A 72089-nucleotide genomic window follows, 5' to 3' on the forward strand; every position below is an offset into this window, starting at 1 on the left:
TGCACAATAATGGATCGTACTGGCCAAATTTAAAACGTTTATAGTATTGCCATGTGTATTTTCCAGGATGAATAAGTGGATCGTCCGGGAAGATCACCAATAATATATCATACCGGCCAAATTTAAAAGGTTTATATGCATTGCTACGTGTATCATCCAGGATGAAGAAGTGGATCGTATGGGATAATTACCAATAATTGAGTAAATAGTAAGAACATCGTGCAAGATGAACAGGTGGATCGTACACGATGATTACCAATAATTAAGCAAAGAGAAAGAACATCTTCCAAGACGATCTCAAAAGATTGAAGAAAAAGATTATTAGATCGTCCAGCATAATAAAGCATCGAACAGGACGATCAGAAGAAGAATAGTCATATCAGCCGTTAGATGGAATTTCACTAGTGAATTGAATTGATCGTCCAGGACGATATAAGTATCATCCGGGACAATGTGAGAAAAAGTTTAAAATCAGAGGATAGATGGAGATGATCAGAGAAGGACCAAAAATACAACAACATCAATAAAAGATAAAGTTAAAAGAAGAGATAAAAATGAAACAAAAATAAGAGAAATTTTTTTCATCATTTTTTTTTGTTATTTATTTATTTATTTATTTTGTTTTAAAAAAGCATGAATATGATAAATTTTCCAAGTGATCAAATTTAAAGAATTATAGGACCAATGAGTCAACATCGTCGAAATGTGAAAATGGTAGAATATTCGATCCTATTATCCCTAGCTCGGACTTCTTTTAGAGCAAAATCATTTTTTAAAAATAAAAGACCTAACTCAGAATAAACTAATTGGATAAGAAAAAAAGATCCATTAAAAAACTAGGTTTCAAAAAAATATCTTATAGAATAATATACCAAAGTAACTTGTCACAATCATGAAATTTAAAATCAAGTCTTTGAAAATATCAAGTGACACATAAATTCTTCTAAGATTTAAAGGTTTGAAAGAGAGGGAATCTTTCTTTTTGTGGGCTCATTTTATGCCTCTTGTCAATTGATTGGCACACTTTGCGCGTCTTTTGATTTTTTATACACTTTGCATATCTTACATTTTTTGCAATCATTATGCATCTTTTGATTTTTGGTGTCATTGGTCATTTTTTTAATTTTTGCAAGCTAGATCCCTTTTCAAAACTCTTAAATATTCTTAATTATGAGTATATCTTTTATATATTAGAGAAGAAAAACTCCTTCTCTAATATAAGGAAAAATAAACCACAAAACAGACTCAAAATCAAGTGATAAATGTAATGACAAGATTTCAAAAAACTTGAAAGTAATATAAAGACTTTGAACACTATATATATAAGGTAGATTACCGTAGCAAGATACAAAAGATCTTAATTGCAAAGTCTAGTTTGTTAATATGAGAAAGAATTTTGTTTAGAAAAGAAAATTACATCACTAAAAGAGATTAGAGGGAGGGAAACAATCAATGGTGTTTCTCCCTTTAACTAAGTTAGGGATGTTTAGACATTGATTACAAATTTCTAAAAATAAAGACAAGGCAAAATATCATTTTAGCAAAAACAAAAAGGAAAACCAGAGTAAAAACATCAAAGATGAAACAACTATAAAATAACAACAAACATAAAAAGAAAAAAACTAAAACATAAAATAATAACAATCAATAGAGTAGTAAATATGAAATTCAGAATTTATTAAGTAGCAAGTTTATGCAATTATGAGCCGTGAGCCTCTACTGTCAAAGTATTATATGCTCTCACGAGGTCTTTGGTGAGAGCACACCTACAAAAATCATCAACTGTCGGATTTAGGAACCCAAACAGGTTTGGGTCCCTTCTTATGAAAATAAGAATGCAATGAATGTGAGTTATGTTGTGAATCATGCAGTTTGGGTCTCCACACCTAATGTGTACTATGGTGAACAGTGCAAGTGTGTGAAATGTGTCTTAGCATGCCACATGAAAAACTTTTAACTCCAAAAAAAGGATTTACTAATATATTCTGGTTATAATGCCTTTTTCTAGGTTTTGACTTTAAATTAAGTGTTGATGTATTACAATTTCTTTCATGTGTATTCAATTTAGCTTTAATCCTCAAGTTAGCAATTTCTAAAGAATCAAGTTAGCTTTAATCCTCTAGATTGTTTAACTTCATTGGTTCCTTCATAAGTTACACAAACTCTATCCCAAATTTCTTTACCAATTGCACATGTTAAAACACGTATATAATCTTCAGATTTCAAAGCACAAAAAAATTAATTCAAACATTTTGCATTAAATTGTGTTAAATCTCTTTCATCAAAAGTCCATTCAATAAAAGGAAGTTCAGTTTTAATACCATTAATTTCATGAGAAGGCGGTGTATAACCATACTTTACAAGCATTCACATACGATAGTCAATCAATTGTAAAAATGTATACTTTTAAGTTTTCCAAAAAACAAAAAGAATATTGTCAAATAAAGGTGGTCATGTAATATAATATCCTTATGTAGTATTATGATTACCAAAGTTAGCCATGAATCAAAATTCAAAAGTTTTTAAAAACTTGATTTTTTGAATCTCGCTCTAATACCACTTGAAAGTTTGACAGGGATATTAAGCCCTAATGAATTAGTCCCAAGGCTAACCAAGAGGGGGGTGGGTGAATTGGTATTTTAAAAAATATTTCATTCAAAAACATAATCTTAAACCAAAATCAAGATTCACCTCAGAAATCAAAGTGCAAAAATTCAATACGAAAGTAGTAATAAATAACATAGAAATTTATAATTGTTCGATTAACACGACCTATATCCACTCCCTTGAGGCGCCCTTCGATTATTGCACTAAACTCAGTGTTTCTCCTTTTTCCCCCACAGCAAGGCAGAGAAGCCTTTACAAACCTCATTTCCACCAACTCAGGTGAGGCAGAAAATCCAACTCCTTTTGCTTCCTCCAGAAGCAGGCAGAGAACCCAACTCCTTTTGCTTCCTCCTGAAGCAGGCAGTAACCTTGATCAAAAGCTAAAGTAGATATCTCTAAAACCCCCAAGGAACTAAGGATGATGAATGGAGAAGACAATGATAGATCTTTCCTTGGAGAAAGCTTTGTGAAACCCCTCACAAATTTCCCCCTCACAAAATCCTCTCTCTCTCTCTTCCTTGCTCTCCCTATCCTCTTGGCTCTCTTAGGTAAAAACAGCAGCAAAAGATGCCCTCTTGGGCGAAACAAGAGAACTTAAATAGAAGAGCGTCAGAATAGCTCTTAATTGTAATAAATCGAATTTCTCATCCAGAATGATATAAATATCATTCTGTACGATCAGTACAATTTAAGCTCAATCAGCCAGGATGATTTGGGACTATCAGAATGTTTTTGTTCATATCGTCCAGGCCGATATGATATCATCCTATACGATTAATATAAATTATTGAATATCGTCCAGATAATCGCACTGAATGGTTGTCTGGACGATACAAAATAGCTTGATCATCTAGGCTGATCTCACGATCATCTTAAACGATTAGTTCAAATCCGTGCAAATCATCCAGAGCAATGCCCTGAATAGAAGCTGGCTGATGTTTGATTGTCTAGGAAGAACTAAGATTTTTGAACTGATCATCCTGAATGATACTGCGATCTTCCAGAACGATATGATCGAGCAATCAAACCTTAACTATTATCCTTAATTACCAGATTAATTTAGGCATAATTGTGTTGCATTGTCTAGGATGATGTTAAAAAATAAAAACTACCTAAATAGATCTGGCTGCTAATTCTTTCTGATTTGAGCCTATCATCCCGGCAGATACGAATATCTTCCAAGACGATGCACTTAATAACGGCTGCCTTAACCAAGATGCTCTAATTAAAGTTTTTGTTTTTAATAGATCGGCCAAAACGATGTTAGGATCGTCCCGGACGATGTGAGTAAAATAAGATAACTCAAAAATCAGTCAGAAAAATTTCTCCCAAGTGTTTGTGTGTGCAAGGTTACTTAGCATCAGGTACCACATCATTTACAATTGTCTCAAGAAAATAAAAAGCTCACAAAATGACTTAGACTTAGTTTACCAAATCTTGAGCTGGTTCAAATTATTGTTTGATCTTGTGGACATAAAATGTTAGTAGGCGTGGCAGTTGTAGAAAGACAGAAGTGTTTGCTTTCATCAAAATTCTATTATCTGAAATCAGATTCTCAACATCCATAAAGCTGAGAACTTTTGAAACAATTAAAACAACACTATATTCTCTATCTCCATGCTTCACCTTATTCCTACTTTTACACAAGAAGTATATCACTATACAATAAACTTTGGCAATAAAATGATTAGAATCATCTAAGCTTTCTAATTTCAATATACATTCTTGAGTAGAACTTAAAATCAAAACTTGAATTCCCCAAGCATTCAACCAATTTATTACTTGGATCAATTTTAAACAACCAGTTGCAATATAGTCCATATTTTCAATTGCACCACACCCTCTTGGACATAAATTATTGCTAATCAATCTTCTATACATAAGGAGATCAGTTGTTTGAAGAGAATTATTATATAGACGCCATAAAAAGAGCTGCACCCGAGAGTTCAACTTCAGCTTCCTTGTTCATCTGCAGAAACTATCCTCCAGTTCTTCTTCAAAATCAGATCGTAAAATCATAGAAGATCTAGCCCTTCCAAAAAAATTATATTTTAGCTCCAATCAATCATCTAATAAATCTGGACATAAATGAATAAGAGAGATAATATCCACAAGTTGTTTTCCAAAATGCTGGTGCAACTGATTAGTAATCCATCTTCCATTGATAATAAAAGCATCCAAAGTAAGTGTATCATCATCCAATCCTGTAATAAATGTAGGCCCCTTCTCAATACGTTTATCATTATCCTCTAAGAAGCTCAAAGTTGTTGACTTTTCTCCTCTTATGCAAAAAATTTCTAGTATGTTGGAAAATTGGAAGCCTGAACTGTTATCCTCTGCTGGTCAAATTTAATTTATCAAATTTAGTATTTGGAACACTATTGTCAATTGGATTAGGGGCACCATTCTACCTAAAAATTGTTGTAAGTTTATTGATAAATGTCGTGCTAGATTTCTCTTTCATGGTGACATTCTAGGGAAGAAACTCCATATTATCTCTTTGAGAAATACTTGCCTTCCTAAGAAACTTGGTGGTCGTGGGCTTCCTTTTATTGCTAATCTGATTCATGCTTACTCTTCTTCTCTAATTTGGAGATGTCTCTCTTATTATTCATTTTTTGGCTACTAGATGAAGAATATTTACTCTCCTTTCTGGAAACCTACTTATGGGGGAACTTCTCATTGGAAGTAGTTATTCAATGGGGTTGCTTTGATTAAACCTAACATATCCTTTAATACTGTTAATGGAAATAAGATCTTCCAATGGTGGGATCCCTTGTGTGATGGTAAAGCTTTATCTGAGTTGCTTCCTATATCTACATTTTTTCTACTGCCACCTTACTTTCCGCTCTTATTTCTGACGGGGTTTAGTCTCCTTCTCAGCTGTTTCCCCTTCTATTTAAACTCTATTTATGTCATTAATATATTGAGTGTTGATGTTGATAAGCATATGTGGTGTAATATGGAGTATCCTTCCTTCAAATACTTTCTTAATGATTTTTATAAAAAAATTTGCTGAGGTTTATTGACATAGATTAATATGTCACAAAAGTTTTGCTTTAAGATTCACTTTCTTTTATTGTTTAACTGTGGTGGATGGCCTCAAAATGGATGATAATCTTATTTTGAGGGGTATCTCAACTCATCCCACTTGCCCTCTTTGCTTTATTAATGCTGAATCCATTTCTCACATCTTTTTTTAATGCAACTTTTCTTTTAATATTCTGAAGATTCTCTTCCCTGGAGCTGCTTTGTTTTTGTTTAGACCCAATATCAGTCAAGTTTTTATTTGCATTAATGGTGAGCCCTTGTTCTCTTTAGGCACAAAAAATGTATACTATCTACTTATTTGTGCATTCATTTACGTCATCTGACGTGAACACAATAATAAAATGTATAGAAACTCTGAATCTTGCAAAAAATTAGTTTTCATATTGATTAGAAATGCTATTAAAACCAAAATTTGTAGATGGAAATATTCAGTGAAGTTTATTCAACTTATTCTCTAATTCCCTGTCGATTAGGATATTTTTTCTTTTCTGGTTAGCTGGAATTTGAGTTTTCTTCTATTGTAGCTTGGGGCATCTGCTCCTTTGGGCATTTTGTTCTATTTTTATGGATGGTGATATGGCCGCCTTCCTCCCTCATCCTAGATGGTCTTGGCATTATTTTGGCAACCGTGGAGGCACTCTTTCTTAATTCTACTTCCTAGTTGGGATTGGTCAATTCTCCTTCCTGGAGCTCTTCTTCTTCTACTTCTAAATATTTTTATGATGCTTTGCTTTATTTTGTTGGCTGTAAAGTTTTAGGGAGCTTGGAATTATGCAATGGTCTACATGCTATTGTCTTTTTTGCTCTTTATTGACAATTTTGATTTTATCCAAGGTTGTGAAAATCGGACAGGACGATGAACCAAAAGAAGAAGAAGTTCATGATTCGATAGTTCAACTGGGGTCAAACTGGGGTGGTTGAACTTGATGAAGTAATCAATGCTAAAATTATTTAAATATAATACAAATTAAGTAAAAATTAAAATTTTAATAAAGAATACATAACTATATTAATTTAAGTTCATAAATAAGCTCAGTAAGGTTCAACATAAAACTTATTAATGTACTTTATATTACAAATATAATTATATGAATAACAAATAAGTCTTAAACTTAAAAAAAATAATAATAATTGTATAAATCTAAATATAACTTTTAATAAAAATAGTAATATTATATATAAATTTAATCATATAAAAATTATATTTCTAAATTTAATAAATTATATACAATTTCAATTCAAATTTGTATTCCAAGCAATTTAATTGTTTAAAACTTAAAGCTCATGCCAAATTCTCCTAGATTTTTAGTCAGACATCATTGGAGAATTTTAAAATTGTTCTATAATTCTCTTTATATAGTGTAAAGCACTGACCACAAATAAGAAGTAACTTTGCATGATGTGGCAAGCTAGCAACTTAATATTTTTATTAAATTTAATTATAAAAGAATATTTCAATAAACTTTATTTATAAAAGTATATTATTTTTAAAATAAAATTTTAAAAAATTAAATAAAATTAATATTTACAAAACTTTTTTAAATAAAAATTTTTATTTCTTGAATCGATTCATTTATTCAAATTGGAATTAGTTCGACGATTTTCTTGTTGAACTGGCGGTTCAAATATGCTTGCACCAATTCAATGCAAATCTAGGTTTTCAACTTCTTCCGACCGGTAATTGAAATGGTCCACTACTGAATCGGTCGGACCGGCTCGATTTTTAAAACACCGATTTTACCTTTATTATAATATTAAATTTATATATGTGTAATAAGAATAATATTTAATATAATATATACATTTATAATATTAAAAATTTATATTATTAATTATTATAATATATATTATAGCATATTTATGATATATATTGTTCAAATTTGTAGCTCAACTAAGCCTAAATTTATAGCCCAACTAATTTGAATAAGTCCAAATTCACATTCTAAACTATTCATGCAATTTTTTTAGTCTCACATCATAGGAGTTTGAGGTTGTTGCATTTAACCATTTATAAAGTGTGAAGTGTATATTTTTATAAAAGAAATTATGTTAAATATTTGAGATAACATGCATATATTATGATATAATTAATCATTAAATTTAATGCAAATATTTACAAAACTTTAAAAGAATTTTATAAACTAAAATATATTGTTTAAAATTTAATTAAAACAAAAATAATTCTTTTTTATAATATGGGCTGTTCTTTTTAACCCGAATCGGTTCAGCGGTTCACCTGTTGAATCGGTTCAACGGTTCACCTGTTGAACCAAACCGTCGATTCGATGCATAACCTGTTTAATAAGTTGGATCGAAACAACCATATGACTGGTTCACGGTAGAACATGCCAATTCGATCCGGTTTTCAAAATAGTTGATTTTTTTAAAAAATAATGATATATATATATATATATAGATTAAAAAAACCTAAGTCTTATGTTATTAAAAAAAAACACAGTATTTCAAGTTTCTCTGACGGGATGGGCCAAATTAAATTCGTCATTTATGAGTGCGTAAGCTGAGTATGATTCGGGTTTCCGTTTACGTCGGGTTCTTCTTCTGCTCTCTCTCCGACAAGTTCCGCAGCTTTTTGGCGCGCCAATTTCCGCCCCTCGTCCTATTCTATAATTACGATAATGCCGCCCGCCGGCGCTGTTCCCAATGAGAGCATCTCGCGCGGAGCAGTACCGGCAGCTTCTCCGCAGGCAATTAATGCCGTTTCTTTCGCCTTATTTAACCAACGTCTTCCCTTATTCTCGTAGGGTTTTGGCGTGAACTGTTCTTTCTCTCAAAATGTAGCTTTACTGGTGAGTCCCTATTGAGTTTCTTCTTACCTCTTGCTTCTTCGCTTTTGTGGTTTATGTCGTTCATTGCTACGATTTGTTGGGAATGAAGCGTTGAACGACTGTTCTTTTCCAAAATTTTCTGCCGCTTTTGCTCATTTGGTTCCTTTGCTCTGTATTTAAATTTATTCATGCTGTGGGTTCAAAACTGTCCTTCTGACTCATGTTTAAGTGATCTAAGTGTGTTATCTTACCTTTTTGAAAGATATCTAATACACAACTCATTTTGAATTGTTGATTGAGAGCTTAGGCTTTGAGGTCCTGAGTTTGAGTCTTTATATGAGTTGTGTGTGCGAGTTTTTCTTAATTGACCTAAATGTAAAAAAAAAAAAAAAAAAATTCTTAATTGACCTAAATGTAAAAAAAAAAAAAAAAAAAAAAAAACTTATAACTCGGCAAAAATAAAAAAAAAACTTTGCTAATGCACTTATGATAACCTAACTGCTTCTTAGATCTTTTCTGCTTTACGAATTTGGGGTTGCTCCATCAAAGATGTAATATGTTGTGCTTATTGTTATTTACTTGGCATTAGAAGTAGTATTTTTAACAAGCGTTTGATTAAGTTCTCCTTTTTTTATTTTTGTTGTTACCAGCGCAATAAAGCATTTAGCTCTCTTCTTTCTTATTTTTTGTACAGGAGTTGAGTAAAAGTACCAACATTTTGGACGGCATGGCTAATAAGTAAATGAAGATATTTTAGCTTGAATAAAATGGCCGAAGGTAGGCGGCATTCTGTAGATATCCCTCTATCAAAAACTCTAGTGGCTCTCAAGAGGGTCCGGTCGCTGAGGGATCCATCTACTAATTCGATGAGAAAATTTGCCACAGCCTTTGATAATGTGAACTGGGAGGTGAATTCTTGTGTTGGTGCATATGAAGATATAGAAAAATTTGATAAAAGTCAGCCTCATAACAGCTCTGAGTCTGAACATATTTCAAAAGTTGTTAACAAGAGGAATGCTTCGTCCAGAAAATCTTCAATTATTAGAAATAAAGATTTACACTCCAAACAAACTATTATGGTTCATCAATCCTGCATGGATGGTAATAAAAAACCATTAGAACATGCAATGGTTCAAGTATCGACAAACCTGATGAAAGAGGAAGTAGATTCATGTAGTGAAACAAATGTGGATGCAGCAAAGGCAATTAGTAGCCTAGTAGCACAGAAGGCTGGGTGTGGTGGTTATAGAAGAATACCTAAAGTGATGGAGGATGTGGGTATTAGCCGAGTGGGAAGCCCTTGCTTGTCAATAAGTGAGCTCCATACAAACTTATCAAGTAAGAGCAACATGGGGTTTTCCACTATTGATGATGTTGCTGTTGTGAATTCAAATTATAGTGGGTGTGGAATTGGTTATTGTTGGTCTAGAACACCAAAGCGTAAGGATCCAACAGTTTCTTTTGATGTTGATGGCCAGGAGCTACCACTGCTATCTGTTGAATGGAAAGATAGAGGCTATAGTGACATAGCTTTCATGCCAAAGAAGACAAGGAGCTTAAGCCAAAAATTTCGGCCAAGATCTTTCAATGAGTTGGTTGGATTAAATGTTGTTACTAAATCCCTCACGCATGCCATAATAACGAGAAAGGTTGCTTCATTATATCTTTTTCATGGCCCTCGAGGCACTGGTAAAACATCTACTGCTAGGATTTTTGCTGCTGCTTTGAATTGTCTGTCCCTTGAGGACCATAAACCATGTGGCTCTTGCCAGGAATGTGTGATTTTATTCTCTGGACGAAGTAGGGATGTCAAGGAATTATGTGCTATGAAACTAAATCATAAAGATAGGATAAAGGCATTATTAAAGAATGCTTCTCGTGTTCCATTTACATCACGGTTTAGGGTATACATTATTGAAGAATGCCATTTTCTACGAGGGGAGATATGGTCTGCTATTTTGAATAATGTTGAAGAGTTTTCCAAGCATGTTATTTTTATTATGATTACATCTAATGCTGATAGTCTCCAACAAACTTCAATATCTCAGTGTCAGAGGTACCACTTTCCAAAAATAAAGGAGGATGATATTTTTTGCAGGTTGCAAAAAATTTGTATAGAGGAAGGCTTTGAATTTGATAAGAATGCATTGGCTTTTATTTCTAGTAAAGCTAATGGTTCCCTTCAAGATGCAGAAACAATGCTTGATCAGTTAGCATTGCTTGGGAAAAAAATTACGATATCCTTGACACATGAACTTGTGAGCTACTATACCATTTTTGTTCACCTGGGTGAATTCACATATTTCTTGGCTATAAATATCCGCATGCATTTACATTCTTTGCAATGTACTAAAATTAGTTTTGCTCTGATTAATTGTTACAGATAGGGGCTGTTTCTGATGAAGAGTTGCTTGATTTGCTTGATCTGGCATTATCTGCAGATACTAGTAACACTGTAAGAAGGGCTAGAGATCTTATGACTTCGAGGATTGATCCAATGCAGCTGGTGTCACAACTTGCTAATCTTATTATGGACATTCTTTCTGTAAGACACCCATCGGAATTCACCAATTATGGCAGGAACTTTTTAGGAAAACATGCTGGTAAGCTTCAATGCAATCCTCACCTATTTTTGAGAAAATTCAATGTTTGTGTGATGCAATAAGTATGAATAACTATGCCTTTCTATAGGCTTGAATCAAATTTGTCTAATTCTAGTCACTAGCAGCTTGGCTATTGTTTGCTTAGTTAATATACTTGACCCCTTTGTATAGTTTATTTAAAGCTTATCTGCTCCATGATTTTTTTTTTCTATCTTTGTTGATGCAGGGCACACTTTGAAGACTAATTTAGCAAGTATTGAGTTTAGATTATGTATAACTAAGGACCTTCTTCATGTACTTTTATTTAGTTATGTATGCTGACCCTTATGTTACTGGTTAGGAGTTTTTTTAACGTATGCTAACGATTATATTATTGGTTAGGAGTTTTTTTTAACATATGCTGACCATTATGTTATTGGTTAGTCTTTTTAATGTATTTTAACCTTTATTTTTCATTATCATAGGTTTTAATGTAATTCAAAAGTTACGAGTCATATTTGTCATGTATGTGTTTGAGCTAGCATAATCAATCCCTAGATCTGAATTTGTCCTTATTTGACAACCACTTCACTATTTGATCTCCGCCTCCCCATTTGATTACCATATCATACTTTTTAACCACCACATCACCCTCCTACATGTAATGAGCTTCCCACCCCCACTCTCTTTCTCTCTTAATTAATGTCACAAGCCATTATTATGCTTTGGAACCAACTTTCCTTTATTAGCCTTCTTTGGAAGCCTTAGAAGTATTTTTTTTAATCACCAATTAATTTTCAAACTCCATTCAATTCCTTCTTCCTGAAGCTATGAACATTCATCTGTTGCCTTCCTCACTTATTATACACTAGTGTTGTGTTAATCTCTAATATAGGTAGCAAATTATTCGTAGGCCTTGTTGCATCCTGGAATATTCGTGGCGGTAAAGAATTATAAAGTTTTGTGTCTTAGCGTTGTATGAAAATCCAACACACAAGCAGATAAGAGAGAGAGTGTAGCGTTCATAAGAGACATTAGAGTTTTTATGTGGAAACCCCTGAAAAGAGGGAAAAATCACTGGGCTTGACCCAGTTTGAATGAATTCACTAGTATTTGCAGTCGATTAAAAATGAGGCCCTTTTTAGGGAGAAGGCCTTGGCTTGGTGTCACAAATGTATATCATCTAGAGCGCATTACATTGTGGGAGTTACAATAATCAACATAGATATGTTTGTTTGGTCGGGAGGACCATAGTTGATAGGATAAAGGTCGGAAAAACCATAATAGGCAGTAGACCAAGGTTATAAAGATTGTAGTTGGCCAGAGATTGCGGTCAGAAAGACCGTTGTAGTAGCGCGGTACTCTGGTAGAACTCTAGGCATCAGGTGGTGGCTCGAAAGAAGTCCGGGCCTCAGGTGGTGGTCCGTTAGAAGTCCGAGCCTCAGGTGTGGTTCAATAGAATTCCGGGCCTCAAGTGGTGGTCTGATAGAAGTTCGGGCCTCAGGTGGTTGTCCGGCAGAAGTTCGGGACTTAGGTGGTTGTCCGGCAGAAGTTCGGGCCTCAGGTGGTGGTCCGGTTGAAGTCCGGGAATTTGGTGGTGGTCTGGTAGAAGTTCGGTCCTTAGTTGGTGGTCCGACAGAAGTCTGGGCCTTAGGTGGTGGTCCGGCGGAAATCCGGGCCTCAGGTGGTGGTCCGGCGGAAGTTCGGGCCTCATGTGGTGGTCTGGCGGAAGTCCGAGCCTCATGTGGTGGTCTGGCGGAAGTCTGGGCCTCAGGTGGTGGTCCGACGGAAGTCCGGGCCTCAGATGGTGGTCCAGTGGAACTTCGGGCCTCAAGTGGTGATCCGGCTGAAGTTCGGGCCTCAGGTGGTAGTCCGGCAGAAGTAAGGGCCTCAGGTAGTGGTCCGGCAAAAGTTCGGGCCTCAGGTGGTGGTCTGGAGGAACTCCGGGTCTCAGGTGGTAGTCTGGCGGAAGTCCGAGCCTCAGGTGATGGTTCGACAAAAGTCCGGGCCTAGCAGAAGTCAGGGCCTCAGGTGGTGGTCTAGCAGAAGTCAGGGCCTCAGGTGGTGGTCTGATAGAAGTCGGGGCGTTAGGTGTTAGTCCGGCGGAAGTTCGGGCCTCACGTGGTGGTCCGGCGTAAGTTCGGGCATCAGGTGGTGGTTTGGCGGAGAAGGGGTTGTCGGACAGAACTCCGGCGATAGGCGATGGCTCGGCGGAGCTCAGTCCCTCAGGTGGTGGTCTGGTGGAGCAACGACGTTAAGCGGTGGTCAGGCGGAACTCAGGTGGTTCCTCTTTCTGATTTCTTTTGATTTTCCACCAACTACTCCATCTTCATAGCCTTCCCTAGGTTCCTCGGCTCCAGAACCCTCATTGCTGTTCGGATCTCTGATTTTAGCCCTTTCATGAAGTTCCCTTGCAGGGCTGACTCTGAAATGTGATCTAATCTGCTAGCCAAGTACTCAAACTTGTCCTGGTAGTCTGCCACGATCCCCTCCTGAGTCAAAGCAAAGAATTGCTCATAGAAGTCTCCTCCCCCATTAGCTCGGAAACGCTCCAATAAGCAATTCTTGAACTCTCTCCATCTCCGGATGGGCTCCCTTTTGTCACACCACTGATACCACGCCAAGGATTTTCTTTCCAAACACAGTCCCGCCGCCGTCAGCTTCTCTTCCCCTGTCAACCCGTTGGCATCGATGTAACGCTCCACTTTGTAGATCTAATCATGACTGTCTTCGCCCTCAAAAGATGGACATCTTTAGCTTCCTCACCCGTGGGTCTCCCCCGTGCCCCCTGAATCCTCCATAACTTCCCATTCCTCGAAGAGGAGGTGCTCAACTGTCACGATCTTCCCTTCGACGGTTATACCCGAACCCTTCATCATATTCCCCTCTTCTCCCTTCAAAATCAGCACCCCGGCGATAGAATTCTTCCATTCTCCCGATGAAATCAGCACTCCGCCGGTCATTTCCCAAACTCATCTCCTCTCTAGAAAGTGGCTCTAGAGGTGGCATGTCGTCCTCCGCCTCAATGACCTCCACTTCCGGATTTCTCCTCCCCCTAAACGGGTTTGGATTTCCTCCTACACCATGGCCTCCGGTGGTCTCTCTTGCTTCCGATGTTGCAGGATTCTGTCTTCAACTCCAGCAGTTTCTTCAACATTTCTTCCATCACCGCGAATTTCCCCTCTATCCTTTCATTGTTGGAGGTGATTTGAGTTTGAAAGTCAAAGAACTTTCCCTTCAAATCTGATTTTAGTTGACCGATCTCGCCTTCCAAGACCTCTACTTTCTTCACGGCCATCTATCTTCCCATAAATCACGAAGATCTTCCGGTAAAAAAAATCACGCTGAAATTTCAGGATTTCAGCCGCCGACGGCCCAAAATTGATGCTCTTATACCAATTTGATAGGAAATCGCAAGTAACCCTAAGGTAATACTTGAGTTCGCAAGCAATCCCAACCCTTATCAATAAGCAAACGGCAGAGAAACGACTATTTGCAGCAGGAAAACAACAAAAATCTGCTGTTTACAGCAGGGAATCAGCACAATCCAGGGAAATCTGAGAGAAAACCTCAATGCAAAACTTGTATTCCACTAGACGATGAAATAAAATAGCAAAGATACAATCGTTCTTCAATCCGAGAGGAAGAACAACTCTCCAAATCTCCGGCAACGCCAAGAGCCCAAAGCAAAAGAACCCCAGATCTCAAATTGCAATCAAATTCAATATAATCCTAATTCCCTCCTATTCCCCTAATTAACATGAAAGGAGAATTACAACTTACATAATCAACCCTTACATTCAAATATTTCCCCCAAAAAATTGCATTAAACCCATAATGGGGCCCACAGGATTACCACCCCTCTCTCCCTGTTTCTTCTGCTGAACAAATACCTGGACCGGTCCAGGCTGGACCAATCCAGCCGGCCTCTCCTGGGCCGGCGTGAGAGCAGCAGGCGTAACAGAAGGATACGAAAGGGTTGGAGCAATCAGAGCTCTTGAAGAAGAGCGTCAATCTTCCAATGGTCCACCGACCATAGGTTGTCGGCGAACATCCGTCAACATGAGCTCGTCGCAATTCCCGCGAAGATGGAAGTTTGAAAATTTCGTAAATTTCAAACAGATTTCTAAGTAAAATCTGACTTACACTGAGAAACCAGAAAGAAAAATAGATTTTGATATCAAACAACTAAGAAATCGTTAGATCCTTTATGTTAAACCAAAATGGAAATGTAGTGACAACCTGGGAGAAGGAAGAAGATATTAGATTGAAATTCCCTCGTTTGTTTAATGAACATTAAGATAATGAATTTTGATAATGAAATTTCAATAAGGATGAGAGAATTATAAGTCCCAAAATTTTGTCAAAAAGGTATTATATATATATATATATATAGTAATTTTATACACTGTAGCAATTCCACTTATAATCACATGCAATAGCTGATTTAGTTAATGTTTCCATCCCATGACTGAGAGGGCTTGGATAGGGGTAGTGGATTTGTAGTGGAAAAAGAGGTATTAATATTATATTAACACTAAAGCTATGATGCACCGACACAGACATGGAGACACGGACACAACACATGGACATGAGACACGACATTTTTTAAAAATATAGGATACGGGTGCGGCGTGGACACGGCATAGTAATTTTTTAATATAACATTTAGTACAACATGGATGTCCAACTATTCAATATGGAAAGTTATCGAGTGGTACTGAGCCATACCGAGCATGTACCTAGTGGTACCGAGCATGTACCGAGCATATACCGAGCGGTACCGAGTATGTACCGAGCGGTAATGAGCATGTACCTGCTCGGTACCGAGCATTGACATTAGCTTTTTCAACGATGAAGAGAAGAAATGACGAAATCCACTTACAGGTCTTGGCTCTCTTGCGCGTAGAAGATGCTATGTTTGGCATTGATTGCGAACTTTGCCTCGGCTGACCGCAGAAATCACGCAAGAATGAAGGAATGGAAAAGACGAGCTCGGCTCGAGCAGAAATGACGAAGGAACGGGAGGCGAAGGAAGCAGACTCCGTTTGGCGTCGGCTGCGAGCTCGCCCGGCCCCCCCTAGAAGATTTCTTTCGTGGATCGTAAAAATAGGGCTTCTTGTTCGCATAAAAGGCTAATATAACGAATCAGACGATTTTATTATTTATTAACCGGACAAGCGTGTCCGGTTTTAATTTTAATTTTTTAAATTGCGACACTCTAATGCCGTGTCGGACACGTGTCCATACAGTGTTGGATGCGTGTTCATGTCTGACACTGCATACGCTCTTTAAGCGGAGTGTCGGTGCATCATAGCACTAAAGCCTTCCAATTAAGCATTCAGCTCAGCATTTCCTTGCTCCCCTGTTACTTTATTCTCTAGAATTCGGATTTCCAGCCGCAAGCAGAGGAGCTGGGAGGCGGAAGTGTGGGTTGTTGTGGCTGTTGGTAGGGAAACTTTCAAAAATAAAGCAAGGGAAAAGTGGCTGAAATAAGTAATTGATGAAATCAGTAAAGATAAGAATAAAGGCTGTTGTTAGAGAATTGTTGCATTGTTGTTGAAATTGGGAAGACTGCTGCTTCGTTGCTGAAATTGAGTGCTGAAATTGCTGTAGTGTTGCTGTAATTAGTTGAGGGCTGCTGCAGTAGTTGCTAAAATCAGTAGGGTGATCAAAGAAAATTCAGAAAATTATAAAGAAATTAAAAGGAAGGGAGTGGAAGGTGAGAATTTGGGTTGATTGAGTTCATTTCAAGTAAACCTCTTAAGAATTTTCATTTTAGTGTGTTATTTTATTCGTATGCATGCATGCATAAATGAAGAAAACTTCTGTTTTAGGTTGTATATAAAAGGAAAAGAGATTGTGGTATTTCAGGTGAATAAAGCTACCCGACTAGTCCAACCAATGAAGTGAGATACCCAAACTATGGTACGGCAAACAATAACACTATATACTTGCAACATCATATTTTATATGATTGCAATAACATTAATCTCAATATTATTATGTATTTAGTTACTGGTTCATTAAGTATTTATAGCAATTGTACTTTTTATGATTGTTATGAAATATGACTTGTATTAAAAGGGTCAATAAAAAGTCTATGAGATAACTCATATATGGGGGATAACTCAATATTATTATGTATTTAGTTACTGGTTCATTAAGGGGCTGTTTGGTTGCCTGAATTGAGGGGGTAAAGTAAAATAAATACATGCATTTACTAAATCAGGCTGTTTGGTTAATTTTGAGCGGAACATACGGAACCCATCCGATGCATTAGGCGTGTAATAAAGAGGGTGTTTTGCGGGAATTAGAAACCCGCTCGATACGAGCTGGTTCTAAATTCATCGGGAAAGAAGAAATGCTTCATCGTCCGCTCGCATGGCTTCCCGTTCTCCGGCAGCTCATCACACGCCTTGGGACTCACATAACTGCTCACTCCCTCCACCAAACTACAATTCCACAGCACCTTCTTCGGTTTTGATGCGGATGGCGGCTTCGCAGTTGACGTCGACGATGTTCTCAGCGCGGACGTCTTGGATGTCGCCGCTTTCCACTCTTCCACCTCAATTCGCACCGTCGCTGTCGGCAATGAAGTCTTCGTCGACCCCCGCAACCTCACCGCCTATCTCATCCCCGCCATGCGCAACCTTCACTCCGCTCTCGTCCGTCTCCGCCTCGACGCAGACATCAAACTCTCATCGCCTATCGCACTCACCGCTCTCCATTCCTCCTACCCTTCCTCCGCCGGATCCTTCCGCTCCGACTTGGCTGAATCCTTCATCCGCCCAATGCTCGATCTCCTCCGCCAAACAAATTCCTCTCTAATGGTGAACGCTTACCAGGTTTTGTATATTTCTGGTTCAATCTATGATGTATACTATAGTTTGTGGATTTATTCTCTTCTAATTGGTGCATGTTTTTTTTTGGTTTCAGCCAGTAGAAAGCAATGATCTTACAATAGTAAGGACCATGACGCCCACGAGAGCAAGTTCTGGCAAGTTATTGTTTTGTGAAATCGTTTTTCTTTTTTGGTTTCAGTCTAGTAAGAACTTTTATAAATACACAAGTTATCCCAAACGAAATTTTTGCAATGATCTTTCGTGCTATCTGTGAGCCCATGATGAGCAATCCCAAACAAAGTTTAAACAATCGGTGATTAATTTTAGAAAGCAAGAAGAAAGCTATCCCAAACGAAGTTTAAACAATCGGTAATTAATTTTATAAATACACAAGTTATAATGACAAAAAAATTACAAATGCACTGTTTTTACTTTACTCTGGATATATCTAACCAAACAAGGGAAACAATTCTCCTACGTTTACTTTGCAGACAACCAAACAGCCTCAAAGTATTTGGAATGCACTACATTTACTTTACACTGCATTTACTTTACATTGCGTTTACTTTGCAGGCAACCAAACAGCCCCTAAGTATTTATAGCAATTGTACTTTTTATGATTGTTATGAAATATGACTTGTATTAAAAGGGTCAATAAAAAGTCTATGAGATAACTCATATATGGGGGATAAACTTGCACAAGTAAAGGTGAAAACCTTGAGGAGGTAAGTTTTAGGGAAGCCGAATGGAAGATATTTATATTCTCTCAATTCTAAAAACTAAGAATTTAGACTCAGCCTTGAATGATAGTGTAGCCCTTAATTCCAAAAGTTGGGAATGTGAACCCAATCTTGAATTAGTGAGTTATAAGTGTGCAAAAGCCTATAGTCATCAGATGACTTAGCTAAAATATTGAATAGTAAACAGAATAGGACATGATGTTTTTGTACAGCTTATGCTTATTATAGAAATCACAATGTTGTTTTCATTTGATTGCAAATATTTTTATTATGTCTTATACATTGCTTGTGTATTTTATTGATTCTAGCTCATTAGCAATAGTTGTATTGCAAGAAAGGAAAATGAGCCAAGGAGCATTAGGCAGGAAGGTTGATTGCCCTTGTGTAAATATATTTTGGATGTATATAGATAAATGGGGTGTGATATGTACCATAACTTCTCATATGTTTAAAATATGCACCTAAATGTTAAACCTGCATAACTGATAAAAAGTTCTATTTTTAGTTATAGGTTTCGGACACTGCAAATGGAATTTAAATAAAGTTTCTTTGTCACTCTAATTTCCTACCCTATTTTTCTCCATATCAAGTATCTTGAACTACTATTATTTTCTCAAGCACTTGATAATAATCTCAAAATAACTGCCGTTTATACAGCTTAAAGCAAGCAAATTCTTGTTTCCTTTTTAAGTTGCTTAGCTTATTGTACTTTTTATGCAGTGGCTCAGGCTGGCATTCAGAAACTTAGACATGCATTGAAAATTCTTTCTGAAACTGAAAACCAACTTAAAACTTCAAAAAACCAGGCAACGTGGCTTACTGTGGCCCTTTTACAACTTGGTTCTCAAGAACCCTCTCTTATCGATGTGCATGAATCTATGGAATGCCCTCAAGTGACATTGTTTAGAGGTAAGAACTAAATCTATTCAAGTTGTCTCCCTCGGGAAAGTAAGAAGAGAAAAATAAGCTGGAGATCATCAACTTCTCTCATTTGGAAATTTTCTCTCTCTCTCTTTGTAATTGAAACTTTCTTCATCATATTTTTCTCTTTGATATGGGATTCCTTCCGTATCTGGTTTGAAATGGGACATCATTCTGAGTATTGCTTGATTATCATTCAGAAATAGTAGTGGGTCCTTTAGATTCAATAGATTGTCGTATTAGAGAGAAACATTGTATCTTTTGACATGCACTGGTTGTTGGGCAGATCCTGAAGTGTTCGATTCTTCCTCAGCAGGAGCAACTCAGGACTTCATTTGTTATGGGTGTAACAAGTTAAAATGTTCTGGAATAAATTGCAACAGAGCAAAACTTGAAAACATTTGGAGAAGAGTCATGCCAGTATTCCAGTCAGGTAAACTAAGGAGATTTCTGCAGAAAGAAGGGAACTTATCAGCTTTACATTTCTGTGAAGGTAAACACAAGGGCATTTTTGGCTAATTTTATTTTGTTTAAAGATAATAATGAATCCTCAGACCCTTTTGAATTACAATCGACAATACTGAATCATGGTTTTATTATCCATATTGCTGTAAGCACATAATAAATTGATTTAAAATTTGACGTTATCCAAGCCCTCAAATTTTTGAGTAGTGGCTATCTCCACGGTCCTCATGTATGTATGCACCTGCTCCTATATATTTTTGGGAAATGCCTCCATAGGTGCAAACAAATTATTCACATATGGGCAAATGATGTCTTGAGAGACAAATATAGCAATAGATCTGCATTTCCTTTTTGAATTTTGAAATAGGTGGCCGTTGGAACAACTTTGTTATGCTTCTTGGTTGATCAAGAAGCAAGGGAACACCTTTCTAGTAGGTGCAAACTCCAGAGAAAGAAGAAAGAAGATAAAGAGAAAAACAGTAATCTTATTACCTACCTCAAATTATTACAATTTGGGCCTATTTATAGTGTACAATAAACTGGTTTGTCTATGTTGGCTCAGGAAAAATTTCCCTTGAATAGGACTTTATTCCCCTAAAGTCAGATTGTAGTTAATCAAGTTTCCTTTGAGAGTAGTATTAGGGTTTAGTTAGATCTAGGTTCTTACTTTCCATGAGAGAACTCTTGATTAAGGATGAATAATTTTTTAGCTATTTTAGTCTCAGTTGTGAGTAAAAATGGAGGTAAACCCGATCAAGATCTCATGATTTTGTCATCCCGGGTATACCATAGGTTTTAGTCTACCAACACTAACAATCATTGACTTTAGTTTTTCAGGGAATCTGATTAGCAGCCATGAGTTATTATTTGAGGGATTGGATAATGTCAAATTTTAAAACCTAGCCTTGGAGACTAAGCTTGGCCGTTAGCCGGTCTTACAACCTAGCCCTGGAGACTAAGCTGCCCCCTGACTCATATTTAATTTGAGAGTTTAATATTTCTCTTAGGAGTTACTCTCAAATAATAGGTCTTACAACTTTTTTTAAAAGATTTCTGAAAGTGGGTCTTACAACCATTGCATTTCAAGAATAATATTAGCACCGTAAATAGATAACACAAAATGCAATTGTTACAATCATTAGGTTCCATTCTTCAAAAATTATCGAAACCTTACAATAAAATATTCAAATCAGGATCACCATATGATTCTCACAAGTGAACCTCAGCTTGATCCCATTTCTTTTAACCTATTCGGTGCTTTAATCTCTCATCCTTCCTATATTCATGTCTTCACACTCCAGACATAACCCATAGATCCTACTCCCATCGTTCCAATCTAATTCCTCGATGAAAAACTAACACTTCTCAATGCTACGCTACCCGATTCCATTTCTTACATTGGCAATTTAAACACCTTTTTGCTTTACCAAAGGGTTTACCTCCACAACAACTAATAGACTATCATATTAATCTAAACCCATAAAAATTTACCCATATTGAAACTTTCATTTTAAAAAAGATGCCTTGGAAAAATTAGATGCATAAATGTTAGAAATGAGCATAATTCGTTATAGCCGTGGTCCCTTTTCTAGTCTAGTTCTCCTCGTCAAAAAGCGTTATGATACTAAGCAATTTTATGTCGACCAACGTGCCCTAAATGTTTTAACAATTAAAGATAAATTTTCAATTCCAACTATTAATAAACTTCTAGATGAATTACAAGATGTCTCTTTTTTTTTTTCTTCTAAACTTGATCATTATTTTGGCTATCATCAAGTTTGAATGCACCAAAAGACATTCATAAAAAAGCTTTTCATAAGCATGATGGATATTTTGAATTTTTAGTTGTCTTTTGGCTTTACTTAAAGATAGGATTGGGGCTGCAAACCTTCACCCCAGTACGAAACTCTCTGTCCGATTCCACCAAGCACGAGCTAGCCCCGTTCCACCTCTGACTCTCGATCCTACTTTTGCCAATGTTTCTAAAAGGAATTGATATACTTGCTTGCTGACCGTGACTTGCGAGCATTTTGAGTTACACTTTAAGAGATTGTCACTATCAATAGAAACATTTAATTGTTTAGTAGGTTAAGGTTCTATACCGAGGAAGTAAATGAGAGTATCTTGAATGAATTTATGAGTGTTTAATATAGCTAGTTAAACGGAAAGTGCGCGGATTGAATTGGTGCCTAGAGCATTCATACTTATTTTAGACGATAAATCCATACTATCAAGGTCTATAGGGGAAGTGTTCTTTTTTAAAATTTCTGGTTCATCTGTGCCTAAGAGCATGTAAAATTTATTAGGACAGCGATGTTAAGGCCCAAATTTAGCATCACAATTAAAACCTAATCCTTTGTCCCTATAATACTAAATTTCAGCAGGAAAAAGTTTGTGGAAAGGGAGGAGGCCTTGGCGGGTGTTGACCCGTAACAAGTAAAAAAAAAATCGCAAAAAAAATCTCATACCTGTCCGATCGCACGTCGTCGCCGCTCAAATCCCGTAAATCTAGCGACCGTCATTTCACCCACGTCGTCTACACGACCCATTGGCGTCGTTAAATGGAAAACGAAAATGAGGCCGAAGGCCTCGTTCGACTCTTTCTCGACGACTCGCTCTCGCTCCCACTCTTTCCCTCTCCGGTCCTCCAGTGCTGTGCGACTTCGTTCCTTCGACGACACTCGATCGGAAGCAACAATGAGCTCGCCAGCTGTGAAGATAATTTTCTCCCTTCCACGTGGCTTCTCCGACTCCTTAGTGGCTGTTCGACGAAGCTCCTTCGACGACGTTCCCTTTAGGTCGAATCGGAAGCTACGACATTTGATCGGAGCAGCAATAGGGAGCCTGCTTGCCGTGAGGGTAACCTTCTCCCATTCGCGCCCTTCTTTGGCCCCTGGTAGCTGTCGAACTTCGCTTCTTCCACGACTTTCCCTTGCTCTTGGATCGGAAGTTACTACATTTGATCGAAAGCAAATAAAGGGAGCTCGCTGGTGGTGAAGGTAACTCCCCCTCGCGTGCTTCTCGGCCAAATCCCGTAATCCCACCGAGCCGAGGGATTAGTAATATTTTTTTTAATTAAAATTAATTAATTTTTATTAATTATAATCATTTTAATTAATTATTTATTATAATTAATTATAATTAAAATTAATGATAATTAATTGTAAGAAATTTTAAGTTTAATTGTAATTAATTATTATTAATTAGTTATAATTAATTAATTTTAATGACTATTAATTAGTTATGATTAATCAAAAATCATAATTAATTATGTTAATTAAAAATAAATAATTATAATTAATTATTCTAATTAATTTTAATTAACAATTAATAAATATAATTAATTAGAAATGATTATAATTAATTAATTAATTATAATTAATTAATTAATATTATAGCAATGTGAATCGCGAAATCCACAAATCCCAAAAGTTCAAAAATATTTAAAATTGAAATAAATCCATCAACGCAGTTAAAGCAAAATCCATCCGCCCTCCGCAACAGTTTGTCGAGGCGGATAAATTCGAATAAACTCTAGCTCACAAAGAGCCAAATGCCTAGTCGAAAATATCACTAGGATCCATTCTCAAATAATCTCTTGCCAGTAAGGACGTGGTACGTGTCCTCTAACCGGCAGTTTCGCCGCTAAATGGCACTGCAGGTAAACGGTTATGACTCGGGGCCCTCTGAACCGAGTGGTTTTGCCGCCAAATGGCACCACGAAATACCTGTTATTGCCAGACACAATACACTCCTTAATGATATCAAATTCTTGAGATATGAATCAATAGGATATGATCGATAGGGCACGAAGCCCTCTGTCAGCTAAGGTGGATTCAAATTTGTCCCCTTAGACAAACATTCAACCTAGGTCTACAAGGTTCCCTTGGACGAAGCAACCCATGGCTGCCGACAAGGATCCTTCTGTCAGGTTGGGTCGACTACCTCCTCTGACTAAGTAGACCCGGGACCACGATGGCCCGGGGCGACGGAACCATGGGATCTTGATCGGGTCCATCATCCATTCCCCCACCATCCGTTTTAAGTGCAAGATGGTTAAATTTCTAATTTTAAATATTAAATTTTCTAAAAATTTCAACCCCAAATTCCCAAATATCCAATCTTTCGAATCCAAACCCATTGCTGCTACTATATGCCAGATGTACGTATCTCTATACGAATCTGATTGATGACTAGCCTTAATTGAAAGTTCTCTCTCGTGGTCGGGAGGGGTAATTAACTATAGGGGCTTGCGCCTATAGGAAACCAGAACTCAGATCATAAAGTCCTCACAAAATGAGGGCGAAATCTCTGGGTAGTGTCTTATCTACAAACCCATCTGCCTTCCAAAATTTACCTCGGAACTTATCAGTTAAAATTCCCCTCGCCGAATAATGAATGATAAAAAAGAAATCGCGCGGCGGGGAGGCCGGGGCCGAATTTTCGGAGCCCACAGCGGGTGGGGTGAACAATGGTAGAGTTGTAGCCAAGTTACTGGAGGCTATTTGCGTGGTCGATGGGTTAGTCTTGAAGTTTTTGATAGGTGGTTGTGGATTTCTCTAAGGAGATGAGGTTATGGGAAGCAATTCTTGAAATTTAGATTCATATTGATGAGTCAATTCTATTGCATCCAAGAGGGTTAAAGGTTTTGCCAACAAAAGTTCTCAGGGCAATTTTTGCTGAAGGCCACAACTTACTAGGAATTTTAATGATAAGATTTTTGAAAGCCATTTGATATTCAAGAACGGTAGTTTGTTGTGCCAATTTTGAAAGATTGCCATGTCAATCATCTTAAGGGGAGATTCCAATACGTTTTTGAAAGATAGCATAAATTCATTCCAAAAAGGGTCTTAACCCTTCATATGTAGCCATTGATACCATATTACTACGAGGCCTTCCAAATGAAAACATGCAATACAAATACAATGACAATCCGAGATATTATGAAAATTGAAATGCTCATATGCTTTAAAGATGCATGCTTCTGTGCAAAGGGACTCAAGGGGTTTATCTACAAAATCGATGAATAATTGGAATTGTTGTAGGGCAGTTCCGATTGCTCAAACAATTTCTAGATTTCTGAAAATTGAAGCTTTTGATTGGCTTGCATGGAGCAAAGGGTGTCGGCCAAGTCAAAATTCTTAATTGTGGAAGAATAAGATCGCCAATTGTTATGCTTCTTTGTGGATGAAAAAGTAACGAAATATTTTTTGAGTAGGTGCAAACTCTAGAGAAGAAACGAGATAAGGAGAAAACAAAAATCTTATTACCTACCTCAAATAAGTACAATATGGGCCTATTTATAGCTTACAATGAACCGGTTTATGTCTACTAGGTAAGAACTGAAATAAAACTAAACTATTTATATACTAAAGCTATTACTGGTGGCGGATTTTTTTATTAATTCCTGTTGCTGGGAAGCTTTGGCTGGGCCATTTTAGTTGAGGACCTTGCTTGTGCCGATTGCAATTGGACTGTTCTTCGATTGCTTTATATGTGCTTTAGCTTGTATTACAGTCTTTCTTTCTTTAACCATATACCTTGTTTACATGTTGCCATCTTTGGAAGGTTCTTCTTTGGTCTTTACCCAATCGTCACATTTATTTTGTATAATTGTGGGTTTAATTTTGTAAACTGCTGCATAACAAGCTTCTTGTTCTTTTCATATTCAATCTTCAGGACACTAATCTGTATTTTACATTGGAAGGCTTTGCGGGCAATTATATCAGCTTTGAGTGGGTGACTTCGGTTGAGGGCGCTACTAGTTTAGTTGCTAAATTTTTTCTCAATTATACTAAACCAAAAGTTTTGGTGAATTTGGTTATGAGTGGGTGACTTGGCTACATGCTTCGAAATGGGAAGTAAGTTGTTTTAAGGGATGGTATTTTGCTACTTTTTGAAAGAGTAATAATTATACTTTCCCTCCCATACTGGGAGAAACTCTATTGTGGACTATCTAGGGTTAATGCCAATCCAGCAATTAAACTCTTCTGCATGTGAATTCTTTTTAATATTTATTATTGGCTAGTTTGCGATAGTTTGGAATGCCTCCGTTGTAATCAATTCATTGCAATGGAAAATTAGAAAGAATATATATATATATATATACAAACCAATAGCTATCACTGTATTGTAGTGATGACATTGGCCAGAGGATAGTGACCTGCGAAGAGATGCACCTGTTCAAGGTGGTAGGAAAACCTAACCTGGCGCAGCTCAAGTGCACACTTTTTCTTTCTTCAGTGCAGGAACAAGTATGACAATATAATATAGATTACTATTGAAAAAAATTTCATGAACCACTTATAAAACTACCTATTTCATGTTGGATCTTTAATCATTAGCAAGCTTTGAGGTAATGAGCTTTCATAGAACATGCGCTGAATTTTTTCTATCTTTCAAACTTTATTCGAGCTATGACTACATGATTGTTAGAGTTTATAATAGAAGTAACTTTCATTTCCTGATTTGGTATACCGTTCAATTTCAAGGTCTCGCAATTGCTACTATTGATTTTAATCATCCAGATCATGTTAGAAAGGCAGAGAAAGCATTGAATTCAATTGCAAGTTCATTTCAGAATATATTGGGATGTTATGTAGAGATAAGAATAAAGCTTCTCCCCACTTGCTACAAAAAGAAAAGGAAATCATTTAGTTTTTTGAGCTGTTCTGGCAGAAACCAAGAAATCTCAGAGGCAAGCATCACCGAAAAAGTTACAATTGAAACGCAGACACAAAGGGACTCAATGTATAAGAGATGTCCCTCAAATCATGATCCGAGTTTTTCACCTCAAATCAAGCAGTTGGAAGAGACTACTCAAAGCAACAGTAGTAAGATACCTAGTCTGTCTATACAAGCACCAAAAATATGCAATTCTGAATCAAACTTTTCAGAAGTTGGAGAAGAGGTACCCTATGTGGGCATTGAGGAAGCTGAAATTCCACCCACATGTTTTTCCGGGATCCTTGAGCGTCAAAAAAGATTTCTTTCATCTGGTGCTTCTCACATTATCTGTTTAAAGATCTGTTCAGGTAGCAAATCAGAATTCTCTAGGACTAAGAAAGGAGTGGACAAAGCATGCTTTTTAGCATATGATCGTTGCAACTTAACGCCTGCATCAAGTGCATTAATTGCTTACAAATCTGGAGACAGAATGTAAGTTGCGTGTTTTTTTTTAACTTTTACACATTGCATCTTTAGCATTTTTTGGATCATATGATTTGACCGTTATAAACTGAAAAATATTTGTTGTTAGTTCTTGTTTTAACATCATTTGTGGCATGGACAGCGACCTCAGTTTAAAAGGAGAGTAAACAACCACATATCTAAACTTTGGTGATAAAAAGGGGTAATGCATGCCCATAAATATCTGTTAATGTTAATGCAATTGAAAAGAGCCTATCTGGAACTTTTTAGGAGTTAGAGGAAAATTCAAATGTAAGGTTTTGAAACTTGATGATCCAACTTTTAAGTTCTGGCATAGGGAAACTATGCAAGTAGGCAAAATTATCTCTTTGTTTTTCTTCCAAATATTTCTCATTTTTTACTCCTGTTATCTTTTTAAATAATATCACATGTGTCTTTGCCCTATTGTGTCCATCACATTCTCACATTAATCTTCCGTTGGGAAGAATTGTTTTAACTTAACTTTTAAGGGAAAAGGTAACATGTACTAAATGATTAAAATGTCCCAAGATTCTTTTGGTGCGACCAACCCCAAACATTTAAGTGCTCAATTTATACCCCAACTCTCCAATTCTAAATCAATTTTGTCCTGCTATCAACTTTGCCATTTTTTGAACAAAAATTTGAGGGAAGCTTTCCATTGGGGTGTTTTCAATGTCCAATAATGAGCTAGGCCGTATGGTTGATACCTTAGTGTCTAATAATTGATCCCCAACCCTAAGGAATAATTCAATAGGGTTATGGGAAAATGACATGAGTTAATCTCAATCATAAAGAATGTAAATGAAACAATGATGGCTCATTTTTTACATCATTCAAGGAGCTAGCATACTCATACATGCCTATGTAAATAAATTGTTGGTATCGAAATAGGTTATTATCAAGGAGCGTGTCTAGAGGGACACAGTAACTGCAATGCTCGCCTGAAGATAACCTTGCTTTAGGGGTCACTGGGTCAGTTGTCAGCCCCAGTCCATTAGAAAACAAGAATTCATCCCAGTAGAGCTCGCGACATAGGAGCTCACCCCGGGAGGATTGGATCGAATATACGCTCATTCTCAGTAGGCTCTTGCAAAGGACTCACCCAAGCAAGCCTTCACCCTCAGTGGGACTAGCTACAAGAGAACTCATTTGTCCCATAGTCGTTGTCCTTAATCAAGGACTTATATCTATCATAGATATCCTCACTCAAGTTATAGGAAGTACATACCTATAAACCACATAGCCATGACTTCACTATTTTAACTCGTCCCTAGTCCATAGCTACTTGCACGGGGACTCACCTCCTGCACCTAAGGACATCTTCACAGACTCACCCTAGGTTCCGTAGACTTGCCCAAGGTACTTACCTTAGATGAGGGGCCAACCCAAGCCCACGAGTACATCATCCAACTAGTATATGTGTCCATGTCAGGCTATATTAATCACAACATGTTCTATTTTTTCGATCTATGCTAGTTGTAATATTTCATATAGCTCTCTTAACTCTATAAATGAGGGGGTGAAAATGCATATTTTGGACTTCATCCTATGGATATTATTTGCAAAGATTTTAGAGCTTTTTACTTGTTCGTTATCTCTAACCCCCAAGGACCTGGTGTTAAGGTTGAGTATCATCCATAAAAGAAAATTTTGAATCCAATATTCTTTATGTGATTTATCTTCATAATAACATTATTGTATAAGTTGACTCTTAGCCACCTCAAATAGTTGAGATAAGGATAAAGATGATAATTGCATAGTAAATGAAAGTACATGCTAATATACAAATTAAACTATCATATGTTGAATTTTGGTGTACAAGTGTAAATCATAATAGAAATTTCATCTACCTACCATGATAGTATTTTATGTACTGCCTCTTTTCTCTTGCTCAAAGTCCCAAAAATCACTGAACTGGCATGGTATTTGATGAGTTGAATTGTTAACTGATGCTGAGTACGTGATGTTGTTGGAGATCCTACTTTTTATGTGTTCAGATTTTTTTTTTATCACCTTATGAAGAATCCTAGTCTGTCTTGATCAAAGCTGCGTGATGTCCTACGGAGTCTGTTGTGCATCTGCCACTTATTTTTCTTACAATAAATATTTTACATAAGTTGCATCTGTTAAGACCCCTTTATCATGCTTCGTTTTGGTCCATGTGCTATTAAAAATCTCTAACTCTTTTTTAACCTTATTATCAGGATAATAAATTGTTAAATCCAACACTATATGTTACTATTTGTTTAAATCTTCTTTCCAGATTTAAACTTGTGGTATGTCATCTATTCTTCTTGATTTTTAGCTACCACAAGTTCTTACTTCTCGTGTTAATACAGATTGTGTATTGGTCGTTTTTCTTCCATCTATTTCAATCTTTGTTGGTTTTTGTCTACTTTTACACAATCGGTGTTCAACATTTAATTCTTACAACCTGTAAAACAACTTCAACAAATTGCTAATCTGATCAAACATATTACTGAGTTTTATTTCCCCATGATTTTTCACTGTAGGACGAGAAAATATTCAAGGTTTAGTTCAAGATTGCTTTGTTGGAAGGCTCCAATTTTATCCTCGAGGTATTTACTTTTATTCATATATTCATTATCATTTTTGTGGTTTTTATTCATATTACGTGGAACCCATAAAGAAATGCGAGTACTGCAATTCAAATGATGGATGGTTCAAATGAAACTTTTTAGCTTGGGGTTGATGAGGACATCGTCAGCATTTTCGACGCCGGAGATTGACGGCCACGAGCATGACTTGTATTTTGTCATTTTATGTAGTAGCGTATTTTATTTTGATGTTTTTCCGTTTTTTGGCCCTCGATCCAGACAACTCCGTGCAAGCCATTCCCCCTCCTCCTTACCGATTCCCAACTCCACAAGCCAGCAGTCCAAGCCGTGAGCTTTTCTTCCCCAGATCCCCGAAATCTCACCTGCAGCCTTCACCACCGTTTCCCTCTGATTTTCCCAATCCGTGGAATGTCAACAATTAATGCTAGATTAATTGCTTAATCCATCAGCCTTTTTTTCAGCCAACAGTTACTAGCAATTAATTCCATTTGAAATTCAAACTCCAATTTTCCCTCTCATGTCAATTTCAATTTGGGAAGTTACTTAAGGCCCAATTAAATCTGAAAATAAAATTCAGATTTAATTGAATTTCGTACTTAAACTTGGGCCCCACTCTCATAACTCCTAAATCTTTCTCTCCCATATGGCCGGCCACCTCATCCCTTTGCTCCTCTATGGAATTGCCACATCACCACCTCTTAAATGCCCCCTCACATAATTAATTCCAGATTTCTTCAGTTTTAATTTCAGATTTTCAAAAAAATCTGAAACTGAAACAGCTTCCCTCTATTCCGTTGTTATTGAGTTTTCACTTCCAAGAGATGCAAACGTGAGTTCCCTAAACTCTTTGCACGTGGCCCTCAACCTTCCCCTCATCTTCTACCGGCTGCCCACTCCTCTTTCCAGCATGGGAACTTGCTAGCCGGCATCCAGGAAAGCTGCAGGCTACGGTCCAAAGTGTCCAGCAGCTCCAAGAGTGGACCGAATCCTGGCATACCCATAGTGGGTGCTGCCCAGGAAGCTACCTATCCACGAGCGACGATCTAAAGGTCTTTCTTCCTCGGAGTGGCCTCGGTTCTAATGTGGAGACGCTTCTTCCGCTAAAGCCTAGATTAGTGAGCGTATGGGCTCTAAAGGTGAAAGTTCTCTTTATTAATTCGTGGATTTTTGTTTATTGTCGTAGCATACAATTATTCCTTGCATTTTCTTGATTTGATTGGTTAATCGAATGTCGCTCTTCGTTGCCTAAGCTAGTTAAGACTAAGAATTCTTAGGTTCACTCTTTTGTTACAAATGATAATTTTAATTTGGCCTACTTTGTTCAAATTGCTCTCTATAATTTCCTAAAGTAACTCCCTCGCATGTACGTTTTACATCAGGGGTTCTTTACTTTTTCACTATAAAAGCTTCTCCAGATTTAAAACCATAGTTAGGGTTATAAAAAATAAGCTATATTCATAGTACCTTACTCAAATGTAGTTTGATTTACATATATTGATTTTTAAATTGTTTGGAGTTTCAAATTAATTTCATTTCTTCATCTAAATTCGAGTCAGGTGAAATTTTGTTTTTATTCTGAATTGAGTTGAACTTGCTCAAAATGTGATTTGATTTCAACCTATCAATGCTTATTCAATTGTTTCATTCGTCAGTAGACGCTTTACCCATGAATGTTGATGTTCTGAATTTTTGCTGCAGGTTTTATGGTTGCAAGTAAAAAAATATTTATATTTTCCTTCCAAATGTAAAACCACCTTTTCAGCAAGATTTGTAAAGCAAATATGCGCATAGCTTTGCTTTATCATCTGGTGGAGAATTACAGGTTACCCTTCATTTGTAGTACGTTTTATGAATTGATCAATTATATGGGTAGAATTCTATTATGACTTATATATGATATTAGTGATAGATCGTTCTGGCTTGAAATCGGATATGTTTTATGGCCATAGGGTGTTCAGCTATAGAACATAATGTTACTGAAATATTTGTATAATGCACCAGACAATGATGATTTGATGACATTGAGTAGCAAAGAGCTATCATGTATTGTGTAGTAATGAGACATTTATCTTTGACAATATTTTTTATTTGACTGTTTTATTACAGTGATTATAGCTTTTCCATTATTGTTAGATTTTATTGTAATGATGAGAAAAATTTATCTTTGACAATACTTTGGATTTTGATTTTTTGTAGTAGTGATTATAAATTTTTATGATTGTTTGCACTCATCTCATGTATCCTATATATGTTGATACCATGTTTATTGCATTTGTTATTTCTCCCCAATATGCGGTTTTCTACCATTACATCAGTAACCTGTGCTTTGCAAAAAACTATTAGTTGCTAGATTGGACTTAAGCCAAAATAAGTGAGAGAATTTTTTTAATTTGCTCAGTCTGATAGTTTTCACTATGATAAAATGAAACATAAGAAATTGCCTTCCCTCTTATAAGTGGAGTCATTGGTATTATTTTGTTAAGTGCATTGTCGAAGGAATTATGGTGATATCGATCATTGTAGCATCAAGTTGTCATGGGTGTTGTAGATAGTTTTAGTGTCAGCTAGATCAAGAGTGCAATCGGGATAGATTAAAAAAAAAGGCAAATGTTGGATATGTAAGCTACTATAGGTTATGATCAAACAAGTATGAGAAGCGTTCTCAACATTTGGGTGTTAGTGATACATATGGTTATGTTATATAGTTAAATCATTGAAGAAAAGTTTGCTAAAGAAATGATGCTTGTTGACATGGATGGTATATATAGATTTGGAAGGATATAAATTGTTCAAATGTCAACCTCCTTTGAAATAATCTTAATTGTGTGAGACTTGTAGGAACTTTTCATTTCTAAAATGGCATTGATCTTCGAGTGACGTATGTCAATCCCACGATGCTATATTATGAATCAAAGGACTTTCCCCAACATGAGGCTAAAGACAAATTTTAAAGAATTCATCATGATGCTATTATAGCAAAGTCATTTAAAAGCATGCCTCAAATGATGAATAAGATCTCCTTGGCTATTGTTTGGTGATGGTTGGTGATGGTGGGTGTGGGCTACATAATCACTAACATGATCAAATCGGTGAATGGAGGGCTCTCTAGAGATGACTAGGAGAGTGATGATATATTTGGCCGAGTTTTATTTTTAGTAGAATTAGGTTTGGGAAGATGTTCGTGGTCGGCCAACTTAATTCCAATAACTAGCCAGAATTTGAAGTCTTAGATTCTACCCGCTATAACTTCCTCTCTAGAAGTCCAATAACATGAAATAAAAACCAATTGATGTGGAAGATGTCTAGTTATGATCTAGAGAATTTGATGACTTTTGGGATGTCTAGTTATGATCTAGAGAATTTGATGACTTTTGATGGAGTTTTGATTTTTTTTTTTTCTAAGGTTGGTCTGAGCTTTGGCTATAGGTTGAATTGGACTTAAGACTTCTAGAACTTTGGATATTTATGAACAAGAGCCTAACAAGTATATGAAAATCAAAATTTGAGACGCATATTATGGTATTATGGATCAGGAGTTTTTAGTGTTTTTTTAGAGGAATATAGGTCATTTAGTCAGCAGCAAACTTATAATTAGGTTTGTTCTAATCTATTTTGGTGGCTTCTCACAAAAGCCTTAAAAGTATGTGTTAGATTGCTAGGATCAAGGTTTGATTTTTCTTGGAGTGGGGGATGACGGATAAAACACAAAATAAAAGAAGATTGTTAAAATTAAAACATAGATAAAACTCTACTAGGTAAATTAGTAATCTTAGAGAGGATCACCAAACTCTTTCTAGTTTGGCAAGCCATCAAACTCCAACCAAAGGATTTTTCCTTTAGTTTTAGTTATAAAACATCATTAGATTATTCATTCCTCTAACTAGAATTATTTAATAGATATTAGATGAGGTTAAATCTTTAAAATTTAAAAGGATAGGGAAGGGAAAGGTAACCACTAGTTTAACCACCACAATTCCTCCCTCCTTTGCACACTTTGCCAGACATAACTCATGCAAAGACTGGCCACTCTACTCTAAATTATCAATTTAATTAGGTGAATTAAAATGGCTAACTCAACACAGTTTGAAACACACTAACGAAGACACTTTTACATATGAGACAATACATTCACAAAAAAGATAATAATATAAATAATCCTTTGATTCCTTTCTTTAGTGAAGCCCTCCTCGCCTTGGATTTTGTAATTGAGCCTCCTTTCTCTTAATTTGCTCCATATTCTTCATCAATTTCCTTGGACCCCAAAGAACTCTTCATTAAAGGTTGAAGTTCAAATAGTCAACTACAAGCTCTAGCGCTAGCTTCTCTAAATTTTCTCTGATAAGCCAGTTGTGTTCATTGGGTGTCTTGCTCTCCATCTCAATTTGGTTTTCTTCAGAATTCAAAAAATTTGTCAAAGGTTGGAAAACCTTTAATTATTAATGAAGGAGGATTGTTGCTGGCTAAGAAGAATGAAGTTGAAGTTATTGGGAAAGGGAAGGAAGTGGTAATGGAAAATAACTCAAAAATTCATTTCAATTTTGGTAAAATTTCTGAATTTGGAGTTGTGGAAGCCTCACCTTCTTCAAAGATTCATCATGTGATCTCAGAGGAATGTGCTTTGTGAATCGCCTGGAAGTGAAGTCAAGGAGGGATTCAAAACTGTAGTTGCTAAGCCTGGAGGTGCACAGGTAGCATTCAAAAGGAGAAGTTTAATGGGATTTACCTATGGTAATAGGAGGATATTTTAATTGTATTCTTTCCAAGGAAGACAAAAGGGGAGGGAAAATATTCACTTTTTTCCTAGGACCCAAGGAAATGAAGAATGTTTTGTCTTGCAATGATTTGGACGATGTTGGGTTTGTTGGTCCAAGATTTACTTGGTGTAACAACAAATCAGTGGCTAATTAGATTCTTGAAAGATTGGATAGATGTTTTATGAACTCATCCGCTCTTAATTCTTCACATAGATTGATGGTTAAGCATTTTCCTCGTGTATCTTCTGACCATTGTCCGATTCTCTTAAATCTCTTGGAATTTCAGCCTTCGATCAAAAAAGTGGTACGATTTGAAGATAGCTGGGCTGCCAACAAAGCTTTAGCTGCTGTTGTAAGGGGAATTTGGGTGAACAAAATTGTGGGCAGCATGTTTAATATTTTGAACTCCAAATTGGAAAAATCCTTGAAGGCCTTATTTTATTGGAGCAAAGCTAAACAAAGAAGCCTATTTCTTTTAAAGGAGTCCTTGTTGAAGGAAATTGAGGAGATACAAACTAAAGAAGCTAGTGAGTGTGGGCTCTCAGAGGAGGAATACTGGTTTCTTAAGGTAAAGTTGGGTGAATTCAATCCAACTCTAGCTCGGCTGGATACATGGTGGAGACAAAGGTCTAAGGTCAAGTGAATTTTGAAGGGTGATTACAATACAATTTTTTTTCAGTCTTATGCTTCAACTAGACAGAATTCAAATTTCATTGTTAAAATCAAGGATGAAAATGGAGTTATGGTGGAAGATCAACATAAAATTGAGGAAGTAATGGTTCGGTTTTTTCAAGACAAATGGAAAAACAGAAATTGCAACCTTGAAGTCTATCCAAAATCGTTGATTTGTTTAAATGATGTGATGCAAATTTTTTAAACAAAGCATTCTCCATTGAAGAAGTTGAAGAAGTAATCAAGCAAAGTGGTAATTACATTGCTCCCATTAACAATGGTATCACTTATTCTTTTATTAAAGCATATTGGGAGATCATTAGAAAAGATTTCTTGAATGCTGTTAATTATTTCTTTGAGACATCAGAGATAGGTCCAAGATGGAAAGAGAAACTTATTGTTCTTATCCCCAAGGTTAGCAACCCGTTGGTTCCCAACAATTTTAGGCCAATCATTTTGTGTAATATTGTTTATAAGGTGGTGGCTAAGGTGCTAATGAACATGATGTCATCTATTATTACTAAATTAATTTCTAAAGAGAAGGTAACTTTTTTGAAAGCGAGATCATTGACGGATCATGTTCTGGTAGCTCAAGAGATTATACACAAATTCAGGTACTCTAAATCCTCAAAAGGTCTTGTTTCTCTTAAAATTGACATGGAACAGACATATGATTCTATGAGATGGCCGGCTCTTAAAAAAGCATTGGATTATTTTGGATTTCCATCTAAATTTTCAAGCCTTATTTTGGAGTGTGTTCAAGATCCAAAATTTTCTATTTTGATTAATGGAAATTCTTCATGTTGGATTAAAGCTAGAAGTGGATTCCGACAAGGTTGTCCCTTGTCACCTTATTTAGTCATTCTTTACTCTCAGTTATTAACTAATGCTTTTATGGAAAAAGAGGATTCTACTGGAATTCGGGTGAGTTCAACAAGGCCAAGGATTTCTCACATGTTGTATGCAGATGATGTAATTATTTTTTCTGACGCAAAGTTGCGAAGTATTAAGGAGATAAAGGTAATTTTGGGAAATTTTGTAAGTGGACTGGTCAAAAAATAAATGCTAACAAATCTTGTCAACTCTTTAGCAAAGTTGTAAACATAAGGAATAAAAAAGCCGTCTCCCGGATTTTGAAGTTCAAAAATGTTAAAGAGCTGAATTATCTTGGAGTGAAATTAGCTCTTAAAAGATTGGTTGGAAATGATTTCTACTTTATTATTGAAAAAGCATTGAAGATGATTAATATTTGGGGAGAAAAGATGATTTCTTTGGCCTGAAAAATTATGCTTGTAAAATCTATTTTTTCTTTATTATACTATTTTTCAATGCACCAATTCATTGATTCCAAAGAGCATTCTTCATGAAGTGGATAAAATTTGTAAAAGTTTTATTTGGAATAAAGCAAATGGAAGTCATGGAATTCATTATGTGAATTGGGATGTAATGTGCTTACCTTTAAAATGGGGAGGTAGAGCTCGTCACTCTTGCTCTAACAAGGTTGACCCTTTAAGAGCTAAGATTGCTTGGAAGTATGCTAAAGAAGAAGATTCATTGCTACACAAGGTATTCTATCCAAAGTATGGTGAGCTGTTTGGAGAGGGTGCAGGGAAGAAAATTAGTTCGAATGCTTGGAAAATTATCTCGGAAGGAGGTAATTCCTTAAAGACAATCTTGAGGTGGACAATTGCAAATGGGAAGTCTATTGATGTACTAAATGACATTTGGATTTTGGACAAAAGTCTTAGCAAATGGCTAACCTTTATCTCTCATGAGCTTAGTGATTGCTCGATAGAAAATTTCATTGTAATTGGTGGATGGAATGTGGAAAAAATTAATGAATTTATGGGATCAAAACTTGCTAAGCTCATTTGCCAAATAAAAATCCAACCTGAAATGGAGAAAGATAGATTGAAATTGATTTGGCAAAAATCTGGGAAGTCAATATCTTCCCTTGTGTTCGATGCCTTGGTTTAGCATTCGACTCCCGTTCAGTTTTGGAACTGGATTAGAAAAATCAAATTGATGCCATGGGTGGAAGTTCTTTGGTGGAGGATTTATCATAATGCTTTGCCTACTTTTCATTTTCTTGCATACAAAAGATTGCATAGGGATATTGGTTGTCCTAGGAATTGCAATGAAGAAGAAAATATAGAGCATGTTGTGGTTTAATGCAGGAAATTACTAGATGCAATTCAGTACTTAATCAAATGGGGATATCACATTCCAGTTTTCGCTTCTCATCCTGAATGTTGCAGTTGGTTATCTAAACATAATTAATTCATAGAAAGCTTATATTATAACACATTTTTCTTTTCTTGGAAATCTAGAAACAATTTGATTCATAAAGGATTTGAAGATAGTTCATTGGCAATTATTGCAAATGCCTTCAGCTATGCTTCAATGTCTGCTCACGGTGTTAGTAGGAATCGGGCATATGGGGTGTTAATCAGCCGTCTAGGCTGTGTGATTTGCATTGGCACCCTCCACCCGATTGGATCAAGGTTAATGTAGATGCTTCATAACTTCCATCTTACAAAGATGGAATAGGAGGTGTATTTGGTGATTACAAAGGTAGATTTCTATTTGCATTTGGAAAATTCGATATTTATTGGGATGTTTCTTCTTTGGAGTTATTTGCTACACATGCTATCAAGAAAGTGATCAAAGATTGGATGTATAAATATAAGAGAATTATCATAGAAGGGAATAATGCTAATATCATCAAGTTTCTTCAAGAGGCAAAGTCAAGTGGTAATTCGCTCTTTGAAGCTTATCATTTTATTAATAATTTTGATAATATAATTTTCCATTGTATAGATAGAAGATGCAATAAGTTAGCAAACTTATGTGCTAACTATGCTCTTCTTAGCTTATTTATTTGGAATAAAATTAGTTTGAATGAGGTTCCTCCTTTATTTATGTATTTATTAAAGGAGGAATTTGATGTTCTTAGTTTGTGGTTTGTTTTTTCTTTTTATTTCTAAATGCAATTCGCTGCATTTTCTTAAAAAAAGAAGGCATAACATGTGTCCTAAAATATCTTGTGGAAGTTAAGAAACTTAAGGACAAGAGAGAACGTCACGAGGACTTCGATTTGTTTCATAATTTTTTGTGCAAAACTAGTCCAAACAAACTTATATTTCTCGAAAATGTAGCTTTTCGAGCTATTATCTTGCTAATATTTTGGATAAGCTTTATATTGAAAATGGATAAGCCATGAAAACTACAAACATCTATAATGCTCTTAGGAAGTAGCAAGTCAAGAATGGATTTAATGTTGGCAAGGTCTTCCTTCAAGCCATCAACGATAATAATGAATATTGAAAAAGCCTTTAGGTTGGCAAAAGAAGCATTTCTTTAGAGTTATATAAATCTTTGCTTCTTTGAGTTTAATCAGGATGAGCCTTAAGTGGTCGAGGTGCATTTCTTATCAAGGAAAAAAAATAAAATATTATTGAAATAGATTGTTGGGAATTTTCCTTTGTTAAGGCATTAGGCTTGTACTCATCAATCTCATTAAGATGCTAGGTGCATTTAATAATTCAAAGGCATAACTAGCACTCATACAATCCATTAGGGGTTTTAAAAGTAGTCTTTTATTCATCCTATAACTCTAATATTAATATGATAATACTCACTTTTGAGATCGATCTTGAACAAATGAGGAGCATTTCTTATAAGATCTGACATATCTTGCAACCTGGGGATGTAAAACCAACATTTAATTGTAATCTTATTGATTGATTTACCAACAACGTACATTCTCTAGGTACCATTTTTTTTATATGTTAAATAGTACTAGAACTGTGCAAGGGCTAAGGCTTTCTTGAATGAACCATTTTCTTTAGTAATTCATCCACTTGTCATTTGAGTTCAACATGTTTAGTAGGGTTAATTTTATAATGAGAAGAATTTCATAGTTGTGAACCTAGGATTAAGTCAATAGCATGTTGTCCCTCATATATTCAAGACTATTCGGTAAGTGTTCGGGATATAAGTCATAGAACTCAGATAAGAGTGCTATTGTTGTGTGGGTTTGGTGTTCTAATCCACAAGCTTCTTCCATTTCTCAAAGCCTAAAAACGAGAAGCAAAATCAGTATAATTTATTATAATTCAACAAGCCACACAAATCGATCTAAATTTTTAATTTTTTTAAAATATTTTGCTGTATATTTAAAATTAGTTAAATGCAATCTAATAAATTACAATACTCACAAATATAATGCGAGCATAATAGCTATCCAATTATTTTAAAAAAAAAAGTTAGTAGATGAATAAATTGTAATTCAAATCATAGAACAATTCATATCACATTCCCCGCACCGAGATAGAATCTTGAAGGATTTTAGTCTCTTATGACCCCATTTTGTGTTTATAATATTAGAACATTACTTATAGACATCAGAATATTCTTTGACCCAAATAAATTCTTAAAGAATTATGACCCCTTATAACTTCTGGAAGAAAATATTTAATAATATATGCATTTTTTTCATTATATTATAGCAATTAAAGCATAATTGAGCGTGTCAAAATTACACAATTTTTTTAATGGTAAGCAACAAAAAATCCTAATAGGTAAAAATGCATTTTTTTCATAAAATAATTAAATTAGTATGGAATATGTAAAATAATATTTTAAGACTTTTATCATAATACATCACTATTTTTCAATATCTAGATTATTTTTTATTCAATATAAACTCCACAAATTTTAAAACACTCATTATAAAATTTTCAGAAAATACTTAAACATTCGTTATTGCAATCCTTATAGTATATAAAAAGTTATACAATGAAAGTTTTATTGGTGTAAATTTATTCGTATTTTTACCTAACGAAAATAAAATTTTAATTTGAAAATTTGATAAAAAAATTTGTATTTTTGAAATTTGACATATGCTTAATGTGACCTACTTCGAAACGAACAAGTTTTTCAACTGGGTGGATGGACAAAAAGGGCTTGAGGTCACCCAAAGTTGGATTTTTATTTTCTCTCCTCTTTTTTTCCTTAATTCCTCCTTTCCCTTCTCTATTAGTTGAAGATGAATAGGGAAATGATTTTTTTAAAAGGTTTTAAGTGGAATATTATATTATAATAAAATATTAAAAGATATTAGTTAATTATTTTAATTATTTAATTTTTAGCTGAAAATTTAGATAAATAATTTTATATCTTTAAATTAGGAATCCAAAATTTATAGAAAAATATTAATAAACTAACTAAATATCTCCAAAATACTCGAGTGAAATCGATTTACAAAATCATTACCTAACGGTACCAAATTCTTCATTTCTACTAAAAAGGACAATATCTTCTGATACTATTAGAAAAAAATACTAAAAAGGATAACTTTTTTAAGGAATTTCATCTAAGCCCAAAACTTATGAAAACAAAAGTGAAGCTAAAACACAATAATATAGATCTTATGGTAAAGATTGTTTGTGATTTGGGATGATAAGGACTCCTAAAATAATTTTTTAATTGTTCTAGGTCAAAAACAAATCTTAAAAAAATTAAGGATTTTCATAATCAACTCACCATAAAAAAATATTGTCCTGAACATATTCAAACTAGAATAAACTTAGACACGTCTCACTCATCTCAGATTCCTTCTATTAAGTAGCCTATATGTTTGACATGTGTTTGCACTACAGCTTGATCATAGGAATCTATTTTCTCTTCAATTTGCTCACATCATATCCCAATATCTTATTAGGTTCTACTCTATTATGTAGAGTCAGATGAAACTTAACATCATCAGCAGATAATCTCTTCCTATAATAAGATATTCACTCTCTCAAAGAAGATACATAAAACACAATGTGCATATCAGACATATGATCATGTAAGAATAACATTTAAGTAGAACTATCAATCATCTCAATAATCTCAAAAGATCCAATGAACCTTGGACTTAGCTTATTAATTATCCCAAATATGTTGATACTTTTCTAGGGCTGATATTGACATAAATAAAATCGCCAATCTGAAACTCACCCAACTTGCGTTTCTGATAATAATACTTCTTGTGCCTATCCTATGCAAATTTTAATCTTTCTCTGATCAAATGGATCTTTATTGTAGTATCACCCACAAAGGCTGACCTTATCACTTATTTATCTCTTACCTCTATCAAAGTCAAAGGAGTACTGTACTTCCTATTGTATAGAGCTTCGTAAGGAGCCATACCACTGCTCGATAGATAAATATTATTATATGCAAACTCCATCGATGGAATATGATCTTCTTGACTATCCCTAAAAGCTAGGACAATCTCATAATATCCTCCAGTGCTTTTTTTTAAGGGAAACTCACGGCGAGGCCTATGCGTTCATTCAAAAAGCAATTACAGTCTTTAAAGGGAACTTAAGCTCACTACTTCTTAGAAGAGATATAAAAATAAAAGCAAAAAAATCTAAATAGCTCGAGTTCCCTACGATGCAAAAGAATAAAAAAATATAGGTACATTCTACGGTGCATAAGAGAGAGCACCCAAAAAATAGAGAGTTACAAAAAACAGCAATCAACTCCAGCATCCCCATCAATAAATCATCACCACGATCATCTGCACCAAGGACATTCTGCAAAAAGCAATAATACCAAGAAAAGCATGAAAAATAAAAGTAATAATAGAAATTAGGATGAAAACACCAATAAAAATACCAATAACGACCAAATGGTAAGCAACCCTCACAAAGGGGGTACAAACCCAAAATCCACCAACTCAGATACATGTAATAAGACATAAGAATCATATCACTAATCCTCTGCCAAGCAGACGAGAAATTAGCATCCAAATCTAGAACCCCCAACCCACTAGAGGACACCAGATAGCCCTTGCTATAATTAAGATCATTGAATGTGAGAAGGAAAACTAGGATCCAGAAAAACCTGAGAACACCGCCACCTAGCTCAAAAGATCCCAATAAAACCCAAAATAGTCCTTGAGAATAGCAGTCAACCAGACCCAAATGAGTTGACGAGCCACAACAAAAATCACCCCAGGAAAAAAATGAAAAAACCTATATCAGACAACTTATTGATCCAAGAAACCGACATACAGTAGGCCTCAAAGAGACAAAAACACACGTCAACAACATGACAACAAAAGGAACCACACCCAAACTTAAAACACTCCAGCTTGGACGAAGCAGCAACAAAATACTCCCACGAAGAAGCATTAAGTCCAGCCACCAGTGAAAGGCAATCCAACAATTCAGGCAACAGAAACGGTTAAGCTGCAAAAAGCACAGCCAGGCAACCAACCAAAAACCAACACCCACATCAACATCAAAATTAACATGTGGTAAACCAATCTTATCCAATGTTAAAAGGCCTTTCATATGAAGAGGAAGATTAGAAATCAAGAAATCAGCCATGGAATCCAAACCCCTGCCCCACCTTGCAATCGAGTGAGCACAAGCAATACCCTCCGCAAGAACAACATAAAGGAGCGGTTTAAAAGGCTCAACAAATTCTTAATATCCCTTCTAATGTAAAATAAAGCAGAAGAACAAACAATATCATCCCTCAAGGTAAACGACTGATAGCAGTAATTAGAACCAACTTCCACCACAATATTAATGTAATCAAGAGAGAAACAAAGTCTTAAACCACGAAGAATAGCATAGGTGGTAGAAAAATTGACATCAAAATTATATAAAGGACCAGCAAAACCCAAAATGCAATTACCATTATATTCTCTGATGAAACCATCACAGCCCGCAATAGAATTCATGCTAACACCATCCACATTTAACTTAAGAAAGTTGATAGGAGGCTTCATCCAAAAAATACACCTAGGAACTTTATGAATAATATCAATCTCCAACTTAATTCCTAAGTCAAACACAGTAGGGAAATAGTTTTTGAAATTCTTAATAAAAAGTAACTTAGTAGAGTAAAGAGCCACTACCTTATCATTAATATTTTGAATAATTCTATGGTGATTCATAACCACACCATTGAAATGAGAATTATTCCTATCCAACCATAAATATCAAAGGATAAAGGAAGGAATGACATTTCTAATCTGACCTTTGGAATTAACAAACCAATAGTTAAATAACAAATTAATAGAAATAATAGCATTAAAACAGTTTAAGTGGAAAATCCTCTAGTACTTGAATAGTCTTTTTATACTATCAGTTTATCTTCGATTCAAAACCCATACTAAAGTACAACTTCATATTTAGTCTCTGTTGAATACCTCTCCATAATCTAGATACAACTAGATATAATCACCTTCGGCATACCATATAATTTGATAATATCTTTGGCATATATCTGTGATATACTTGACCAGTCTATTGGATTGGAATAAAATTTTAGACTTTGTCAGTCGATCAACAACCCAGATAGCATCATTCCCCTTCCTCGATCTAGGAAAACTTATAGTAAAATACATTATCACCTCTTCCCATTTCCACTCCGGAATAGGTAACAACTGCATAAGACCACCTGATCACTAATGCTCTGCTTTCACTAATTGACAGACATCATACTTTGAAACAAACTTTGCTATATCATTCTTCAATCCATGCCACCAAAATATACCATTCAAATCTCCATACATCTTGATTTCTTGGATGAATACTATAACATGAATAGTAAGCCTCATTTATTACCTCTCACCTTTTTTTAATTACCTTTCACCTTAGATCTCCAAAAATAGAAACACATAGTCTATCCTTACAAAAAATAGTACCATAATTAAAAACTTGTAGTTCATTTTTCTTACTATATATAATTTGATCAATCAACTTCTGATACTATACATTTGACTTCTAAGATTACTGAATCTTTTCTTATGCTGAATGTAAATGATCATCAATCCCTATTAGTAGAATAAATCACCTCCAACTGTAATATCTCCATATCATGTATACTCATTAAAAGTGAGCTATATACATGATAATCTAGAAGACTTCTTACTCAAAGTGTATACAACCACATCAGTTTTACTAGAGTGATATTGAATAGTTATATCATAATCTTTGATAACTCAAGCTATCTTTTTTGCCTTAGGTTTAGATCCTTCTGAGTAAATATGTACTTCATATTATAATAATTAGTAAAAATCTCACACATGACACCGTATAAATAATACCGCAAAATCATCAAAGAAAATACAACATCAACAAACTCTGGGTTATATGTTAGATAATTTCTCTCATATGACTTCAACTGTCTGGAAACATAAGTTATAAATCTATCATGCTACATTAAAACTCACCCTGAATATCACAATGAAACGTCACTAAATACCTGAAATATTTATGTACCAAATGGAAGAGTCTAAATAAGAGCAGAAGTTAAACAATCCTTCTATCACACCCCAACTTGATCATGATAGGTCTCATTATATTGAGCTGTGATAGTCTATTCCTAAGATCTAGTTTTGGAATGTTTTAAATTTTCTTTCAAATTTTATTTCAATCTAAATAATGGAATATAGAGCTACTAAAACATTTGAGTATTAAAAATAAACTCATCCACCAGGTTTATTTCATTTCATTAAAATATATATCTACATTATAATACATAGCTACATATAGAAGTTGTAGAACTAAATAATAAATTAGTTATAACTATTTTTTAAAAAAATACCTATAATCTCATATCTGGTCTTGAACTACTAATAAACAGTCTTATTCCCTTTCTCATATCCCAAAAATTATAAGCAAATTATAGTGAGCTACCGCAGCTCAGCAAGCCACATAAGCCAATAAATTTTTTTTATTTTTTTATTAAACATTTTGCTAAATATTTAAATGCTTTGAAAGGTAATCAAATAAATCACTATTTCTATTTAGAAAGTTAATAAAATTATATCAATTATTCAATTTATTTAAATAACAATACCAAACAAATAAATCATTGAACAATTTATATCACAAATTAGTTCATATTTTATATCACAGTCTTAGATAGAATCTCAAATGATTCTGGCATCTTATATCTCCCTTTTGTGCTTAAAATATGCATGTATGCACCATAATATAGCTTATAACCACCAAAATATGGCTTTACAGCCACTACCATATTCCTTATAGGCACCAGAATAATCCCTGACATAGACATAATCTCAAAGAATTATAGCCTTTTATGGTTCTTAACGCATGTTTTTCAATCATATAAGCATATATCTCATCACATAAGTATATATTTCATCACATTGTAACTGTTAAAATAAAATTTAGCATATGTCGGAATTACACAAAGTTCTATAATGATAGGCAACTGAACTTCATATTGCGCAAATTTTTACAGTGTTGAACAAAACCAAATTATGAAGGATTATGTAAAATATTGTTTTAATACATTCATTGTACTTCTATCTTATTTTTCGGTGACCATTTATTTTTTACTTAATTAAAATTGCACATATTCAAATAGATGTGATAAAAATTTTTAAAACATATTTAAAATTTTTATAATCATGATCCGTATAATATATAAAAAGTCATGTGGTGAAAGTTAATTAGTGCAAAATTATCTACATTTTTTGAACAAAACAAAATTTTGAAATAAAAATTAGATAAAAACTTTGTATTTTTAAAAATTGAGGTAGACGTAATGTTACTTTCCCTAATTTAGAAAACTTTTTGAATTGAGCCGATGATTGAAAAATACCCAAAGTGACTAAATTTTTTTCTTCTTTCTCCATAAATTCTTTTCTTGCTGCTTTTCTAATAGGGTCAGAATAGGTCAATCTAGATGTTGAACCTGCATGTGTCACAACTCTCCTCAGAAAAATGTCTTCCTATACATTTCAAACTCAGATCTCAAATAACAAAAAACAATTAGAATGCAGATGTCACGTCTCAAAACTTTTTTTTTTCAAATAGCTTATCTTTTAGCCCTATTCTTCCACTAAACTTTAAGCGTAGGAATATGTTTACCCCTTCGCTTTATAACATCATATGCTAAAATCATTTATGGTTCTTCCCTATAGTTCAGATTTAAATGTAACTTGATGTTTTTTCAGATTTCCTATTTTCAAAATCATATATCAATTTTCTCAAAAGTAACAGGTAGAATACATTATTAATTTCTAACATATGATCTGACAACTGTAATATTTAGGCAACTTTTTTATTCCTACCCTTTATAACCTTCAATTTAACTCTAATCACACGAATGTTTTTAATAACATCATTAATTAAGGCTGATCAAATTTAGGTTGCTATAATTTTTAATTTTTAATTACACATCTATTCTTTAACCTTAATTATTCATCTTCAATTCAAAGGATAATATATAAATGCATAATTTATAAATTCAAATTAAGTTAACAATTTAAATGATTTATGTAAGTTAATTATTAAATTTTTTTAATCAATGAATTATAAAAATGTGTTCATTTGAACTATGATATAGGGTTTTTTTTTAATCCTATGTTGTTGAGGATTGTTCCAATTTATTCATTGATTATTTTGACTAGAAATCTATTGATTATTACTAGCAATGTTATTTAACCAATTAAAATTAGGATGGTTCCTCTAACCTAGATTATATGTATTAGAATAGGGTTTGTCTTGTCTTCCAATCAAATTATTATTTTCAAACCCTTGTACATTACTATTTTAATTAAATTTTGATCATCCAATTTCATAGATGATTAAATTCCTAATCCAAAATTGACTCCTCTTTAACTTCCTAGAAAGTATTATAACTTGTGCTGTCAAAGTTGATAAAACATCATATTCATCAATTCCTTCTATTCTCTTAGGATTTACATAATGAACGAGCTACTGAAAATTATTAATTGTCATTTCTTCTTTTAATGCATATGCTTCCTCAAATGGTTTAGATATTAATAATTATCTAACTACAGCATCTATGATTGTTTTAAGAGATCCTACTAATCTATTATAAAATGTTTGAATAATAAATAATTTATATATAGCATGGTGAGGGAATTTCCTAAGCATTTTCTTAAATTTCTCTCAACTCTCATAAATTGATTCTCCTTCAAATTGGGTAAAAGAAGTGATATCATTTCTAAGTTTGACAATATATGATTGTATGAAATACTTAGTAAGAATCTTATAAGCAAAGTCATTTCTAAAAGTTCATGTTGGTTGTTACACCTTAAAAAACTATCTCAAGGCTAACCAAGTGGGGGGGTAAATTGATTATAAAAAATATTCTTGGATTTTGGAGAACCTTTTTCTCCTTTTTTAAAATCTTTTTTGAAGATTAAAAAACTCTAATTTTGAATTATGCAATTTTTTATAGAAATGATTTTCACAGATAATATTTCAACCACAAATATAAAAATTCTAAAATAAAGTGCAAAAAAAAAGTAATAGAAGAACACCAAAATTTATAGTGATTTGGTCCAACAAGATCTACGTCCACTCCTTGGAGACCCCTTCTTTAGGTATTACACTAATCAAAAGTGACTCTCATTTTTCCCCCATAGCAAGGCGGAGAAGCCCTTATAAACTCTCTTCTACCAACCCAATGTGGCAAAGAACCATCACCATTTATACTCTCCAAGTTATGGCAGTGTACCTTCTCATCCTTTTTCACCCACCCGGTGAAGGCAGACTACCTGCATGTCCTTTTACATTCAACTGGTGAAGGCAGAGAACTAAGCATCCTTTTTCACCCTCCTGGTGAAGGAAGAGAACTGTCAAAGTATTATTTCACCCTCCTGGTGAAGGCAAGTGATCCTTGATCCAGTCTTGAAGATCTTCTCTCAAGAGACTTCAAACAAGTTGAGAAGAAATTAAAAGAAGAACAAAGAGATCCTCACTTTAGGTAACCTTGTGAATCCCTCACAATTCTCTCTTACTAGATCTCTCACTCTCTAATATCAAATTCTCTCTCAAACACACTCTCAATAATCACTCTTAAGAGAAAATTTGATGCAAAGGATAGGAATGACAGTTTTAGGCCCTTATTTATAAAAACACATGAAAAATTGTTCAAAAATTTAAATTTCAAAAGAATCGTCCAAGGTTCATACTGTACGATCATAGATCATCTGATACGAATAGTTCAAAAACCATGGCTTCATTTATGTACAAGCTGGGACGAATTTAGTTTCATGCACTATGGGTCATTTGTACGAGTTTGGATCGTACAATATAAATAGTTCAAAAATGAACAAGTTCTTATGATATGATCTTGTACAAATCTGATTTCATAGTTGGCATTTTACGACTTGACATCGTACACTATGAACAATTTAAAAATGATAAAATTTGTATGAAATATGATTTCATACAATGTTGGTCGTCTGTATGACTTGACATTGTACAATACAGATAATTCAAAAATGAAGAAGTTTATATGAAACAATTTGGTACGAATCTGATTTCGCACACTGTCAGTCTTTTGTATGAATTAATATCGTACTATACGAATAGTTAAAAGTAATTTTGTTTATTTGGTGCGATCTAGTACAACTTGAATTTCATACTCTGTTAGTCGTTTGTACGACTAGCTATCATATAGTACGATCAGTTAAAAATTAAGCCAGGGTTTGAAAAACCGAATTTTGAAGAAAAACTAATTCAAATCGTACAATACGTCTATATATCGTACAGTATAATTAGTTTTAAGAATTTTATGCATTACACCTATGTGTGTGTATAGTTACCCAATTATAATTACACTTACTCAAACTCAAATATATATATACATACTCTTTTACATGAAATCTTATTCTACATTGTCTCAAAGTCTTCAGCAATATAGAGTAATATATGATTTTCCTTGAATATTAGTACACACAGAAACAATTAGAAATATCAAATATATGTTATGAGAAAAATGATAAAATCATAAAAATAATAATTTTTATCATAAAAAATCACAATCTCAATATTGATTAATAATTCACAACAATATTCTCCTTTTTTATGATGGCAAAAATAATTTTTGTTTGAGAAATAAATTAAAGTTCTTGCTCTCCTAAACCCCCCCTAAACAAATAAAAAACTTAAGGTCATGATGATAAATAAATTTTTTTCCCTCTTATTATGTTTTTAATTTTGATTTCTATAAACAAACACAAAATAAACTATAAAGTAAAGCAACACAAAAAAATAATACAAACACCAATCACAAATTTATAAAAAAACTGACACTAATCTCAAGAAAACTTCAAATAAACATAATAAAAAAAAAACGAATAAATATAACTACAAAATAACCTCCCCCTAAGAGCATTTCGACATAGAACTAAGAATCAAAAAACTTAAAATCAAAACAAAAACACAAAAATTCAAACCAAAAGGCTTCAAACAAACAATAACATCTCCGTTTTGACATCAATAAAAATAGGATAGAAAATAAAAAATCCTTTGAACATGAAAGCTAGTATTGACGGATAAAAAGGCGGATAAGGAACATAAATTTAAAAATTTGCAAGACAAGATTAAATTCCTGAAGCAAAAACTCTTTTTAAACTCATATTTTAAAACAAAAAATAAAAAAGATAAGAATAGTTGATCAAATTCAATTTTTGTTCTAGAGCAGAAATCTCAAAAAGAATAGTTATGACAAAAATTAAACAAAAATCACATAGATTCAAATTCAATAGTTGAAGTTTATTATTAAATATATAGATTTTCTAAGAATTAGTGTTATAAAGAAAATAACAAAATCTAGTGTGAGATTATTTTATGCATCTTTTCAATTTTGGCGATCATTGAGCATCTTTTGAATATGAATTTTATTTGGTGATCATTGCGCCTATTTTTAGGTTGCGCTCATTTTGTGTCTTTTTTAAAATTGTCACTTTTTGTGCATCGTGTTACATTTTGTTCTTTCCTTAAACAAAATCAGTAAATCTTAGCTTGTGTGAGTATTTTCCAAATAAAAGTAAAAAAATTATCTTATAGGGAAAATATATCACAAAGCAAAAACCTATAGATAACAATAAATAAGACATTAAATAAGAAAATAAAAGAAAAGAATGTTTTATTTTTGTAAGAATTATAATTACAATGCAACACTTGAGTAAAGTCACAAATGACATCAATTTTAATAGGATCCTTCCAAAGAACCTAGATCTTATTAGCCACATTCAAAATAGTATAATTAAACCCAAAAATTGAGAGGTGCTAATCAACCTAGTAGAAGAAATAAGAGGCTCAAGCAAAACAAGAATAGAGACATTGTGAACATGACATAAATTCTTAACACCTAATCTAGAAGAAGGACAAATAATGCCCCTCACATTCCAAATAATAGAGTTGAACATAAAAAAACACAATTAATGAGAAGTATACGAGCAAGTGGTCCTAAATGATTGCAATATGACATGCTGTTTCTTCCTTCCTTTCTTACTATAAAACTTAATGTAACTAGTATCATTATAGTCTTTAGCAAAGCATTTAGCCATAATCTCCATATCCTCAGTATTCATAAAATCATTAGAATGAGAAGGTAATTTTAAGAAAATCTTATTATCATCATTCAAACCTTCCTGCCAAACCTCTTGTTGTAAATCATCTCCCTCAAAGCTGCAGCCATCCTCCACAATCGATTTACTTTTATCAGCATTACTATCCACCATGACACCTTAGCCTACATCCTGAGCAAGAACAATAGATTGATTAGAAACCAAAATAGAACAATTATTCTTAAGCATCATCGCATCCATATCAATTAAATTATTATTAATAACACATTGAGTAACAACTGAAGATGGGACAATAATTTGATTAATAGTAGTATCTGGCCCATGCCCATCCAAAGCTTGTCCTTCCATATTCAAATAAGAGGAAGAATTTACTCCCTGTTCACAATCAAGTTCAACAATAGGAAGGGGAGAAGGCTCCTTATAAATTAGAGCACATTATAATGATTTATCAGCCTCAACCTGCACATTAGCAATATGACCCACAACCATTCCAGGAATGTTAGTCTCAATGTTAGAAATATTTCTTTCAACCATTATACTAGGAGCCACATAATCAACATCAACCGAAGGTCCATCCAATCCATGAGTATCTTTGTTTGAAGCCTTCTCCTTGCGGAGATGAGGATGCAACCTAAAGCACTCATTAACCTCATGTCCTTGCATTTTGTAATGTAAATAGAAAATGTGAAGCTTTTCAATTTCAACCTTTTGAAAATAACCATTCAATTCAAAACCTATCCATATATCATTCGAATGCTTTTTGGAAATATCCAACTCAACTAAAACATGAGCCACAGAGGGTCTAGATATAGGCGCAATAGCTTGGTTAGTTTGTAAAGTTCTACCAAAGATTGAAGACAAACCAAATAAAATCTGAGAATTGAAAAGTGAAGGTGTAAATTCAAGAATGAGATCCACACAAGCACTATAGGAGATTTCTCATGCACATTAAAATTTGAAGTCCATTTAAGTAATCTTATTTGACAAGCTTCTATATAATAAGATTTCCTTGAGAAAATGTGACTGTAATCAAGATCGTTGGTGAGTTGTATCGCGATATGGTGCAAATCCAACATACCAATATGAAACGAACTAGAAAGCTTAAGATTCATGAAAATTTTTTTGAATCACATCTAAGTTAGGTCTACGAAGAACAAACTTGCCAACTATGTAAGAGCAAAGGGTGCAGCAAGCTGTAACACCACCGAATCATCAAAAATCAAAGCAGGACATCCCTTAAAGGAAGTTTGAACAAAATGAAGCTTAGCAGAAGATGAAGAAGAACCCGCAAAAGCATCCTTAAAGGGGCAAGTTTTACCATCAGGGAATGAAGAGAAGACAGAGATAGATGACATCGGAGACGTCATCTCCCACAAGCAAATAAAACAAAGAGAAACCTCAAAACCAAGTGCAGGAATAATTGAAGAAGCCAACAAGGAAGAAAATGCATGAAAAAAAACTAAACCAGCCACTCTAGGAGCGAAGATAGGAAGTGGATGAGCAGAAACCCTAATCGCCCAGAGCAAATAGACGTTGCGTGTAATATGACTTTGTTGAAATTTGTTGAATTCCTTTTTTTTTTAAGGAAAAACCCACAGAGGGACCTATGCATTAATTAAAGGGAAAAATACAAAGTCCTCAAAGGGACCTCGAGATCTCTTCTGCTCAAAAGAGATTCAAGATAAAAACTAAAAAAACCTATGCGCTCAAGATCCCTACTAAACAAAAATATAATAATCTCTAGGCACATTCTATAGTACAAAAGTAGAAGCACCCAAAAAGAAGGAAGGAAGAAACCATCAGCATTCAGAGTGAGCTTCCTGTCCAAAAAATAGTAGCATAATGATCCTATAAAAAAGAGTACAAGGCATAAAATAATAAAACTAGGAAGGGGTTGAAAATACCACCAATGAGTCATATTACAGTTAGTCAAATCCCCAGAAAAGAAGAAAACCAGAGTCCTTCCAAGAATAATATAGGCCTTTGACCAACCATCATAAACCTAATTGATAGGCAAAATAAAGCCACAAATACAGTTATAATGAACTTCAAGGTAACCCTAGAAATTAACCATAAGAACATAAGTCCAACTCCACCACCACAAATTCAGATAAATAAACCAACCCAGAATAGCAGGCTATAGATAGGAGTAGAAAAAAACCAACCACAAAGCACAACATCTAAACATAGTACCCAACATGCATAAAAACAAAGTGGTGTGGATCCAAAAAACGCTAACCAAACAAAAAACACGACAGTCAAGGTGAGAGGGGTTCGGGCAAAAAGAGCTTAGGAAAAGATTCGATCTCACAAACATCACAAGGTAAAGCCCCATGCCGCTTTCCCTGGGTCAATTATGTTCTTAAATTTAGGTTTGCTGATTAACTGACCAAATGAGTTCTAATTAACATGAAATTTAAACCATGAGTTAGTCCTAACTTAAGGATGAAACCATGAAAAATTGATATGATCAAAGTCCCCCTAAGGTTTATAATAAATATCTAAGTAAATGAATCTATACATTAGAAATTTCACACTGGGTTATCTTGACCAAAGATCAAGGTCAAATTAGATGCTAACTATTTTCTTACAAAAATTCTCTATGGATTTGTAGTTATAAAAATTTTACTTTTTAGGCAAAATTATGACCTAGGAAATTCAATTCCAATTGAGGGTTCTCAAATATTCAAATGCCCATGAAGAATTTTAAGCATTTTGAAAACATCCCTATGAATCAGCCTTAAAAATTTGAATGCCTTTAAAATTTTCTATATGAAATAATTTCATAAATACAATAAGTTGTATTTGTCAAATTATTTAAAATATACTCAAAATTAAACCTTAATTTTATAGGGCTTTTATTGATCTCCTTAAGATGAATCCTTATGGGAGCCACCCATGGAAGTATTCTTCTTATGTGTATTCAAATATAAATCCCTACTAAAAATGTAAATACACATATTGATCAAGTAATAAGTGTTTATGAGAGAGTGTCGATCCCCCAAGAAAGTGTTCTGCTTCATAAAATTATTATAGAATTATCTATTTCAAGATACAAAAATTATCCTACATAACAAAATCAGGTTTTTATGCTATCTAGAATGGTAATTGTAGAAAAAAAGTAAATATACAAATAGATAAAGTGTTTTAGACAAATGACAGTGAAATCTCCAAAGCTTTCCTAAGTTGACTCTCCTAAATTTGTTATGAATTAGAGCATATGCGTCCTTAGATCTCGATCGAGCTTATAAGGATGTAAAAAAAGATTTATCACCTTCCTTCAATTGTTTTATCTCTATAAATCTTAAAAAACTAAACATCCAATACACAAGCTTGCATGTATTCCATTTTAATTCTTCTAATTGTTCAAATATTCCTCTATCAAGGTAATAGCTCTATCGGGTAATACCTTTATCAAGGTAATAAATTGCATTAGATTTTAATCTTATACATGGCCATTACATATATTAAATTAATAGTGAGAGATATTAAAAACATCCTTTCATAATTTTCAGCATAAGAGTCTACATTAGTAATAACTTAGGTTTTCATATCATTAGTCCAAAACTATGACTTTATCGAGCCATAGAATAAAAATAGAGCAACATTATTTACATTACTTACTTAAGAAAGAAAGTATAAAAAAAGAGAAAAAAGATATCACCTAAAATGAAAGATTCCAAACCGAGCTGGCAGATGAACCCTTCCCAAAGTAAATCTTCCCTTACAACTTTTCTCTCTACACTCCTTTCCTTTCAAATGCTTTCTTCCTCAGTATAATGTTATCCAACCACTCTAAAGTAAATATCTTACTCTCCTCTGGCCTCTCCTTTAAGAAAACTATTTAGAATTTCAATACACTCATATATAAAAATAAAAAAAAATTTTATAGTTCTTTTAGAATGGCTCAAGCACCATTACACTCGACAAGGTGGTGCTACGACCTTACGATATGAACTAGAACCTCAACACTTCTAAAGATTCTCCACTATAGTGCTAGATGCAATAGTTCTTTTTCTTGTCTTCTCCACCATGATGTTGAAAAAATTGGGCCCTATAACACTCGCTTACTTTATTAGGTGATGTGGCATTTCCATGGTTAACTTTTTAGTGTTGAATTTTTGTGCAATTTTTCTGAGACTCTAGCATTGCGGCATTGTGAAGCCTATCATGCTGACCTTGGTTCCACCTAGGCACTAAATTAAATGTTATTTTTCTCAAGAGTCAAGGTTGTTAACAATGCTACGACATTAATGGTTCTGGTGCTGCGATGCAAGTTTAATACTAGATAATTTTCTTCATTTCTTGAGAAATTCTTGTACAATATGAACTAAAGATAAACATATTAATTAGAATTTTGCATCATGAAATATTACATAATTTTTACTTAGCAAATTCCTCCAAGCATAAACTCTTACTTATTCTCAAGAAATTATGTTTACACCTTTGATTAGCTTCATTAGTTCAAATTAAAATTTTGTAACTTAAAATTAACTAAAATATAAGATAATACTCCATAATTTAGATATGACTTGAAGTTTTTAAAGAATAACAATGTTTAATTTAATAAATCATGAATAATCATCATAAGGATTCACCTTCATTAATATCCACACTAAACTCTTTTACTAGGAGTGCAAGAGTAATGTTTGACTGAGGGGCTATTTGGTTGACTATAAAGTGAATGCAGAATAAAGTAAATGTAGTGTAAAGTTAATACTTTGTAACTGTTTTGTTGTCTATACATTGAATGTTGGGGAAATTTTTTTTTTGTTGGATGCATGCAGAGTATAGTAAAATTGGTGGAACTATTTTTTCTAAATACTTTATAATTATTTGGTTGAGTTTCTACAGAGTAAAATAAAATTATTCTATTTTGATTAAGAATATGATAGATTCAAGTTCAAAATATATATTAGCAAAAATATGTCTTTAATGCATTTACAAACTATAATGATCTCAACTTGGGTCTCCAACGAAAAGTAGGGGTCACATTTTAAAATTGTAAAATGATTCTTTAATTACTCAAATATATGCTCCATAGTTGTGTGGAGTGATGAATATCAAATATTGAATAACTCTTTTTAATTTTTGAGTTTGATACCACTAAACTCCTTCAAGTGGTATCTTGTAGCATAATATAGAAATATGAAATATTTTGTCATGGTGTAGTCGTAATTAGCCCAATAGTATTTGCTTGTAATATTTCTTGTTTCTTCCTTCATTTGGATTTCCATAAGTAGTTCAGGGCTTTTATGTGTAACCATCATACATAACTTCTCGAAAATAGGTACCATAAAGCCATTTTAATACATTTCAAAGGATAGTGGGATCATGAGTGGAACCTTCCCATTAAGCTAAAATATATGGGACTCTCATTTCAAAGTCAACTACTGCTAGCACATTCTAGCTTGGGTAAGGTTTTCTTCCTCTAAATGTAGGTTTATAACCTTTAGGGACCCTATCTTTAATGTAAATTCCATCTATGACACCTAAACAATCCTATTAGGTAGCTAGTCACCGGCATGTGAGTATTGACATTGGTGAAGGAGGACACAGGATGTAATAGAGAAACTTGCTTCTCATTCTTGCATGCCTTCATCCATTGAAATCATTTCTCACGTGGTTTTAGGTGATTTTACTTTACACACAAGATGATGTGAATTGGGAGTTTAGAATACTTTAGGGATTTTACTTTTATATCAACCAAACATCTAAAAACTGAAAACCCCTCCATTTAAAATATTTTATACCCTAAAGTATATTGACCAAATAACCCCTTACTAGTTTAGACTTAATAGTTTATCATTTAAGAATCATTTGTATATTTTTTTTTAATTTTGAAATTCAATTATTAAACTTCATATACAATAGCTCATTTTAACTCTCCTCTTTAAAATTGAGTATTAGAATCCTTTTTGAAATTCAGCATCCTAAGATACCAATTTTTTATGTTATAGTACTTTCTTTTGAACTTCTTTCATTTTACTTATTTTCTTTTTAATGCACTTGAGTACTAAAGTAATAATTTTGAATATCTAATTAACTTTTTTCCTTCAAGAAACCCTTATTGGGAAATTCTGTATGGATTGTCCAAGTTTACTAATTTAATAAGTGTGTTCAAAATGAGTTTTAAAAATTAATCTATGGGACAAATGTCTTTTTAGAACATCAAAAAGATCTCCTAATTTGGATCTCATTATAATTTAATTTAAAGTGAGAGTTAAGAAAAAGATTTACGAAGGAAATAAGTTTGTGATGCAAAAACTATAAAATTTCAATTCTTTAAAAGCATATTTTTTATCTAGTATTATCTAATTAATTGACAATTCTAGAAGAAAATAAATAAAAACTCAATAATAACTAAACCACTATTTTTTTTTATAATATGAACTAAAAATATAAAGAAAATACAACACACTCCAAAAACCAAACCAACTAAAAAGCGAGGCAATAATTGATAGCAATTAAACATACAATTATAAAATTTAAAAATAAAACATACAGCTAACTGCAACTAAACTAATAATTTGAAGGGCTTTGATCTAGAGGAGGTTGTGGAGGACTGAATTGTATGAAGTATCTATTGATGGTAGCTACTTGAGTATTGAGCAAATCAATTTTTCCTCTAATCCAGCCCATTTCTTATTATATCTATAATCCTATTGATCCAAATGTGTCTGAACTTGATCAAAATGTTGATCTATATTAGATTTGAAACGATCAAATCTCTGTATCATGTCTTGATAAAATTGTATATCATGTCCAGGAGCAGAAGCAGGTCGAGGTGCGGGTCCTCCTTCATCAAATTCTTATAGATTATTTGGGGTTCATGATGAATGAGGTTGTATTTATTTTCAAGAATGTAAGCAATCAGGTGTCCTCGAGCTACATTATTCTTCCTTATGGTTGCAAGGAGTCTAATGTCAAACAAATTATTGATGTAGTTCAGAATCAACTAGGCTTCATGAATAAGAGTATTTTTTAGGATATAATATATACAAAGAAAAATAGAGGGGTAATGTTTATTTGATCACCTGCTTTATGAATGATAGAGGTTCTTAAGACATGCTGGATGATCTTAGCATTTTGATTCAATGAAGAAACAAGAGATAATTGAGAGATGGAAGATATAACTAAGTGTTTTATTAACAATGGTCCAATCATAATCACTTTTAGATATTATTGAATGAGTTCTAACCCATTCAATCCTAAGATGTAAAAAAGTCCCCAAATCTTCCATTGTAATTTCAGCCCGTTGATGAAAAACATAGGAGGTAATTGCCATTTTGTTTTCTTGCATTCTCATATTGGCAAGAAAATAGTAAAAAGTCTTAGAATAAAAAGTATATATTAAGGTGAGAATGTCTCAATAAAGTATAGTGAGAAAGTCTTGGTTTTCAAAAGTTTTTTTCAAATTTGTTCTGTTTCGGGGCCATTGTCAGGTTTCTCGTCAAGGATGGTGGATCTTACTCCAGCCATCTCCGACAACTGAAATGCACCTCCATGGAGGGGATTGTCACCGATGATGACTGTCAAAGCTTACACAGAGAAGTCGACTGGATTTGTAAACTCATTTCTGGTGATCCGGGAGCTGGATCTGGATAAATTGCCTATTTTATCTCCTGTTAGGGGAAAAGGCAAACAAATTGTGGTAGAGGAAGCGGCGTAATCTCCCCTACATGGAATTGGGTCTTCGTCATCCGGAAGAAAACTATTATTTAATAGATTTTCCAACTTGAAATCTGTCTCAGTTAATAAAGATAATAGATCGTCTGATAAATTTCAAAGCTGCAAATCAGGTGTTTGTGAAAAACCTGTAGAGGATGGAAGCCTTTCTAAACCTATTTCTAAAGGAATCTTTAGTTTTTGGACAGTTTTTTCTTGTCCTTTTTATATAAGGAGTCCTAAAAACTATTACAAGTGCCTTTGGTGTTGTTTTCTTTTGAGAGGGATCATTGAGTGTGAGTGTTTGGGAGGGATTATGTAAGTGAAGAGTGAGAGATCAAGTGAGCGGTTTGTGAGGGATTCACAATGTTACCTAAAGCAAAGATCTCTTTATTTTCTTCAAGTTTATGCCCATCTCCTCTGAATGCTCTCAAGTGAAGTTCAACAACATCGGTCCGATTCTCTACTGACACATGGAGAGTGTAAAAGGACGACAACATGTATCTTTGACAGTCATTGTGTCTTCGTTCTTTTGGAAAAAACTAGAAGAGAGAACTTGAAAGGGAGAGAGGAAAGGGTGGAGTTTGAGAGGGAGAAGATCCTTGGAGGGGATTTCAAGGGAGTGTGGAGGGGATATTGACACGGTTGCTTCGGTAAACTTGCACCTCAGTACTATCGGATTCAAGGGTCATCTTGAGGGAAGTTTTGGGAAGAAGAATATCTCTTTGTTGTCAAAGGACCCGGCTCCTCCGTCGCACCGGGGAAGGTGGAAGTGATTTTGTTAAGGCTTCTCCTCCTTGATGTGGGGGCAAAAGGAGAGTCACTTTGTGGTATTAGTGAAATACTAGGATGGTGCCTCTAGGGAGTAGACGTAGGTCAAGGGTTTTACTGAACCACTATAAATCTTGTGTGTTCTTTCTTATTTTTCTTCTGCATTTAATTTAACTGCAAGTTGTTTACTCTGGCTGAAAAAGTTTATTTTTAAACTTTAAATTTAACTTGCTTTAACAACTAAGATGATTTTCTAAAAATCCAAGAGTAGAATTTTAAATTACCAATTCACCCCCCCCTCTTGGTTTGCCTCATGACAAAATCTTAGGTCTAACAGCCTATTAACGAGCCCCAACACATTTGACCTTTGCTCTTTGTCTCCACCCATGCATTCAACCGAGCCATAGTACAATTGAGTTCTTTCACCATAGCTTTCCATATCCAATATTCATCTTCTATTAGCCATCCCAAATCTTATTCCTTTGTTTGTATTTTCATAATATCTTCCATCAAGCTTTCTTTCAGAAGATTCAAATTCTTCAACATAGCTTTACTCAAGAAAAAAAGAGATTTTACTGCTCTTTTAAACTTTGCATTCAATATTTGAGAGTGACTACCCAAATAAGATTTGTTCCATTCTTTCTTTACCATAGATAGGGATGTCAGATAGGATGCCCATACATCCTCGAATTTAATGATCTTCTTAGAGAATGGTTTAAAATTAAGCAAGTTAAGAATAATTGGGCTATGATCGGAAGCTATTTTAGCAAGGTGCCTTGTAACCAAATGAGAAAAAGAGTTTAAAGCCATAGAGTTAAAGAAGCACCTATCCAATCTTTCCATAATACGATCCCCTCCAGACTTGTTGTTACATTAAGTAAACTGAGGGCCAATAAATCCTACCTCATGTTTATCATTATTAGCAAAGAAAGCCTTCATCTTTTTAGGCCCTTGAGAAAACTGAAATCATTTCCCTCCTCTTTTGTCCTCCTTGGAAGTGAGGCAATTGAAATCTCCACCCATCACCATGGGACACTCTTCTGAAGAGTGTAATTCCAAAATTTCCCAAGGTTCTCTCCTTTTGTACATGTCTTTATTTCCATACACCGAACAACCCTCAAATTACCTTTACTGAAAATTGATAGATCTCAAATGATACATTGGGAAGACGAATCAACTAATGAAAAATCAGCCAAATGAGAATTCCATAAGACTATAATACCACCTGATAAGCCATTTGAAGGCACAATAACATAATGCCAATCATCACCAATAAGAAACTTGACTTCTTTTATATCAAAGGAAGACAATTTAGTTTCTAACAAATCCAAAAAGAGAACACTATGCAATTTGACAAATTCTTTAAGGAATAGAGAATCACCCTTCTTTTTTGCTCCTCTACAATTCCAGAATGCTAAAGAAGACATTTAAGGTAGGAGTGGGGAAGGACTACCCAAAGTACCTTTCATTTCCATCTCCATTATTCTACTCCTCTGGTTGGTATTGATTTGCTCAAGGTCCTTCAATTGCTTAGACTTCCTCTTTTTAACAAGATTGGAATCATCATCTTTGCATTGAACCATTGAATCTACATTGTTGATCAAACTTTTTGCTTTGTTCTCATCAAGTGGTTCTTCCATAATCATCATGTCATTTACATTATTCTGAATTATTTCCCCATCTTCAACTGGATCACTTAGTACATTGTATTTATTTGTCATGATAATACTCTCCCTTATATCTGGTACAGATTTCTTAGGAGAAACTTTGCTGATAGCTTGGGAGGGTTTAGCACCATTCTCTTTAGGGTCTAGAAAATTAGAAATAGGAACATCAGTAGGTTTGGATGTATCAGTTCTAACCTTTTTAACCACAACAACATCTTCTTCCACAATTGATTCTTTAGCATTGATTTTCTTTACATCAGATTTTTTCCACACAGCTTTAATCAAGGGACGTTGAATACCTTTTTTAACATTATTTTTAGTAATCTTTCACGGTTTATAACCATCCATGGATCTTAGCCTGATGCTTCACTGTTCTCTCCATTAACAACATTAATTTAGAGTTCTTTCACTGCATCTAGAATTCCAAAAAAAAGTTGTTTTCTCTTGAGGTTTGATTGGAAATTCACCTTCTCTGCAAACATCCTTGTTGTGTTCTATTAATCCACACTTGAAACAAAAGTTGGGAATACGTTCGTATTCTTTTTTCTGATAGAATTTCCCTTAACTACCTTCCACCAAAACACTTAATGGTAACTTTAAATGAAGTTTAATTCATACACAAACCCTTCCAAACTCTCTTCTTCCCCATTGAAATATGTTCCCATCAAGTAAGTGCAGTTTTCCAACCATTGATGCAATTCTATAAATGTTTATATTGTCCCAACTATGTAGCGAAAGGTTTGGTTGTCTGATCCAAATCGGAGCTGTCAATCCTTTAAGTGATGTAAGAGAAAAACTTTGGGACCAGTTATCCATCCAAATAATATGTCCATTGACAAACCATGGTCCATTTGACAAAATAGATTCCATTTGCTCTGGTTCCAAAAAGGAGCAAAGCACCCACCCCATGCTTAGCATAGTGAGGTGGAACTTTCAATATTGTGACCATTGTCACCTGAATTCTGAACTGATCACCAATAATAGGCCATATCCTCCCAAAATTTTGATTACCAGTGAGTTGATAGGCTTGTTTACATTTTCCTTTTCATTTTTCTCATGCAATTTAACAGTTATTCCATCTTTAGCTAAAAAGTTACCCAATTTTAATTCAGACACTTTAATGTTTTCATTTTTCTTCCATACATTCATTTGAGGTCCAACATAATTTGAATAGGAATTGGAGCATCCTCTACACAATCACCCAGCTCAGCAAATTCAACATTTTTGACCTTCATCAGATAAAAAAAGAGCACTTTTATTTGTAGGACATGTTCCTGAACCTTTTCACCAATATTCAAAATTTCCTCCAGCTTCCCAATTACATTTCTTCTGGAAACATCAACAGAGATTGGATTTAGTATATCCATCTTCCTACAAACAGGAATTCCATTCGTTGGATTTATCTGAAAGTTCATTAGGGATGTTAAGCCCTTAAGAACTACCCCGAGGCTAACCAAGAGGGGGGTGAATTAGTATTTTAAAATTTCTTTAAACAAATATAACAATCACAAACCAAAATCACCACAGAAATCAAAGTGCGACAGAATAAATAAATGCAAAAGTAGTAGAAATAAAACACAGAGATTTATAGTGGTTCGGTCAAACCTTGACATACGTCCACTCCTCGGATGCACCCTCTGATTATTGCAATAAACTCAGTGTTTGTCCTTTAGCACCCACAGCTAGGCGGAGAAGCCCTTACAAAATCACTTCCACCTTTCCTGATTCGGAGGAGTAGCTGGGTCTTTTGACACCAAAGAGATCTTCTTCTTTGGTGAACTTCCCTCAAGACAAGCCTTGAACCCGACGGTACTAAGGTGCAAACTTATCGGAGCAACCTTGTGGAACCCCCTCCACACTCCCTTGAAACCCCCTCCAAGGATCTTCTCCCTCTCTCAAACTCCACCCTTTCCTCACTCCCTTTCAAGCTCTATCTTCAAGTTTAAACCCAAAAGAATGAAGTTACAATGACTGTCAAAGACACTTACCAAGTGCCTTGCCAAAGCTTAAATAGAAGATCTCAAAATGAGCTCATTAATGCAACTTGCCAACTTTATAATCCAGGCCAATAGGAATATCATCCTGGTCGATCAGTATAAAATAAGCTCAATCAGCTGGGATGATTTGAGATGATCAAAAGAAGATTTTTTACAATTTTCAGGCTGTTGACTCTAGTGAATAGGTTGTTAAACCTAAGTTAATGTCCCAAAGCTACCAAGAGGGGGGGTGAATTGGTATTTAAAAATTTTCCTCTTTTGATAAATTGAACCGAAATTAAACTTTAATGAATTTTTATAAAAAGTTTTTCAACCACAATTTTTTAAAACACAAAATTAAATGCAGAAAATAAAAAGCAGTAAAAAAAAAGACACACGATTTATAGTAGTTCGGTCTAAACCAGACCAACATCTGCTCCCCAGAGGCACCCTCTGAGTATTGCACTAATACCAATAGTGTCTCTCCTCTTGCACCCACAGCAAGGCGGAGAAGCCTTTATAAATACTCTTTTCACCACTACCCGGTGTGGCAGAGAACCGTCGTCCTTTTACACTTTCCCTAATGTTGGCAGAGAATCGTCATCCTTTCACACTGTCCTAGTGTGGGCAGAGAATCCTTCGTCCTTTTACACTCTCCTAGTGTGGGTAGAGAACCATTCTTCCTTCCACACTCTCCTAGTGTGGGCAGAGAACCCTTTGTCCTTTCACACTCTCCTAGTATCGGCAGAGAACCGGATCTCTTTGACAGATCTCTTCGCAAGAAATCTAGAAGGAAGAAAAAAAAAAGAGTGAAGTAATCTCAAATCACAAGTAGGAAATCTTACCTTTGAACATCATGCAAAGTCTTCACACTCCAGTGGTAGAAATTCTTCTTTGAATGCTTTCTCTCACTCTCTCCTTTATTCTTCTTCCAATAGGCACAAAGATCAATGAACAAAAAGATTGGGTGGCAGTCTAATTTGAACTATATATTCAAAAGACAAGAAAAATTGCCCAAAAATTGCAAGTTTCAATTCTATACGCAGTGGATCGTCCCGTACGATCATGGATCATCCTGGACGATTTTAATTAAAGTGTCAGAAATGATCCTAATGTATATTAGTACGAACTATGTTCGTACACGCTCATTGTCCATTACGATTTATGTTCGTCCGGTACGAAATGATTATTATATAGGTCGGTTCCCAAAATTCTACAGGACGTAACCAACGGACGTAAGTTGGTTCAGTTCGTCCTGGGACGAACATGTTTCGTCCTGGGATGATGTTATACAGAGAGTTTCGTCCAGGCATGAAAATTTATTTTGTCCTGTACGATCTCATACAGAGAGTTTCATCCCGGTACGAACCATCTTTTTCGTCTGGATGAACAGTGCAAGGTGAGAATCCAGAGACGTTCATGCCGGGACGAATATTAAATTCGTCATGGATGATTAGGACTTAGAAAATTTTCTACCCCCCTGTTCGATTCATTGCTCTTCTGAGGGTTAATTGACATGATCATCCCGTACGAACAAGGTTCGTCCCGTACGATCAATTCACAAACATTATCCCCCAAGAGTGTGTGTTGTAATTTTTCACTCAATTACAATCACTCCCTCTCATTTCAAAACTTGTAATTTACAAATGAATAATTTAAAGTCTTCATCGCTTGGAGTTGATTTTTCTGAAATGTTAGTACACACTAGAGCAAAAATAAATCTTCCAAAAAGTGTTAGGAGGTATATAAAACAATAATATTTGAAATCATCAAAATAACACAAGTTGCAAGAATATAAAACATGCAAATAGCAACTCTCTCTACACAGGCCGATGCAATATCGTCCTGGCCGATTAGTTTAAAATTGAGTACAATCGTCCTGATCATCACCCTAAAACAAAGTTGGCTGATATCAATCATCCAAGCCATCATCCCGGCCGATCCTTTGATCGGCCCGGCTGATGTATCTGAATCAATCAACCTTTAATTCTTTCCATAGATACTAGATTAATTTAGTCATAATTGAGTTAGATCGTCCGGGACGATATAGATATCATCCTGGCCGATGTCCTAAAATAAAGAATACCTAAATTGATCATGGTGGATAATTCTTTCCTAATTAAGCCTATCATCCTTGCTGATACACAGATCGTCCATTACAATCAGGTTAATGACGGCTACCTTAATGAGGATGCCCTAATTAGAGTTTCTGCTTTTGAACTGATCATGCAGGCCAATATAAATATCATCCCGGATGATGTTATCAAAAATAGTAAACTCTAGGTAACAGTCATAAAATCTTCCACTGGTGTGTGTGCAAAGTTACATAGCATCAGGAGTCATACCAATTACAATAGACTCAAGAAAGGAAAATGGGTACAAACTGACTCAGACCTAGTCTAACTAATCTTGAGCTGGTTCCAAAATTTTTTCTGATCTTGTGGACCTGAAATGTTAGTAGATAAGGCAGTCGTAGACAAATAAGAGTGTTTGCTATCATCAAAATCATAAACCATTAAAATAGATCCGCAATAATCTCCCTCTTTTTTATGATGGCAAACATTACTATTTGAATTTGAAAAAAAATAAAACATTTTCTCATCTCCCCTTAACTTGAATAAAACTTTAAAAATAGGATACAAATTAAAAAGAAAAGTATATAAATTCAATAGTACATTCTCCCTCTTTGACATTATCAAAAAGAGAAGGTGCACATACAAAAAAATGATTAAAAGGTAAAACTATCCCTGATATAGTGAACAAAACAAATATTCTTAAAATGAGAAAGTTATATCTTGATTTTATTCAAAAGCATAGTAAGGAATGGATTGATAATGCATAATCCATAAAAAGTAAGAAATTCATAAATTTTAATCAAAGCTCAAGTTCTTTTAAAGGCTAAAAAACTTTTTAATTTAATATCTAAATCAAGGAATAAATTAGAGAAAGAAATAATCATTTTTCAAAACTCCTTCCATAAATATATCTAATAGAATATTAATGTACGATTTGTTGAATCAGGAATTATGATTTTTAAAGTCAAGTATCAAAAGTATCAAAGGTTTTCTTAAGCTTGAAGAAGTACAAGAATAGTAAATATTAAATTTTGTGGACTCATTTTATGCCTCTTGACAATTGGTTGGCGTACTGCGCATCTTTTGTTTTTTGATAAACTTTGTGTATTCCCCTTTTTTTTTAATTTAGCGTCTTTGCACATCTTTTTATTTTGGCATCATTGGCCAATTTTTGAATTTGCTACCTTTCTGAAATCTTAAAGACAAAAGTAAACACATCCTATTGACAAAACGAATTTTCTGATTAAGAAAATTATGAGGTAGATTCAACAACTTGTAAAAGATTCCTATGCGATAAATAAAGTGTAGGGAGCTAAAAAAGATAAGTTTCAAAATCTAATTTAAAATATGATGAAAATTTTGAATAAAAAATAAAATAAAATTTTTAAGAAGAGAAATAGAGAGACAAAATCATGAGTTCCCTTCCTTTGACTGTTTTTAGAGAAATCAACGACAACTTACCAAAGAATTCAAGAAAAAATAGGAAGTAGATTTTTTTATTTTTAGACAGGTGAATGTGTGTGTTGATCAGAGAAAACACTACAAAAAAAGATGAAAAAAAAATTAAAAAAATTAACAAACAAGAAAAGAAAGAAAGAAAAAAAAATGAAAAAGAATAACAAAAAGAAAAAACACAAATAAACATGCAAACATAAAAAGAATTTAAATATCATCTTGCTCCTGATCAAATGATTAAGAGGCAAGGTCTGCCCAAGAAATTTTTTGCTTTTCATTATTTTCCTAGTTTATAATTTGCTTTGCTTTACTCGTTTCTCTTGTAGGAAGAATTTTCAAATTAGGACACTGATTTTTCATATGTCCAGGCTTCCTACATCAAAAGCAACTAATGTTAGAAGAAATATTAACATTCTTACTATTTTTATCTTTATTTCACTTTTGTTGATGCTTATGCTTTGGTGAGTTTTTTAATTTGCTTGATAAGTCATTACTTTCGCCACTAACTAAGCTACCTTTTTTTGTATATTCAGCTTTTAGCACTATCATTTCTCCTGCATCCAAAAGCTTTGACCCAAACTTTGATCGTAGGCTCTGAGTGAGCCAATCAAATTATTAATAGAATACTCATTCAAAATTTTTGATTCACAAATAGTAACAACTTTGGCATCGAATTTATTAAGTAGACAATGAAGAATTTTATTGACTTTTTCAAAGTTTGAAAACTCCGTTCCTAATGCATTTAATGATGTAATAATTTGAATAAATCTAGTATACATGTCTAAGATCGTCTCATGAGGTTTCATGCAAAAAATTTCATAATCATGCATTAAAATATTCAACTTGGATTGCTTGATTTCACTAGTGCCTTCGTATATGACGTATAGTTTATCCCAAATTTTCTTACCAGTAGTGCACGTGGAAACTAACATACAATCTTCAGAATTTAAAGCACAGCAAAAATAGTTATAGATTTTGCATTTAATTGAGCATTGATTTTATCTTCTCTATTCCAATGATTAAAGGGAATATCAATTTAAATTCCATCTAAAACACGTGACGGTATATAATAACAAGTTAAATTTTTTTGCCACATTCAGAAATCAATTGATTACAAAAAAATAGACATGCAAATTTTTTAAAAATATAAAGTAATATTTTTAAATAAAGGTGGTCTGGTGATTGAATAACCTTCCGAAACATTACGATTAGAAAAATTAGCCATGGATCAAATTCAAAAGTTTTCAAAAACTAGATTTTATGAATCCTGCTTTGATCCCACTTGAAAGTTCGTTAGGGATGTTAAGCCCTTAAGAACTACCCCGAGGTTAACCAAGAGGGAGGGTGAATTGGTATTTTAAAATTTCTTTAAACAAAGATAACAATCACAAACCAAAATCACCATAGAAATCAAAGTGCAAAAAAATAAATAAATACGGAAGCAGTAGAAATAGAACACAAAGATTTATAGTGGTTCGGTCAAATCTTGACCTACATCCACTCCTCGGAGGCGCCCTCCTAGTATTGCACTAAACTCAGTGTCTCTCCTTTAGCCCCCATAGCTAGGCAGAGAAGCCCTTACAAAATCACTTCCACCTTCCCAAGTGCGGCGGAGTAGCCAGGTCCTTTGACACCAAAGAGATCTTCTTCTTTCATGAACTTCCCTCAAGACAAGCCTTGAATTTGACGGTACTAAAGTGCGAGCTCGCCGGAGCATCCATGTGGAACCCCCTCCACACTCCCTTGAAACCCCCTCCAAGGATCTTCTTCCTCTCTAAAACTCCACCCTTTCCTCACTCCCTTTCAAGCTCTCTCTTCAAGTTTCCCCCAAAAAAATGAAGCTACAATGGCTGCCAAAGACACTTACCAAGTGCCTTGTAAAAGCTTAAATAGAATATCTCAAAATGAGCTCATTAATGAAACTTGCCAACTTTATCATCCAGGATGATATGCTGATGAGTACAAAATAAGCTCAATCAGCTAGAACGATTTGGGATGATCAAAAGAAAATTGGTTACATCATCCAGGATGATGCAATATCAGGTTAAAATTGAGTACAATCGTCCTCATCATCATCCTGAAATGAAGCTGGCCGATGTCAATCATCCAAGCCATCATCCCGGTCGATCTTACGATCGGCTCGGCTGATGTGATCGAATCAATCAGCCTCTAATGTTTTCCATATATACTAGATTAATTTAGGCATAATTGAGTTAGATCATTCGGGACAATATGGATATCGTCCTAACCGATGTCCTAAAATAAAGATTACTTAAATTGATCATGGCGGCTGATTCTTTCTGATTTTAGCCTGTCGTACCGACCGATACAATATCATCCAGGCCGATCGGCTTAATGATGGCTGCCTTAATCAAGAAGCCCTAATTAGGGTTTTTGTTTTTGAATGGATCGTCCAGGCCGATATAAATATCATCCAGAATGATGTTACCAAAAATAGTAAATAGTTAGAAAATCTTCCAAAGTGTGTGTGTACAAAGTTACATAGCATTAGGAGCAACACCAATTATAAATAGACTAAAGAAAGGAAAAAGGGTACAAACTGACTCAGACCTTGTCTACCCAATCTTGAGCTGGTTCCAAATTGCAGTCTGATCTTGTGGACCTAAAATGTCAGTAGATAAGGCAGTTGTAGAGAAAGAAGAGTGTTTTTTATCATCAAAATCATAAACCATGAAAATAGATCTGCAACATTATCTTCCAATCATTGGTCTCGAGGAAGGGGATGCTTCAAACCCTTCTTTTGGCGTCAAAGTCACACCAGATTTGAACAACTTCTTAAATTTTTCTTCAACTATTATGTTCTTTCCTTTACCAATCAAATATGGTTCTTTTATTGGCAATAAACCTCCTTCATTGATAATTAAGGACATACCAGCTTTCCCCTTAGGTTTGATTTTATGGTACCATTTATGCATTCCCATGTATGCAGGTATATTCCTATTATTGTAAATAATGTATCAAAATAGATTAACGGAGTATTAACCCAAAAAATAGATGCTCAAGTTGTGTTTAAACTTTTAAAGAAATTTTTTTTTCAAGATTAAGGATGCCCATATTATCAATCGGTGACACAAGAAGCCATTTTTGTAATAAGAGAGTGGAAACTTCTTTAAGAAAATATGGCATTCATCATAGGGTTGCAGTAGCATATTATCACCAAACTAGTGGACAAGATGAAATAAGTAATAAGGGGATAAAAAGAATTTTGAATAGACTATCTATTTCATAAGAAAGATTGGGCTGTTAAATTAGAAGATGCATTGCATGCATATAGAACTACTTTTCAAACTACTACTAGCATGTCTCCCTATAGACTATTTTCTTCGAAAAGCTTGTCACCTTCCTGTTCAATTAGAGCATAAGGCATTTGGGACTATAAAATAATTAAATTTCAATCTTTTGGGAATGAAATAAAAAAGATTAATATTATTAAATTAATTGGATTTACTCATAAATGCGGCTTATAGAAATCCAAGATTTTTAAAGATGAAATAAAAAATGGCATGATCGTAAACTTCTTAAAAAAGAATTTACCCCTAGAAAGGATGTAATTATTATTAGAGATCAAACTCATCAAGTAGAGAAGGAGGAGCCGTTTTCTAGAGAGAGAAGCTGCCGTTTTCTAGAGAGAGAAAGCAATTTTCAAATTATTCTGTTCTATTTTTTCTTGGCGATCTGCTGCACCGATTATCTTCTTCCGATCATCTGAAGATGAATGATGGGTGAATCTTTACCAATTACTGCAATGGATGGGTGGACTGATCCTCCAGATTCAATGATTTTTGAATTAAATACTTCTTTCAAAATTCAGTCTGGTATGAAGGAAAAAATCAATGTTAAAGAAAAGCCGTTGATCATTAACGAAGGTGCCTGTCTTTATCCAAAGAAGACGATTCCAGTTATTGGAAAAGGCAAAGCTGTTCTTATTGAAGATAAAGTGAAGAGTCCAAAGTTTTTTAAAAATCTGAAATTCAATTCGGTTAGCCCGAATAATTCGGAGTCGTTTGATTTCAAATTACATGTGAGTAGATTCGGTAATTCTACTACATGCAATCCTGTTGATCTGAATTCCAAAGGTGCGAATTCAAGGAATGTTGATACGGTGATTGATATGAATCAACCAGATGCTGATAAGATGTATGCTGATGAGCCGCAACCACTGAAAAATACAGCAACTCAAAATGACCTGGAACAGGTTAGACATTGTATTTCAGGAGATTTAAATTTTGAAAGTCAGATTCCAAACAAAATTTATCCTCCTGAAAATACTGATAAAATGGGCAATTTCAAGACTAATGCTTGGGCAAGAAATACTAAAGTGAAAGTGGATAATTTGAACTTAGGTTCATTTCTTAATGAAGATGGAAAAACGGTTAAACTTCATATGGAGAATGTATTGGAGAATTCCAGAAAACTGACAAATGCTCTTGTTATCAAAGTTTTTGGTGATAACATCCCATTCTATGTTATCAACGGTGAACTAAGAAGACAGTGGAGTGGCTTTGGGAACTTTAGACTCACTATGCTGGGTAAAGACTGGGTTTTATGCTATTGTGAAAATACAGAGATTATGGACTCTATCTTATATGAAGGACCTTGGTTTGTTAAAGGTCATATTGTGGGTATTGATAAATGGACAACTTCTTTCTCTACAAATTCTTTGAAAGCTCTTTCTGCTCCTTTTTGGATTAGGCTTCCTAATCTACCTTTGTACTGCTGGGATGATATCAACATTTGTAGAATTGCATCTCTAGTTGGGAAGCCATTTCTACTTGATGGAAACATGTTCCAATGGAATCGTAGAGAATATGCTAGAATTTGTGTTCGTATCAATTTAGATGAACAACTTCCCTTGGGAGTATGGGTGGAAGGGGATTCTACAAAATTTTATCAAAGAGTGGAATATGAAAAAGTTTCAAAGCTTTGTTTCAAATGCGACAAAATTGGACACCTAACGGTGAATTGTCCTGTGTGTAAATCTGCTGAAGTCATAAATAAAACAGGTTTACCTGATCCGGTAGTAAATTCTGATGTTCTAAAAGTAAATTCTGAATTTATAACAAATGTTGATCCGGAAGAGCAAGGATATGGCCCTTGGATGCAAGTCAAGTATGGGAAGAAAAGAAGAATTCAAAACAATGCTTTTAAGGAAAATCAAAAAAATGTGCCAGTTGATAGACCGAAGGCTTTTAAAGAAATCTGGAAGGCTGTTCCAGTTCCAGTTGCTGTTCAAGTTGATGCTTCAGTATCTAATCCGGATTCTATTCATATTCAAGCAAACTTGGGAGACAATGTAAATCAGAAAAATGATGACAATACTTTAAATGTGGATGTTGCTGCTATAGACATCGACAAAAACTTGGAAGATGGGGAAATTATGGATTTCTTGCCTATCAAAGATATGGTTTTATCTCAGGATGTGAGTAATCCTGCTTCAAGTAAGAATTTTATTCCTCCTCAACATATTACTTTGAATAATAATATGTTTGAAATTCTTAACAAAATTGATGAAGAAGCTATCAGTATTGATAATGTTATGAGTAATAACATGGATGATAATGTTATGAAGTCATCTCTTAAAACTGAGAATGTGGCTTTAAATGGTGGAGAAGTTAAAACAGATAATAGTTTAGTCAAGAGGAAATTGGGAAAAGAGCTCAAGACTCTTGGACCAATTAAACCATTGACTAGAAATAGAAGATTGGAGATGGGAACTAAAGACAAGAAGATTGGGGCTAGTCCCCTTTCTAATCAATGAATTCCATTGTCTTTTGGAATTGTAGAGGAGCAAGAAAAGTTAATGCTTCTCTATATCTCAAAGAATTTGTAAATAAAAATGATGTGGGCTTTATTGGTTTATTAGAAACCAAAGTTTCTTCTATGAACAGAA

The 72089-nt window shown here is 34.3% G+C and overlaps 1 protein-coding gene and 1 non-coding gene across 6 annotated transcripts; both read left to right on the forward strand.

Annotated features, from left to right (window-relative positions):
* Positions 1–5079: 5079 nt before the first annotated feature.
* LOC110099457 (protein STICHEL-like 2) lies at positions 5080–31872 on the forward strand. Of its 5 annotated transcripts, none has more exons than XM_028694892.1 (8): positions 5080–6328; positions 9139–10702; positions 10828–11047; positions 19332–19520; positions 19819–20025; positions 26489–27155; positions 29681–29746; positions 31445–31872. In XM_028694892.1, the coding sequence occupies exons 2-8, from the start codon at positions 9212–9214 to the stop codon at positions 31461–31463; spliced, it is 2859 nt and encodes a 952-aa protein (XP_028550725.1). In that variant the 5' UTR covers positions 5080–6328; positions 9139–9211; the 3' UTR covers positions 31464–31872. The 5 variants fall into 5 exon arrangements, with proteins under 5 accessions (XP_028550725.1, XP_028550728.1, XP_028550726.1 ...); XM_028694893.1 differs by lacking the exon at positions 5080–6328 and adding an exon at positions 8173–8465 and having other exon boundaries at positions 19846–20025; XM_028694894.1 differs by lacking the exon at positions 5080–6328 and adding an exon at positions 8173–8465 and having other exon boundaries at positions 19849–20025.
* Positions 31873–47088: 15216 nt separating this feature from the next.
* LOC114579638 lies at positions 47089–47195 on the forward strand. Its single transcript, XR_003700735.1, has one exon. It is a non-coding gene; the product is annotated as a small nucleolar RNA R71 (small nucleolar RNA).
* The last annotated feature ends 24894 nt before the right edge of the window (positions 47196–72089 follow it).

This window comes from Dendrobium catenatum, unplaced genomic scaffold (genome assembly GCF_001605985.2).
Source record: "Dendrobium catenatum unplaced genomic scaffold, ASM160598v2 fragScaff_scaffold_589, whole genome shotgun sequence".
NCBI lineage: Eukaryota > Viridiplantae > Streptophyta > Magnoliopsida > Asparagales > Orchidaceae > Dendrobium > Dendrobium catenatum.

Bases quoted from the DNA above. Each gene is read 5' to 3' on its own strand.
- LOC110099457 (XM_028694892.1), top strand. From the start codon at position 9,212: ATGGCCGAAGGTAGGCGGCATTCTGTAGATATCCCTCTATCAAAAACT. The intron at 11,048-19,331 runs GTAAGCTTCAAT...CTTTTTATGCAG, and splicing joins CTTTTTAGGAAAACATGCTG to TGGCTCAGGCTGGCATTCAG. The intron at 19,521-19,818 runs GTAAGAACTAAA...GTTGTTGGGCAG, and splicing joins TCAAGTGACATTGTTTAGAG to ATCCTGAAGTGTTCGATTCT.